This window comes from Cajanus cajan, chromosome 11 (genome assembly GCF_000230855.2).
Source record: "Cajanus cajan strain Asha chromosome 11, NIPB_CcT2T_4, whole genome shotgun sequence".
Lineage (NCBI taxonomy): Eukaryota > Viridiplantae > Streptophyta > Magnoliopsida > Fabales > Fabaceae > Cajanus > Cajanus cajan.
This window is the reverse complement of record NC_138527.1, coordinates 28036328-28108416: the sequence shown is the minus strand read 5'-3', so window position 1 is coordinate 28108416 and position 72089 is coordinate 28036328. Positions and strand designations below refer to the sequence as shown.

Here is a 72089-nt window from a genome sequence, read left to right as displayed (position 1 = left end):
TCTGAAACCAGAACGGGCTGTTCTGGGTGCACTCTTGGTGTGTTAATTTTGCATCCGGACCGGCCTGTTCCAGGTGCAAAATTAACACACTAAAAGTGCAACCAGAACGGGCCGTTCTGATTTCAAAACGGGTCGTTCTGGTTCCAGACTGCTACACACAAACGGTCAATGATTATAGTTCACGGTTGTGAATCGTGGAAGGAAAAAAGACTCAAGGTACAAAGAATTTCAAACACTGGATTTGGTAATATTACCCTCACTAAATTTTTTTTCATTTTTTTATATATAAAATATTAATAATTTTATAAAATCTATATTATTAATTATATTTTAATTATCTTGTTATATCTAATATAATAAATATATTAATATATTTTTATATTTTATTTTATTGTTTAATTATTTTTTATTTTGTGGTAAAATTATCTTCATTTTTAATGAAGGAAAAATTTACTTACTTCAAAATTAAGTCTTGATAGATTTATTTTACTTAATAATTATATTTTTATCATTTTATTCTTCTAATTTTAAATAAGTTGCAAAAAATTATTAAGTGACACTTAAATATTTTTTCAGACAGAAAGAGAAAAAGGAAAAGTTATCACTCTATTTATAAGACAATTATATTTTATAAAAATAAGTAATTTTAAAATTTTTACCATAAAAAAATATTTTTCAAAATTATTATAATTCTGGAACGGACCGTTTTTTTGTACTCGTGGTGTGTTAATTTTGCATCTGGAACGGTCTGTTTCAGATACAAAATTAACATACCAAGTGTGCACCCAGAACGACCTGTTCTGGTTTCAGAACGGGCCGTTCTGGTTCCAAGTGTTTTCAAGAAATTTGGCCTTCATGTGACATTCACCTATGCATATACGTGACATCCACGTGTCCAACAATTAACTCCGTTTAAATAATTTAGACGAAAGTACCACATTTCAACCAATTAATTTATTAGGAACCAAATTGAGACAAAAAATAAAAAGTGGGACTAAATTGAAACAAACAATTATTATAAGGGACCAAAATAGGTTTTTAGCCTTTATATTATTAATAACTTAAAAAATTAAAATGAATTTTTAAAAATTATAAAATTAAAAATATTAATTCTGAATTTTAAAGATAAAAAATAAATTTATCTTAAATTTTAAAAAAATAAATTTATATTTAAATTTATTCCTAATTATTATCCAATCGGTTAATAAACGACAACACACCAACTCAGTCCACGAAAATTGGAGATTGACAGGTGATAACAGTTTACTCCTTTAAAAATATTATGTCAATTTTGTCTCTTTATAATACAAAATAGCATCAAATTAATCGTTCTCGTCATTATTTATTATGAAAATATAAAATAACATCAAATTATTCGTTCTCGTCATTATTTATTATGAAAATATCATTTTAATATTATTTTCACTAATAATTGTATTGGTTATATATCTTGTACCCACGTATTATGAGAAGATTTATTTAATGAAAAGTATTGTGTTTGATTTCTTCATGTGAAAAAACATTTCAAATCAATAATAATAACAGTTCATGAAACTAGTCTCTAGTATAATAAGAAGAAATCTTTGTACAAAGACAACAAAAAGAAAAAAAAAACAATTTCATTTTTGACTTTTTAAAGTACTTAATTGATGTCACAATGTGCTTCGAAGACTCTGATGAAGAGTAATTGAACTTTTAGGAAAAATAAATAAAAAGTTTTTCCATCAATTTTATTTAAACTAATATTAGTTTTTTTATTTTGAAAAATAAATTTTGGAGTACAAAAAATTGTTAAAACTTTAAAGTGTGTGTTTTACTCTTAAAAACAAATCACAAATGAAATTCATATTATATGAGATAAATTAAAAAAAAATAGTAACAAGGAGAACTAAATTATAATAAAAATCTATTAAAAAAATATAATTGACAACTTATAATAAGGTCTCATTTTTTTAATTAAGTTCTTTTTATTCAAGATCCATAAACTTACTTAATGGCTTCAACCAACGATTTATTGATATTTAAATGTGTACTCACTATATAATGATGATAACGAGGTAAAAACCTATAACCACATAAAAATAATCCAGAGTCTCCACTATTTGGTTAAACCTAATGAGTTATTTGAAAATTTGGTTTGATACAGATTTAGAATTTTCAATTGTCAAGTTACATAAAATTATTAAGTTATCACACGTACATTAATTTTATTAAAATAAATTGATTTCCAAGCTTACGTTTAAGCAATTAATTTATATAAAAAACTTAGAATTATCAAATAAAAGTATTCTAAAATAAAGTCTAAAAAATGTAATGTGCTGTTATAGCCATATTAACCTTTCCTATTGAAACAAAATAATATTTTCATCTTCTAAATTTATAAAATATGAAATCAATTATACCAAATAGAGTGTCCACGAAATTTATAAAATATGAAATCAATTATACCAAATAGAGTGTCCACGAAAGTCCTTAGTAAATAGTTAGTGACAAAATTAAAAAAGAAAAAAAATAAAGAGAGCTTAATAATTTTTGTCTTTTTATTATGTTTCACTTGCTTAAATATGATTTTATGCCAAAAGAAAAATTGACACAAATAGAAATGAATCCCAATAATAATTACTTAATTCCTTAGAAGTCAACTAATTTATCTTAAACTGCAACACGAACTATACATGATAAAACAGCACGCTTTGGATAAAAAAAAAAAAGAACAAACGTTACATCTCTCTTGGCCCATAATAATATCGGGCCAAACCAACAAAGCCCATACCAAAGTGACGAGTTCAAACTAAAATATGAAAAATAAAACAATAACAAGCAATCAATTGGCTTTTTGACCTTAGTAAATAAAAAAAAATAAAAATACATGAATTAAATTTTAAAAAAAAACTAATTACTGAAATAGGTAGTTTTGGACAAGTCAGCACCACGTGGCACTGAAAACGCCTGGGGGTGGGCGTTTTTTAGAAAACTCCTCCCCCCAGGCGCCTTCTATGCTAATGTGGCAGGGTGAGGAGAAAACGCCCCCCCTGGGCGCCATGTACACGTGGCATGGGTGGGGAGAAAACGCCCCCCCTGGGCGCCATGCACACGCCGCATGTGTGGGGAGAAAACGCCCCCCCTGGGCGCCATGTATACGTGGCATGGGTGGGGAGAAAACGCCCCCCCTGGGCGCCATGTACACGTGGCATGGGTGGGGAGAAAACGCCCCCCCTGGGCGCCATGCACACGTGGCATGTGTGGGGCCCCCGTGGGCGCCTTGTACACCCAACAATACAGATAACACCTCCCCTAGCTACCAATTTGGGTGGGTAATCGTTGTTTACAAAACGCCTCAGTGCCAGGCGCTATCAAATTCAAAGTAGTTAAATGTATTGGGTTGCACAAAATTCATTTGTTCGGTTTGTGGTCCAACTCATTTTTTATTTGGTGGTCCAAGTACTGCAAGTAAGTAATATATTTAAATTTTTGTAATTTTAAATTTTAATTTTTATAATATGTTGTATGTTTGTATCATTGTTGATTTTGTAAAGTAGAGTGGTGTAAAAATTAAATTATAATTTTTTTTAAATATGAAGTTGAAGACGTAATTTATAAACCTGGAATGGGCTGTTCTGAAAAAGCACGTATTCAGAACGGGCCGTTCCGGTTTTTAAAGAAAGGTTGTTAATTTATGCTTTGGAACGGCCTGTTCTCTTTTTAGAACAGGCCGTTCTGGAACAAAAATTAACATGTGATTAGCTCCCTGAGAATAGGCCGTTCTGAAATCAGAATGGGCCGTTCTGAATTTCAGAATGGCCCGTTCTGGGTTCACAGATCAAACACATTTGTTGCAATTAGAACGACCCGTTCTGAAATTAGAACGGGCCGTTCCAGTGGCCCAATTAATATTTTTTTAAATGAAAAAGTTATATAATTTGATTTTTATAATTGAATATATGTATTTATTGCAATGTTAAAAATTGTGATATTATACTGAATATTTGAAATTTTAAAATTTGAGATACAATATTAATGAAATATTTATTTTGATTTGTATTTGATTAGGAATGTCTCGTAGAGGTATTGATTACGTACCTGATAGTGACGAAGAAGTAGACATTGTTCCATCAAATGAAGTATGGACAGATGAACAATTTTTGGCGTCAATGAGAAGTGCAATGGCAGCTAGACAGGCTGAAGAAGCTCGAGAACAGGAGTCATTGTCTCCGTTGTCACCCCCTACACCAAAACTTGGGGATGATGACGAAGAGACATCTAGTACACGTGACATTGGCCGTGTTATTCCTAGACCAGCTGGTCTGGTCCAAGCTACAATGAGGAGCAGGGAATCTGAAAATCCCTTGCCAACACGAGTTTTTGGCTGATCTTAACTGACCTGCGATGTTGGTGTTCAACTCTAACCCGTGGCGCTATGCTATGCATTATGTGAAATCTAGAGGTTTGTTTAGCATATTAAGTTTCATGTGTGTAAATTTAATGATGCAAATAATGTTAACTATAATTTGTATTTTTTTAACAATAGGTCTACCTGAAGTGACAACATTGATTAATATCGACCATAATTTAGAAAGAGTCCCAACAGTTGTTGCTTTTGTGGAGTCTATGACCCCAACTGGACAGGGAAATTATACTATTAATTTAAGGTATGGTTAGTGAATTTGTTATACATTAAAAGAATTTTTTTTTGTAATTAATTGTAAATATTTATTTCAGGACCCAACTGCAGCATTGGTGCAAGCTTACATTACAAAGTTAAGCAACACCGACAATATGGGGAAGACATTGTTGTGGGGTGTGTGTTAATTCTGAAACAGGTAAAATTTTTTGTATAAAATTAAATTATTTGTTATTTATGTGTTGAATTGAATTTGTTTGTTTTTTCTTCAGGTTGTTGTGTTTGCCCCCAGGCGTTTCCGTGGTCCTTACTTGCTTAATATAACTAAAAATAATGTAAAACGGGTGAGTAGTGTTAGTTAAATATAATTTATTTTGTAAGTAATATTGTTTAACAAATGTATGTTATTTTTTGCAGGTTATTCCGAAAGATATCTAATTTGATGAGAAAAAATATTTGTAATTTATTTTTAGGTTTATTGTTAATTCGGATGGTTGTAATGTAATTTTATTGTGGATTGTAATATTTAAATTTGGATAATATTATTATTAAATATTCGTAAAATTATGCACTTTAGTTATATGTATTTGTTGTTGTTGTTTTTTAATTTTGTAATGAAAAAAAATTGTTAAATTATGCACTTCATATTATTTTATTATTTTAGTTAGGGTCCATCTACCTATAAATATAAGTGTGTGTGTGTGTGTGTGTGTTTTATGTTCAGACACTTTCTCTTCAACTTAAGATAGAAATATTTTAGTAGTGATTTCGAAGAATGGGTTCAGCAACAGTGTTTGCTCTTGTGTTTCAAAATGTTCAGATATTTGAAACTCAGTACGGTCTTGATTATGCCATACAAATGCCATCTAGTGGGAGAGTTATCAAACTTAACGAAGACATGACACTTGTTGATTTGTTGAATGAGGTACATAGGAGGTTGATCAAAGGGGATAGCAAACGCATAAGTCAAGTTCATTATCGTTGTCCAGTTAGATATGAAGATGGAGGAAAGCAATATACTCCATATCCTTTAACCTGTGATGAAGATGTGGCATTCATGTTTCACAAATTTGCAGAAGACCCGAATGAATTACTACTTAATTTGTTTGTTACTTTTGAAGATCTAGAGCCTTAACAATTGCAGATGTGGAACATGGTTAATTCATTTGAAAGACAACTAAACTTCATGTAGGTTACTATATACGTTAACAATCAATGTTTTCTTGTTTGTATCGTTGTTTATTTTGTAAACACTCAGTGTTTACTTTGTTAACTTCATGTTTTTATTGTCGTTGTTGTTAAACAATAGTTAAGTGTTTGTTGAAGTTTAAAAGTATTGTCTTAATCTTAATTTGAATGTAGTACTAAAGTGTTGAAGTATGAATAATATTTACGTGTGTCATTAAGAAATGTCATGATATTTTCCTTTCAATGAAAAATAACAATCGAAAATGTAAAGCATAAAGTAGGTTAAACGAACGGCCCTGATCGCACCGACGGAATAAACGGTGTAGATCATCTCGAATTTAAATCCGTCACTGTTCATGGATCACATGAGTTGTCTCCTAGTAGCAGGGGAAACGAACGGCCCTGATCGCACCGACAGATTCAACGGTGTAGATCATCTCGAATTTAAATCCATCACTATTCATGGGTCATATGTGTTGTCTCCTAGTAGCAAGGGAAACGAACGGCCCTGATCGCACCGACAGAATCAACGGTGTAGATCATCTCGAATTTAAATCCGTAACTGTTCATGGGTCAGATGAGTTGTCTCCTAGTAGCAGGGGAAACGAACGGCCCTGATCGCACCGACAGAATCAACGGTGTAGATCATCTCGAATTTAAATCCGTAACTATTCATGGGTCAGATGAGTTGTCTCCTAGTAGCAGGGGAAACGAACGGCCCTGATCGCACCGACAGAATAAACGGTGTAGATCATCTCGAATTTAAATCCGTCACTGTTCATGGGTCAGATGAGTTGTCTCCTAGTAGCAAGGGAAACGAACGACCCTGATTGCACCGACAGAATCAACGATGTAGATCATCTCGAATTTAAATCCGTCATTGTTCATGGGTCAGATGTGTTGTCTCCTAGTAGCAGGGGAAACGAACGGCCCTGATCGCACCGACAGAATAAACGGTGTAGATCATCTCGAATTTAAATACGGCACTGTTCATGGGTCAAATGAGTTGTTTTCTAGTAGCAGGGGAAACGAACGGCCCTGATCGTACTGACAGAATCAACAGTGTAGAGCATCTCGAATTTAAATCTGTCACTGTTCATGGGTCAAATGAGTTGTCTCCTAGTAGCAGGGGAAACGAACGGTCCTGATCGCACCGACAGATTCAACGGTGTAGATCATCTCGAATTTAAATCTGTCACTGTTCATGGGTCAGATGTGTTGTCTCCTAGTAGTAGGGGAAACGAACGACCCTGATCGCACTGACAAAATCAACGGTGTAGATCATCTCGAATTTAAATCCGTCACTGTTCATGGGTCTATAAATATACGAATGCCATTGAAAATATTTCACCATCCAACTTATTTGGCTTTTGTTTGTTTTGTTATCTGATTTGTTGCATAGCTGCTGTGTTTGTTATTTAGTATTTGTTAAATTTCGTTTAAATCATGTCTTTCATTTGTGTAGTGTATTACAATGGTACAATTAACCAAACTGCTGAGGGTTGTTCATTCGTGGGTAGTCATAAAACAATATGTATTAGTCGTGGTATTGATGTTGAATATTTAAAGAATAAAATTCATGGAAAGTTACATCTTAATGCTAATCAAACTATATCCAACATACAATGTAGATATTTACGTTCTCTTGATCCTATATCATATGAAAGTGTTGATGTATGTGATGATGAAGATCTTGAGTGTATGTTTGATAGCTTTGAGAGACAATATAAAATGAATATGATTGAATTGTATGTTCATGTAGATGTGGTTGTGCCATCTTCAATTCATGTTAATGAAACTCAGGCAACCACTAGTCATCATGAATTTGAACTAACAACATCTTATCCGGCAACTAACATCCCTAATTTACAACCCAGAAATGTACCAATCTCACCACCAATAAATCATCCTGACTCAAACATTGATTTTGAGACAAACTTGAGTGACGATGATATCAATCTGGGACAAGGTGATGAAGCCGACGATTTGAATTCATCTGATACAGAGGATGAAGAAGATGTCAATGCAAACAACAATGTGAGGGTGCAATTACCATATGAAGTTAAACCTCCCCAGCCAACTGAATCAGGTTTATTTCATATTGTATTAGTTTGATAAATAATATGGGTACTTACTTAACATTTTTTTTCCCATGTAGGACCTTCAAATATTCCATTTTGGGCAGAAACTCCACATTACAGTTATATTGACTGGAGTCATCCAGATCAAGAGAGTTGGTATCGTGGTTTAGATGTCCCTAATTCTTGGAGAGTTGGCGACGAGCTGTATATCGGGCTTCGTTTTCACACAAAAAAACAGATGGCTGTTAAACATTATTCTATGAATGCACATCAAACTTTTGTTGTTGTTGAGTCTGGCCAAAGGGTTTTCTCTATGAAATGCCCTAATAGCAATGAAGGTTGTCCTTGGAAACTAAGGGCAATTATGTCTAGTAAATTGAACAACAAATGGGTCATCAAGAAATGGGGCGGGACACACACATGTATTAACCCCATGCTATCTCAAGATCACAACAAATTGGACTCTGAGTTCATATGTTGTTGTATATTAGGTAAGTGCATATTTAACTTTGCAGTTAAAACTGATCATATCACTTTTTCTAACATGGTTAGCATTTATTTGTAGGTATGGTTAGGGAAGATGCTTCCATTTCGATTTCTCTAATTCAAGAAAGAATTAGTGGAAAATTCAACTATAAGGTGTCGTATCGGAAGGCATGGAAAGCCCAACAAAAGGCAATTGAGAGGGTTTATGGTGACTAGAGTCACTCATATGATCTTCTACCAAGGTGGTTGGACAGGATGGTTGAATGTTGTCCTGGGTCTGTGTATAAACTTGAAACCACTGAGTACGTGTCAAACAATATAGTGGATCCAAATTTCCGTCAATTTCGTCGAGTCTTTTGGACATTTAAACCAGCATGTGATGCCTTCAACTACACTAAACCCATTATACAAATAGATGAGACATTTTTGTATGGAAAGTACCGAGGCACACTACTAATCGCTACGACACAAGATGGAAATGCTCGTGTGTTACCACTTGCATTTGCAATAGTAGAAGGAGAAACACTAAGCGATTGGTCATGATTTTTGTCTAACATTCGTCGGTATGTTACGAGAAAACAAGGTATTTGTTTAATAAGTGATCGACACCAAAGCATAAAGTCAGCAGTGGCAAATGCCCAAGGGTGGCAACCACCTCAAGCATATCATGTCTATTGCATTCGACACATCGCTAGCAACTTCAACCACCGATTCAAGAATACTAAACTTAAAGAAGAATTGATTAACATAGGTACTAAACGCTTTATTATTTTTTATATGGTGTACTATTTACTTTAATTTTATAAATATTAATCCATAAACTTCTTATATGGCAGGGTACACAACCAACAAACATAGATTTGAAAGAAGGTTGGAAAGGTTCTGTGAGGTGAGCCCTGAAATTTGTCGTTGGATTGATGGCATTTCCCTTGAAAAATGGGCAATCGCACACGACGAAGAAGGACGTCGATATGGACACATGACAACAAATTTGTCCGAGGCAGTCAACAAAGTCCTTAAGGGTGCACGAAACTTGCCTATAACTGCGCTAGTTAAATGCACGTATGCTAGGTTGGTGGAGTATTTTATTCAAAGGTTAGGTCAGGCAAACGCTGACCTTACTCTGGGTAAACATTACTGTAAGAAGTTAATGGATGCTATGGAAACATATCAACAACAAGCAACCTCTCATTTCGTTCGCAGGTATGATTATGAGTGTACAAGATTTGAAGTTGAAGAAATCTTCAATGCAGTCACACAACGAGGTGGGAAGGTTTTCAATGTTATTTTAAATGAAAAAAAAATGTGAGTGTGGTGCTTTTCAGGCGTATAGATATCCATGTTCACATGCAATAGCAGCTTGTGCACACGTTCGTATAGATCCATTAACTTTTGTTGATGCCGCATATACTAACGAATACATCAAAGCGGCATATTCAGGTCAATGGTTCCCACTTGGAAGTGAAGAAAATATAGAACCTAATAATGGACCTCGTATACTCCCAGATGAGACAATGATACGTACAAAGGGACGCCCAAAATCCACCCACATTAGAAATGAAATGGATTGGACTGAATCCCAAAGGAGGCAACGTTGTGGACATTGTAGGCGTGAAGGGCATAATAGAACCAATTGCCCTGTGCTGGCTGAAGATGTAATCAATAACGCATGACAAGTTTGTATGTTGCTGTGTATTTAAAGAATAAAATTCCTCCAAAGTTAAATCATATGTCAATTCTAGTTCAATTAAACTGTTCTGTTATACAATAAAATAATTACAACAACGTTTACAGTAACTATTAAAAAAATACAAATTACTTCTTCAACGTATTATCGTATTTCTGGAGCGTGTAACCAGCGTGGTCCGGTGGCATATCAACTGTAAAAAAAAGTTAATATTAGTAAAGTAAACATTTAGGTAAATAAATAAATATAGAACGATCAATTACGTTTAAGTACTAACAACTTATTATTCAAAATTACCTATTCATTTCTCCGCATGTGCTGCTCATGGGGACTTAGGATACATTGCCGTTGTCTATGGCGAGCACCACGATCTGGGTTCCTCCAAACTAACTCATCACCATCTCCCTCAGGGCTTCCAACTTCCGCTGCTAATGCTGTATTCAAATCGTGCCCTAAACCTGGATGATGGGAAGACGAACCCCCACCATAAAATCCTCCTACCATAAATGAGGGATGTCCAAATCGATAATCTCGATAATTCATCATAGGTGCTGATGGAGAGATCATGTCTGGAACATATGGAGAAGGTGTAAACTGGAACATACTACCACCCGACATACTCGGGACATGACCCATCGACTCCGATGCCGGGAAATTACTTGCACCAGACACTCTTGCTGTGTCAAACCCAAAAGATGTGTATTGTGCAGTACCATACACATATTGTGTCACATCTGCATCCGGGGTCAATGTACTCGGATAATATGTCCTAGTTGGTGGCTCAGTCGGAGGAACTGGTATCTGTAAACCCTGGTGTTCAACTCGCCTTCGTCGACGACTTAGTCCCTTTCCTTCTCGTTGACCCGCCCCAATGTGCTCCACCTGAACTGCGTCTGGTTGTGGTAATGTTGCAGCTGGAGCCGGTGTAAAAGGGAAACTCACCCTGCTCACCTCGTCTCGCAACTGCAAGCAGTGACTGATCCTCTCATGCATCATGGTAAAATCAAAGGAAACCCTATGTTCTTCACTAGTGCCATGATACATGTGTTCCAAAACATCGGTCTACAAATAACATAATAAATATCATCATAACACTAAATTTGTAAATATGTCACAAGTAATTATTTAAATACATGCGTAGATTTGTACTCACCACATATCCTTCCTTTGCACTAGAAGGAGAAATTTATCGCCTTGTATGTTTCCTATACCACACCATGTATTCTGAGCTATTGCTCAAGTGTGGTGTATCACACGCAGGTTGTGTCCATACACGATGATGTCGTGACTGCCACTCCTGCACAAATTGAACGTGCATGCGTGACCAGTCCGTGTTATCCTTGCCTCTCAACGAAAGATCATGCAATTTCTCCGGATGAATAGGAGGCGCAGGAATGTGTTGGATCATCCCAAATTGTTGTATGACACGATTTGCATAATGATACTCGACGATGTGAAAATTAATCAATGGGACAGTTAACCTCCATACTTGTGAGTCCTCAAAACAGTAAGGAGGTAATGTAGGTAGTAACTCCAAGTATGGTTGCCATACAAACTGCAAAATAACAAAACAATTAACTACTTAGGAATTATCATTTATAATCACAATTTTTTAATCTAAATCTTCAATATAATATTATAATTTAAAACTTACATCCTCTCTTTTTAAACGGTCAAAATACTCTCTCTACTTCACAATTTTTTCTTTTGTTTCCTCTCTAGGTTTATGCAAGGCATAATTCCACCTGTTATAAAAACAAAAAAATCATTAATTCTTCAATTTACAAATTAATTCTAAATATATTTATTCTTAAATCGATCACAAGTAATAAAGTTACTAACCTTTCCCCTAGAGGAACATGAAATGTAGATAAAGGTGGATGAGGTGGTGCAATAAATGGAAATCGATATCATGCCCATAATTGCAGTAAAATACCTGACCCACCAATTTCCTTGTGATCATAATTCGTGGCCAGGCACAACTCCCTGTACATATTCGCCAGGACGCATGACCCCCAACTCATTTCACCACAAACATCTAGGTCTTCGAGGAAACTCAGGTATCTGAGGGATACAAACGAGCTAGAGTGATCAGTTAATAAATATCCCCCGATAATGCATAAAATGAACGCTCTAGTATAGCGTTCCAACTGTTCCTGGCTATGTATATGCTCAGAAACATCCGAAAAGTGTCGGTCAATCCAGCTCATCCTCAATCGACCGCCACAAACCATTGCCTCAAGGGGTGTCATGCCAAGAAGGCGCTGCACAAGAGCTCCCTAATCCATAGTTGCGTATCCAGTAATGGGTGCCCCAGAGATCTTCAACCCAAGTAAAATTGCAACATCCTCCAACGTGATAGTACACTCGCCGAAGGGCATGTGAAACGTGTGGGTCTCTAGTCTCCATCGCTCAACTAACGCAGATATTAAGTGATTGTCCACAGGAAAGTAACTAATCTGCGCCATCCCCATAAAACCAGCCCTCTGTAGAAGATCCTGAACTGCAGCTGGAATGTCACCACCACGCAACTCTGATTGTTTTGCACTCCTAACCTTCAGAACCCTATCTTCAGCTCCATTCCATATATGCTCAGATATATGGAATGGTTGAAGCCTTAATAATGAATCATCCATAGGTCCTGCATGAATCAACTGTGTAGACATCCTGATATAATTCAACAAACAAACAAATTAAATATTAAACTCAAACAACTAATTAATTATAAATTTTATAAATGCCTAAATACCTAATTTAATCCCTCATAATAATTCAAAATTTTCAAATGAAATCCTTCATTACTGCAATGAGAACGGCCCATTCTGAAACCAGAACGGGCCGTTCTCATGCCACAAAATGTGTATAAAATTGGGTTTTGGAACGACCCGTTCCGAAAGTAAAACGGGCCGTTCTGACCCCTTCCATTTTTCACTAAATGAAACACCCACAACGGCCCCACAACGGCCCGTTCTACTTTCAGAACGGACCGTTCTGAAAATAGAACGGGCCGTTCTGATTTCAAAACAACCGTTTCAGATCCAAAATAACACCAATTTAATTCAATCAGAACGGCCCGTTCCGAAAACAGAACGGGCCGTTCCACACCCAGAAACCAGTGACGCATAGCCCTAAACATTTTGTATTTAAAATTTTTTCTAAATTTAAAATAAATAAACTAAAAAACATACCTGATAACAAAGTTGTAAATATAATTTTGTACTACTGGTAAAATCGTTTTCTCAGAGCGCCGGGACCTCAAGCGTTTTCTAAATATGTTATCTACCCCTTTCCTCTTCTTCCGGACACCATTTAAACACAAAATGGGGCTGCCACATGGCAAAACGCCTGGGGGGAGGCGCCTTCAGAGCGCCACGTGTACAAAGCGCCTACCCCCAGCGCTTTTAGCTCCATGCCAGGTCAGCATATAAGGCACCTGGGGGTGGGGCGCCTTCACCTCAGTGATGCCACGTGTATAAAACACCTCCCCCAGCGCTTTCTCCTCACCCTGCCACATCAGCATAGAAGGCGCCTGGGGGGAGGAGTTTTCTAAAAAATACCCACCCCCAGGCATTTTCAGTGCCACGTGTGTGCTGACTTGTCCAAAACTACCTATTTCAGTAATTAGTTTTTTTTTATAATTTATTTTATGTATTTTTAATTTTTTTTTAATTTACTGAGGTCAAAAAGCCGCAATCAATTATCAATCATATTATATTATATTATCTGACACAAAAAAATATATCTTATATTATCTTATACTAAAAAAAAAGAGATAATTTCTTTCGGTCACATTTTTTTAGACAGTTTTAATTTTCTAATTACCTCTCAAATTACTCTTTATTTCTCATTCATTTTTTTTAATATTTTGTTTTACTTTTTTACTTTTCAAAACTGTTTAAATTAACACTATTCTAACAATTACAACTACAATTTTTTTTAATTATCAACCTTTACTTTTGCTTTATTTCTTAAAAAATACACATAGACGTAAAGTATGTCTTTTACGCTGATGTATTATAAAATAATTTTATCCCATAATTAAATGTTATGTGAAATCACAACATTCATTATTTTCTATCTAAATTTCATTGACCTTTTTTGTTTTTTAATTCATTAAAATATATTATTATATTCAAAATTATTATATATTTCAAGTATATATATATATATATTGATATATTATATAAAATTAAAAAATAGTAAAAAATACATTAAAAAATGATAACATTATAAAATAATTAAAAATCGTAATCTTAAAGCATATATAGAGCACATGTCATTACACTCATAATAAGAAAAAAATATTTTTCAATACATTTAATTACAAACCACTTATATCATTTAGTATTATTTTTTATGAATATATTCCACATAGTGTCTCAAAACTAATAATTAAGGATTAATTTGCGCTTGTAAAATTAATTTTTATTGGTCAAATATTATTTTAATGCATACGGGTATCGAACCTGAAAATATCATGTTTATCTCTCATGTTTCAGGACAGAACTTATAATCGCTGGATCAAAAGATTTGATTTTAAATATTAAATATGAAACTATGTTAAATATTTGAGAAAATTTTCAAATTTTGTCATGCATAATAATAAAATAATCCTATTTGACTTTGCTTTTTGTCCATATCTTCTTTTGATAATTGTCACCACGCCCTGTCTACCTCCCATGTACACATATGCTCTTCATTTTTGGTGTTCATCTTGTTCCACCTTTATTTTTATTTTACCTGTTTTTCTTTTCTTTTGTCCCTATGATTATGAATCAAACTGCTAAAGCTCAATGACTTTGTTTTGACATGGGAAAGTATGTTTCTTGGATACTACAAGGCCATCTACAACTCAAATTTCAGTTAGAAAACATTTGCAAATTGAGACTAATCTGAAACTAACTGACTCAACTGAAAACCAACTAGCTAACATTTGGCAATATGCAATCTAAGTCAGAGGACTTGGTCTAGCTAGGCAGGACCAAGTAGTATAACCATAACCAGATTTTACATCATAAGAAAATGAGAGGTAAAAAAACATTTTGAGTTTATCCCTCAGAGCTTTAAAACAAAATGATGAACAAAATAACGATAGTGATTTAGTATATCTATTCACTGGCCTTAAGCTAGAAGATGGCATGGATTATAATAAGCCAATAGGCTCACAAACAAAGATATTAATTATTTAAGATGAAGAGTGTCAGATCACAAATTTTAATGTATATTTTTTCTCTTTATTATTGATTAAACATTATAAAATTATTAAATAAGAAAAATGATACTTACAAAATTATAATTTTTAATAAACTTCAATTAATAATAAAAAATATATTAAAATTAGTGTCTTAGAAAATAAGACTACTATAATGCTATCTTTCATTACTTCTAACATTTTTTTTTCTATTTAGAGAATTTTATGTATGAATCTTATTCTTAAACCAGTGAAACTTGTAGAACTTTTAATCAACAAGAGAAAATGTATTAAAATAAGAGTATGAGAAAGTGTCTTGAACTCTTGATAGAGTGATAGTTGATAGCACTCCTCTTAAAATTAATAAGTTTTGGTTAAGTCCTAAGAAAACAAGTTTGTATAGATTTGATGTAGATAAATTAGGATTTTCTCATTCAGTTATAGATATATGGAGATCAACCCAAGGTAAGATTATTAAAGCTTAAGCTTTAGGTCCACTAATTAAAAAATATTTATAATTAATTTTATAAAAAAAAGTCACATAAATTAGTAAAAGGTCTAATATATATTTATTTCAAATATAAAAGTTTTCTCAAATTTTTACTTTAGGCTTTTTTCATTGTTGGGTAAACCCCAATGCGGATTGATCTTCAACACTTGTGGACTAAACGAGTTTAGCCTGCAAATCACCTGAATTAACCTAGTTACCTGAAAGAAATATTTTTAATTGAATCATTTAATCAATTTAAAGTTAAAAATAAAATATTTCATTTTAGACTAATCTACTTGGGTCGAACCACAAAAATCATCAGATTTGTACAAGCTTATTAAATATACATATATAGGTCTCTTTAACAAGTAAGCCTGATATCTCATAATTCCAGTCAAAAATCGACTTTTTCTCTCATAATTGATTTGCTCTAATTTAGTGCTAGTTAAATTTCTGCCACTATTTTCTACCTGAGACTTGAGAGTACTTCAATATATATATTAGGAGCACAGAATACGAAGTTGTAATTTGATTTTGACATTGTTCATTGTTTATCTTCCCATCCCAATACAGGAGCTAGAAGTGAACAAATACAAAGATCAAATGGAAGAGGCTAACTTTCCTTGCAATCTCGGTTCATAAAAGAGAAAAATCAAGAAGAAACGAGTGTTGTGATCAATCTTCATGGTGGCTGTCTACGTCAATTTTTGCTTTCAGAAAGTGAAATAACTTCAAAAGGGAGCCTTCAAATGAACAAAAATTATATCATTCTCCATCCAATGTATCAGCTTGGAATACCACCGACTGTGTGTTTCACTTTCTATTAAAGAAAATAATATCCACAGTGCCTCATTCGTCCTATTCTACTCCCATTTTCTAGTTTATATGATAGTTTAATTGAATATAGTGCATGGAATCGTAACATTGTTGTCCTTAGAGATAGTAGTTTGAGACTAACAAGGTTCAACACAATTGTTAGATAAGTTCTTTAAGTACGTTAAAAGAAGTTGTCCGAAGAGTCAAAAACCTACTTTGGCAATCTATATGCTTCAAAATGAATTAATCTCCAATTATCATTGGAAAAAAGAGACAGTAGCCAAAATAGTTGGTTTTAAATCCAAGAATTATCTGTTACCAACAAAATCCTGATATGCCGTAACTTGACACCGAGAAATGACAAACATTGTTTCAATGTCACTCACTTGGATTGGTTAGTGCTTAATTAGTTGCTTTGGTTCTTTTTTTAATGAGGCATATCATAACGATATTTATCGATACGTGTTCATGTAGAAGAATCATTCACAACTTTGGCTTTTACCTGTCAACTATATATAATGTTATTCTTTTGGCCCCATTAGTTTTTCAGTTAGGATGTATCTTGATATGCTTATGTTATGGCAGTTGTTGGTAAATGGTATTATCCACTTGTTCTCTTTAAACAAAAAGCGACGGTTGAGAGGATGAACATAGTTTGATTTGACTAAGCCTTTGCAAGTGAAAAAGTTTGGCAAACCAAACCAGTTAGCACCACTTTTTCATTATTTTTCCTTCGTGTAAAAATATATGCATGTATATATATACATGGAATAGGAAAAATTATTAGGTAGTCCTGAACCACATAATCTTTAACTAGTCTCTATACGATATATAATTAAGTGTCATTAAATTTTTTTCGTATATTAAAAAATTTAAATATATGTCATATACTGATTCTGAGATTACTGACACTTGATAGTCCTAAACCATCTAATAATTTCTCGTGAGAAAAAGGCACTGATCTGTGTAGTGTGAACTAAGATTAAAATTGTGGCCTCTCTTTGTTTCTGAACAGAAAGCTAAGTTTCAGCTGGTTGGTGAGACATTGCCACTAACCTTTTTCTGGCTGTTTCCGTTGTTTTATGCTTCTATAATTCTATTGTGTTTGATTGATATTATATTAAATATTGTGGGGTATGCTTCTGCCTTAGGTTCCGTTATCCTTTCTTTTTGTGGGGGAAATTAGGCCTTCATGGATCAAAGCCTCATGCTTCGGTAAAGCCCGACCTTATTTCTGTTACAAGTACATTCTTCAATTTTTTGATGCCTATATTTCAAACTTTAGGCACCAAAATTTTAGATTCCCTTATCAGTGTGTGATTGATGAAATTGACACGAACAGAGGAAAGATTTTAGTGTCTCGTGGGTGAATGTTCTAAAGGCACTAATTAAAGTACAATAAATTCACTTTATTAAATATTTTTAATAATTTAAAATATAAGTCTTAATGATTTTTGTATTTTTGATAGAATATTTTTTAAAAATTTGTTCCTTAACCAGTATTCTTCCAGAACTGATTTTTTTTTTTGGGTATAAGAATTAAGACTACAAATATCCGTTATGAAAGGTAATTATTGAATAAGACTACTGTACTGTAGATGATAAATATTTTTTTAAGAATGTTTAATACAACTGCATACCAAAAATTTGGTTTTAAGACTATTGATTAAGTTAGAATGATTCAAAAGTGTCTATTAGTATTTACTATGCTTTTATTCAAAGAGGAAACAAAAATTGGGGGGTAGAGGGTAGTGAAGTCCACTCCCTTTTGGTAAAAACAATTTTTATGTGCTCCTCTTGAAATTTTAATGCAAAACTTTCAAATCAGGTTACTCGGAGCTCAATAATTGGGGTGTTTTTTCAAAATTAATTTACGTAAATATTTTACAAGACGTATTCAATTAAGAATTTCTTCAATATCATTCAAATACTTTTCATACCATACTTTATGGCATTTATCATGCAGTTCATACGTCAAAATTCAAAATCCCCGTTTTTCATCATAAAACAAGGCAATCATCACGCTCCTTGTTATTATTATTATTTGGTGTGATAGATACTTCCTTGAAATAATAAAGGGCAATACTATGAAGAAAATGAAGTTACTACATTTTCTTACAAACTATAAAGACAGAAAGCAAGCCCAACTTTGATTTGTTTATGGTATGTCTTTCTGTCCAGAAGAATTTGTAGAGTACCATAACTATATAGATGAGAAAGCAAGCTAGAGTTACTACATAAAGTGGATACAATTTTGCATTTATGTTGTTCCGTTTGTTCCCTACTTGACCTTGATAGAATAGACAAACTTTCCCCTTGTGGTCACCATTGTTTTGTCACTATAAGCTATCAATAACATCACTTTGTCCTTAGGAGTATATAAGTCATTTTTTATTCATCATTATTTGCTTAAAATCCTTGCAAAATGGAACCCTCAGTGCCTCTAGCCAGTGAGAGTTTTTCCTATAGTTGGTTATCTAACTCTAAATCCCCTGCTGAAGACCTTCATGATGACCCTTTTAGAGAATCTGATGATTTATTGCAAAACTTTAATTTTGATATTTCTGTCCCTCACTCACCTCTTGTTCTTGTTCCTGCTGATGAGATTTTCTCTGATGGCCTTCTAAGGCCTATGTTTGTTGACCCTTTATCAAAAGTAGAGTTTTGCAATACCCCTGATCCTACTCAAACCAGGCTTGGTTCTTCATTTTCTTCTAGAACTTTTTCTCCAAAAGCTATGGAAATTCATCATGGATTGCTTACAAGGTGGAGAAAATCAACAAGGAGAACTTTGGTGGACTTCTTTAGGTATGTCAACCAATTAAGGCAGAAAGTAGGGCGTTCAAGGAAAAGCATCAGAGTTGATGATATTGATAAGACAGATTGGCAAGTTAAATGCTTGAGCAGTCCTCAGAAAGCATCACCAAAACCAATCACAACTCATCTTATTGGTGATTTGCATGATTATGAGAACTCAATTTATGAAGCAGTTCTTCATTGCAAAAGATCAATAGGTATATTCATGCTTTTATTTTATTTCATTTCTATTTTTGTGTGTGTTTGTACATATATATATATATATATATATAGAAAAATTAAATTAATTAATTCTCTTCTTCTTTTCAGGAAAATGATCCTTCCTCAGGTCAAGAGAAGTGAATTGTAGAAGGAAGTGGAGAGCTCCTAGAAACTATGGTGATTGGTGGCTGATTGAGCATTCCAATTTTTTTCTTGGTCTAGTTTTTTTCTCTCTTCTTCTCTCTTGGATCAGTTAGATGTTACTTATATTTTTCTGCCAAAAAAAGTAGTTTGTTTTGGTAGAAACCAGCTATGGGATTTAGAATGTCATATTTCAGGAAATGTTGGATCCTATTGCTCCTTGATTTTGTACAGAAATAATTAGTATCACATACTGTGTATGTTTTATTTATATTTTAGAAGGCTAAGTTTCATCTCCTTCTATCTTTTTTATTTATTAAGAATAAGAATGTCAATAAATTTTTGTTCAGATCAAGGTTACCCTAAGCATTGAATTTGATATTTCTTGCATCTCTGCCAAGAAAAACAGGATGTCCAATTTTTTAAGTGTGAACCATGACAAGAATTTGACAGAACCTAAATCTTTAACAACTTGAATTATCAACATAAAATACCGAGTTGTACTTGTAGCATAATAAATTATTCTCTTTCTTGAGTAATAATTCTTTCCCTTTCTAAATGTTATTTCCTAGAACCTCCATTATGTGCCTCAGTGAGACAAGGTATCAAGACATAACGTGCTACAAATATAGAAGGGTAGCACTTCCTGCAAGAGTGGCTGCTAAATTAAGCATCCACAAGCTTAATCTGGTTGCTACTCTGTCAGAATCTCCACCAGTTGATGCTACTTTCCAAATTAAAGATTATTGCAATAAACCACCAAGGCCAAGGATGGAGCCAAAAATAGAATTGTTGGTATAGATAAACCATATGATCAATGAAAATCCAAAAGAATAAAATATAATAATATCAATGTTTTATTTGCCAGTGTTTCACATTCACAACAATTTTGGGATAGGGAATATTTTTTTCAAGTAATCAACTATATTTATCACATGTAAAATGTTTTATGAACAAGAATTTTGGGATTACTTTTGAGATATATGTAAATGGAAAAGGATAAGAAAAAGAAGTAAAAAGTATAGATAAGTAAATATTATTGAACACACCAATCAACTGGTACAAATTTTTCTAACTTAACCAAAATGACCTTAAATTTAACTCTTAATATATAGTTGTTAAATATTCGAAGAAAGTTTTCTCGTTTCTAACTGTTCTACTCCTTCCCAACTAATACAGGATTGTTTCCATATTTGTGATTTCATAATTTTTTTTTTGAAATAATTATATATAATAATCACAAATTATATTAACTTATTGATATTCAAATAAAAGAACCCTACTCTTATCTACTCCAAAAATTTTAAAAATCCTTTGGGATAGTCGTGAATAGGGCATCCTTCAATTAAAAAAAAAAAAAAAAAAACTCTAAAAGTGAAATACTTAGGGAAGTTTGCAATAAATCAGAGAGTCACCAGAGAGTCTTCTCTGGACCATTTTGATTGAACATGTTATAAATATAAAAGTCACAACCTGAAGATTTTACAGAAAACATGGTATTTTTGCAACTCTATTAGTGTGAGTATTCTAATTCTTTTATGCCACTGACATATACTAATTTCTTGGCACAGAAAGAGAAGGTTGGTGATATGGTACCCTTTGAAAACAAGGGAGACAAGGAGGGCACAAAGGACAAACAATGTTGGGAGAAAAATCCATAGGTGATTCCATCACCATAATTCCTGCAGCTAATTTACATTCTTTGTTCTCTTGTTGAAATATGCTTGCTCCTTATCTATGATGAGCCACTAGAAAGTGACCTTGACTAACCCTTGAAGCTTCCCTAACTAATGTGGACAACATGTCACTACACTTCATTTGCTTGCTTGTGATCATAAAATCACTGCCCATCCCACTCAATGTGGCCTCTCTTCAAACATGCTCTTGACAAATAGGGCAACCCAGTGGTGGAGGTTGCCATGGCCCCAACAAAAAATAATTTAAATTCATTTTTAATAAATGTTTAATCATTGATCACAAAAAATAAAAAATTTTGTCAATTCCATACTTTATTAGCCCTTTTCATCTAAGATAAAATATCTAACCCCTTCATGCATGCCATGAAAGAAAAGAATCAATGTAACACTAATAATTGTAGAAAACTATAGGATGATCTTTGTGCTTAACTAGTTAGTGGCAAGTGGCCACAGCATGTTACAATGGCATTGTTTAGGATATTGTTGTTGTGGCTTGCGATTAATAACTGAAAGTAAAAATAAAAAAAAAAAAACACCAATGACATTTTGTGCATGACATTGAAAATAACTACACATTTCTTTTCATTGGATGTAATTAAATGCTGTGCACTAGCACTATACGATTGTTGCAACTGCATGGTGAAATTTGAACCAGCCACGTGATCACACGTGGCACATTGTCAGCAAAGTTGAGATTTTTTTATTTATTATTAAAAATGTTAATTTTTTGTTAAGGGGTGAAGGGTCCCAAATGAAAGTAACTGGTTGGGGACCAGTTCCTTTTGTGTCACCTCGATGCTGTTTATGTTATCATTTTCTTACAGTTATATGCAGTTGCAGAATAAGATGACTAGACTTGAAGTTGGAAGAGAAAATAGTTACAGCTCAATTGGAGATTAAAATGTTTGCATGCAATACGACAAAGTAAAGAACATACATGCATCATGCATGTAATGTAATGTGAAGGAATGTTCTGGATCATGGAGTCCTTGATTAATTGTCATGGAATTCTGATAGATGTCTAGCTAGCTACCTTCATCCTCTTGTCGCTTTTATAAACCAAAGATCAAATTCCTAATTACCTGTATGTTTAAGAAAAAGTTATTTATGAATGTAACATCTTAAAAGTATATATAAATTAATAATGCTTGGAATTAAATCTTATTTGGTGATTACATGGTCTTTTAGAAATGTTATGAGTTATATTTAGTATCAACAGTTATAAAACATATAATTATTACGAGCATAATGATACCCAAATGCCTCATTCAATAAATCATAAGTTATATAATGACTAGTTGGGGGTAAAGGAGTTTTATGAGTTCAGTACAACACCTATTGTTGGTCAAACTCATTTAATTCCAAGGTTATAAACTTCCACGTTTGCACTCTTGCCACCATTTTAATTTGTGAAACATTGCTCAATTCTTTATTGAAAAAATGTCATGAATATTCTCATACATAATTTAAAATAAAAATAAAAATATACTTTATAAACTAAAAAATTCTTATCGTAACTAAATTTTTTTACATTAATTTAATTTATTTATATTTTACTATATATATATATATCACTTATATCTATAACAATAAATAAAAAAATAAAAAAAAATTATCGAATCCAACGTTATTAAAATCATTATAACAACATTGTATTTCAACAACTAACATGTCTTTTAAGACTAAAATAAGAAGAAAAAAGTACATTCAAAAAAAGTAATTATTTACTTACTTTACTGATAATAACTATTCACTTACCTTATTATTTTTTTTAACAAAAATATAGTGTCTTTTTTTTCTACTAGTTTAGATAACAAGAATATGTTCCTTGATTTACCTTATGAGATTTTAACCAAAAAAAATTAGCATTGTATTTCGTATGATTAGAATTCTAACAATAAAACTATATACACATTTTTTTATTACAAAATTAAAATAATATATACTAAAAATAAAAGTGATTACATAATATTTTTTAAATGGATTGGTTATTAAACTAGTTTATACATTGATATCATAATTAAATTATAATCAAATCAGTATTTATATAATAATAATAATAATTATTATTATTATTATTATTATTATTATTATTATTATCATTATTATTATTTTTATGAACATAAAAATAATTTTAAATATATATAATATTATGATTTTATAATACTAAAAAGTTAAAATAAAATTATTTATAAGTTTTTAACATTCAATATATACATAAGAGTCTAAATTAAATATAATATAATATTTAAATCAAAATTTCAATAAAATATAACAACATTGATTAATAAGAACAAGTTGACATCTTAAATTAAATGTGTCAAAATAATATGATTTAAATGATAAAAATTTAAGATATAAAATTGCAAATTACATAAATGATTTATTTTAATTTATAATTTTATTAAATATGAATTTTAATTTTTACTAAAAGGACGTAAAAATTAAATTTTAAAAAATATTTTTATTTGGACTGGTTCAAATTGGTTTCTCTAGACCACTAGGGTTAGCCTAGTGGTTGGGTGGAGAGGAATTGGAGTAGTTAGAAGCATGATGACCTAAATTTAATCTTCATTCCAACCATCTTTGTAATTTTTCCTATCTTTACTATAAAAAAAAAAAAAAAAATGGTTTCTCCACACCAGTTCTAACCCAATTCAATCGGTTATGAGATACTCCAATTTTCTTTGTTGTCAAATTGAATATTTGGTTTCTAGTTTGATCGGTCGAACTTGGTGGTTTGATTTGATTTTCAAAATTATGAGACTATCCCATTTTGTGTATACGTATTTTGGAAGAAGAAGAAATTACTACTCTTTTTTGATAAAAACTATTAAAATTGTTAATAAATAAAAACATTAACATTTTTAATGCAACCTATTATAAGTTAGTTATTATATCTATATTTATATTATAACTAATATTTCAAGTATATAACTAAAATTTATAATAAGTTATATATATAAATAAATAAATATTTAAATAGATAAGTTATATATAAAACTTGTATAAATAGATATTTTTTAAATAAAATAATTAATACATTTTAGATTTATGATAAATAATAATATATGTCAAAGCAAAAAAATATTTTTCATTTATTAAATATTTATTTTTAATATTAATATTTAATTCATAAATAATTTATGATAAATAAAATCAAAAATTGTTAATAAATAAAAACATTAACATTTTTAATGCAACCTATTTTAAGTTAGTTATTATATCTATATTTATATTATAACTAATATTTCAAGTATATAACTAAAATTTATAAAAAGTTATATATATAAATAAATAAATATTTAAATAGATAAGTTATATTTAAAACTTGTATAAATAGATATTTTTAAATAAAATAATTAATACATTTTAGATTTATGATAAATAATAATATATGTCATAGCAAAAAAATATTTTTCATTTATTAAATATTTATTTTTAATATTAATATTTAATTCATAAATAATTTATGATAAATAAAACCAAAAATAGAGAAGAAATAAAAAAAAATCTCTATAAACTCACTCATTGAAAAAAAAAAATCCATAAAAACACTCTCGTATAAGATAGTAGTTCATTATGAGAGTTGATGTAAAAGTAAAATATGTGTGTGTATGAAGAGGGATCCACTTAGTGTAAGAATAAACGTATTTAGACTTACTTTATTCAATAACTCATATTTTACATCGAATTTTAATAATGTAACCATTGAATTAAAAAATTTTAATGCATAAAATAAGTTTGAAACCTTATAAGAATTTTGAAAACTATTTGATAATTCATTATATAAATTCAAATTAAGTATCAAATGAAACAAGTTTGAAACCTTGTAATTTTTTATGATTATCTATCAATTTGAATTAATGAAACTAAGTATCAAATAAATTTTAAATTTTTTAATATTTAACAAATTTGATCTATGTATTAAGAATTTTTAATTTAATGTTTGAATCATTAAAATTTGATATACAATATGAGTTATTGAGTAGAAAAAGTTTAAGTAGACTTACTTCTACAATAAATGAATCCATCATATCTCTCTCTCTCTCTCTCTCTCTCTCTCTCTATATATATATATATATATATATATATATATATATATATATATATATATATATATATATATATGTATGTATATGTATATATACACACACGAGGAGGGTCAAATTACTTTAAGAGTAACTATGGGTAAAATTATTTCACTCAATAATTCATGATATATGTTGAATTTCAACAACCCAATCATAAAATTAAAAGTTCTTAATGTATAGGTTAAGTTTACAAAAAATTGAAAATTATTCAATACACTGTTATATAAATTTAAATCAACGTATAAAATATTTTTATGATTATTTTTCAATTTTAATTAATGAAACAAAGTATAAACATTTTTTAATTTTTGAAAAATTTATATACTTGACCTACATATTAAAAACTTTTAATTGTTGAAATTCAACATAAACTTTGTGTTATTGAGTAAAATAATTTTACCTAGAGTTACTTTTCGAGTAATTAGACCCCTCACACATAATATATATATATATATATATATATATATATATATATATATGTAAAAATAAAAAAAAAGAGTACCATGTTTAATTGTAAGAAATTTAGACGCAGCGAAAAACAATAACTTAAAAGGAAAAATAAATAAATAAATAATAGCATGTTAGAATCAAATAAGAGAACTCAATAAAAATATGATATATAATGTCAAAGTGTCAATTCATTCATAAATAAAAATTAAAGTTCATTAATATAATTAGGTAAGTAATAACTAATTCCACAAGATGAATTAATAAGATGAGATTAATGTTAATTAAGGAAAATTTAATAATATTAATATTAGTTGATATAAAGTGACTTATATTTTTTAATTAAATTATTTAAAATTCAAATTTTGATTTTAGATATGAAATATTCATATTGTACTTATAATCTTCAATAGAGATTAACTATTATTTCCGTTGATGAATATTTTTTATTTATATATACTTAAAAAAATAAAAATTAAGTAAATGATATGTAATAATAATTTTATAATAAAAAATAACAAAAGACTATAAAACAAAGTAAGTAAAATTATAATAGTTAAATGAGATAGAATAAATTAAGCAAGATGGAATTAAATACACCATCTCCTCCTGACACATAAAATTATAATCTTATTTTAAAGGCCATGATAAATTTTATTTTAACACTTTCCCTCTTCTCTCCATTAATATATATTTATAAGAATATATCAATAAAAATAATAAAATAAAAGATTAAATAAATTTAAAAGCAATAACTAAATTATCCGGAAATTTTTTTATGATAACTCTTTCTCTTCTCCAATAATATTTATATTGACAACCAATTATATCTTTTAATTATGTCATGTCACTTTTAAAAATAAATGTGTTTATGTTACATAATTAAAAGATATAATTGGTGTAAAGGTGATTAACTCTTACTTTTATTTCCTTTTCTCTTTTTCCTTTAGGCTGATGATATATACACCTCTTTTTTTTTATACATACATCCCCTTTTTTAAAACAAATATTAAATTTCTAAATTATCCTTAATATTATTTGAAATAAAAAAAAATTATCCTGAAATTTTTTTTCGGAGGTGTATTTGTACATAATTATGGAAAGTTCTTTCCGGAATACTAAAATTACTATTCCAGAAATAACTTTCTATCAGAATAATTCTGGAAAGTACTTTTCGTAACACTAAAATTACTATTGCGAAAAGTTCTTTCCGGAATTATGGTAACAAATACACACACTGTTAATATTCCGGAAAGAATTTTTCGCGATAGTAATTCTAGTGTTACGGAAAGTATTTTCCATAATTATTTTGACGGAAAGTTATTTCCAGAATAGTAATTTTAGTATTCTGGAAAATACTTTCCGTAATTATTCTGACGGAAAGTTCTTTTTAGAAGGCTCATGATATATACACCTCCTATTTTTTTTATAAGTACACCTTCTTTATTTTTTTAAAAAATTATAAAATATTATATATATTTTTTAATTTTATACCTTTAACTTTCAATTTTCTACTTTTTTCTTTTTTTTCACACACTTTTTTTTTCTCTTTCAATTTTTGCATGCTACCAAAATAGGTGGGATGAAGGAAAGATAATGGGGTACATGTAAAAATTGAAAAAGAAAAAAAGAAGAAAAAAGAAAGATCTGTAAAAAAGAAGTACTAAATTAAATGTTGTGAATGTAAAATTAAAAAAAAAAAAGCAAAAAGTTAAGCATATTTTAAAATTTTAATTATTTTTTTTGAAAAGGAGGTGTACTTATAGGAAAAAGGAGGTGTATATATCATCAACCTTTGAAAAACACTTTCGAGAATAATTTTTTTTTATTCCAAATAATATTAAGGATAATTTAAGAATTTAATATTTTTTTTTTAAAAAAAGGGGTGTATGTATAAAAAAAATGGAGGTGTATATATCATCAACCTTTCCTTTATTACTTTTGGGCTGAACAACGTGAGAGTGGATGTGAAATGGGCCACAAATAATCCAACATAGCCCAATCCTTTAAAGAAAAAAGTTTTTCGAAGGGTGATGATATATACACCTCCTATTTTTTATAAATACACCTCCTTTTAAAAAAAATAATTAAAATTTTAAAATATTTTTATTTTTTGTTTTAAATTTTTTAATTTTACATCCACAATATTTAATTTAGTACTTTTTTTCACATATTTTCCTTCTTTTTTCAATTTTTACATGCATCCCCTTATTTTTCCTTCACCCTACCTATTTTGGTAACATGAAAAAATTGAAAGAGAAAAAAAAAGTGTTTGAATAAGAAGAAGAAAATAGCAAATTGAAGGTTGAAAGTGTAAAATTAATTTTTTTTATAAAAAATTTATAATATTTTTTTTTTTTGAAAAGGAAGTGTACTTATAAAAAAAAGGAGGTATATATATCATGAGTAGAGCTGTCAAAGTGGGCTCCAGCCCGTGGGTCAACCCGACCCACCTTGAAAACGGGTCGAGCCAAGCCAAAAAAATGAAAAAATTTATGATGGGTCAAAAAATATGACCCGGCCCACCCGGGTTGAACCCGTGGTGGGCCGGGCGGCCCACCTGACCCACTTACCAACCCATCCCCTAAACTCACTAACAACTTACTTAACTATTTATTATTATATATGCATTATTTTAATAAGATTCATTTTTTTTTATAAATAAAGATAAAATCAATGTTAAACAATATGAAATTACTATAAATTTATCTATCCAAACCTCTAATAAAATTTAATATTGATGAATAATTACTCTCATGAAAGATTTTTTATTTTTTTTGTTTTAATTTTTTAAAGTTGCACACTTATTAATTTAATTTTAATGTTGTATCCATGATACTTAGTTTAATAATTTTTACTTTAGATTAAATATTATTTTATATTGAAATTTATTTTAAATTATGATTTTTTTTTTAAATCAGGTGGGTTGGTGGGCGGCCCGTTTAGCCCACCAACCTGTGGTGGGCCGGGCCGGGCTAGAAAAATTTGCATAATAAATTTAATAGGCCGAGCCGGGTTGGCCTACTTAAAAAGTGGGTTGAGGTGGGCCGGGCTGACCCGTTTTGACAGCTGAGCCTTTTCCGAATGCATTATAAAAATACTGTCAGAAGTGGGATTTGAACCCACGCCCTCTCACAAGGACCAGAACTTGAGTCTGGCGCCTTAGACCACTCGGCCATCCTGACGCTTTTGTTATTATATCATTCTGTATATTCTTATTCCATACCAATTTATTCTTCTGATATGGTTTTACATGATAGTTTCTCAGGTATTGATTGATTAGGAACAAAAGGAGTAAACTTTCTTGAATTATATAATTTATATTAATAACGTAAAATTTTAAAAAAAATTAATATTAATATATCATTTCATGCATTTAAATCAAATTATAATTGTGATAATATGTATTTATATTTTGTATGTAGGGTTGAAGAGGCAAAAGATAACATTAGTATTAGAAAAAGTTATATATAAATTAATTTTGTGTGAAAATTAATAAAATAATAACGTTAATAAAATGGAATGCTTATTAATTGTTACATAGTGTATACATAAATAAGTTTTTACGGTAATTTTATTTTAATTAAATGCATACAATTTAATAATTATTTTGAGGATAAATTATTCTATTGAGAATTTATGAAAATATTATGTACTTAATATTCATTATTTAAGGAGAAATTATTCCATAAAAAAACTTATAAAGAAGTTATCCATTATATTATAAGATAATATATCTTTAACAAAATATGAAAGGTATTAAGAGCAACTCCAATGGGAGTTGCTTGGCTCCTTAAGCAACTCTAACATGAGTTTCTTACCATTGGAGAAGGCTGAGGTGGCAGCAAGAGTTTCTTGCAGAGGAGAGAGGGTTGCTTCACTAAGCAACGGTTGTTTATTTTTGTAAACTGAAGGAGGCGCGGCGGAGGACGGCGGAGGCGCGCGGTTGGACGGCGGCGGCGTGCGGGTGGACAGCGGAGGTGGACAGCGGAGGTGGACGTTCTACCGCGGGTGGACAAGGGAGGCGCTCTGGTGAACGTTCTGGGTGGACCTGCGCGGCAGCGACGACGGTAGGGGCAACGGCGGTGGTAGACGGTGTTTGAAACTCCACAGGAAGAAAAGGAAAGGGGGAGAAAAAATGAAAAATTCCTTTACGGAAGAGAAGAAGATGCATGAAGAAGATGAAAAAGAGGGTTTAAAGAAATAACAAATAAAAAATAAAAAATTTGGAGACTTGTAGCCTTTGAAGACTTGTAGCCGTTGAAGCCTTTTTAATTAGCCGTTGGCATTTGTTTTTTTTTTTTTTAAAGGAAAAAATCATTATAAATAGGCATCAATTCAATTCAAAAATTTGGACCTCTTTAACTCTCTTCTACTTCTTTTATCTTGCTTGTTTTGCTCTCAAAAATGGATCCTAACCATTTAACATAAAACTAGCCGTTGTAAAACTAGTCGTTGTAAAACTATTTATATGTAGACTTTGTCATCTAATCCTACTCATTCTCACATCTTGTCTCACACAAAATCCCCATCTATTCTTCTTCGATTTTTAGATTGATACGTGATGGATCGAAACAACAATTTAGATGATCCAAACATCAATTTAGATGATCTTTTGGATCAATTCATAGATGAGGAACTACACGACAACACCGACGAAGAATTGATCCAGTTGATGATACAAACCTATCAACAACAACTTCCCAACACCACAAGGTCAAACCAAACAAGGAGGGTAGTTCATCGAAATCGTGAGGAAGGTCATGAACGATTGTTCAATGACTATTTCTCTGAAAATCTAGTATACACAGAAACTCAGTTCTAAAGGCGGTTTCGCATGCGAAGACATGTGTTTCTCCGAGTTGTAGATGCCATAAGCAATCATGATGAGTACTTTCGAATGAGGCTCGATGCAACACGTAGAAGGGGCCTATCACCGTTGCAAAAGTGCACAGCTGCTCTTCGTATGATGGCTTATGGGACACCTGCTGACTTTGTGGACGAGTATATTAGAATTGGTGAAACCACTGCAGTGGAATGCTTACAAAGATTCGTGAAAGGAATTTGTGAAATATTTAGGGGTGAGTATCTGAGATGCCCTAATAACGAAGACATTCAATGACTACTACGGATGGGAGAGGCACGTGGGTTTTCCTGGAATGCTCGGTTCAATTGACTGTATGCATTGGGAATGGAAAAATTGTCCAGTTGCGTGGAAAGGTCAATTTTGTCGAGGTGATCATGCCAACCCAACAATCATTCTTGAAGTTGTTGCATCACAAGACTTGTGGATTTGGCATGCATTTTTTGGAACTGCAAGTTCGAATAATGATATTACTGTGTTAAATGCATCTAATGTTTTTAACGAAGTTCTTTTAGGAACTGCTCCGACAGTGCAATACACCGTGAATAGAATCCAATATAATATGGGTTACTATCTAGCAGATGACATATATCCAGACTTTACTACATTTGTCAAGACCATCTCCATGCCACAGGGGGAAAAAAGGAAATTATTTGCCCAACGACAAGAATCAACGAGAAAGGATGTAAAACGTGCATTTGGAAGCTTCAATCTCGATTTGCAATCATACGAGGTCCGACACGTTTTTGGGATGCCGAAATAATGAAAAATATAATTTATGCATGTATCATATTGCATAACATGATTGTCGAGGACGACCGAGACACCTATCAAAATTATATTGATTACGATGGTGTAGATGATGACATGTCAAGATCTGAAATATCTATAGGTGCTCATCCCAATTTTAGAACAACATACCTTCAAAGGAGAGCAGACGTTCATGACAAACGAATACACCACCAACTTCAAGCAGATCTTATTGAACATATTTGGGAACGTTTCGGAAATAATAATGATGAAAATTAATTTTGTATAATGTTTATGTATTTATTATTGCTTTATTTTATTTTTAATATCTACTTATTGTGTATTTTTTCTCATAATTTTTTTTTATTGTAGTGCAATTGTCCTTTTTAATAAAATTTTTAATTTGGTTCATAAATGATTTGAAAAAAAATTCTAAAAGCTGAATTTCTTAAAGTTTCTTACCATTGAAGTAAATTTCTGTTTGAGTTGCTTAATGCTGACATGACACACTGGGGACCATTTTTTTCAGTTTCCAATGCATGAAGCAACTTAAATGAGTTGCTTCCATTGGAGATGTCCTAAGAATGACGTCCAAAAATGAGCTCAGGAAAAGGTAAAAAGCACCCCATCCAAGTAGTGGAAGGAGACCAACCCAGGACTATAATATATATATATATATATAATTATGATTTTAAATTATTAGCTACATAATCCCAATTGTGATGACTTTATATATTTTTCATGATTATTAATACTAAAAGTTAATTGATTGCAAATAAACTTTTATTAAAAAAAATTGATTGAGTTTTAGTTACTAAAAAATTCGATCTTTATATGGTTCTATCAAAAAGTAATTAATTGAAAAAATATAAATTAAAAAAATATAATTTATGTGAGAAGAAAAAGAGAAAATAGAAGAAAAAAAAAGAAAAAAAATAAGAATTAAGGCAATTGAAAATATCTCAAGACTTTTAGTCATCTACAAATGAATCATTTTAGTATCAATGATACTTATATTATGTGATACAAAAAATTAAATTTTATTAATAAAATATATATAAACACATCAAACTCAGCATTCACAAATTCTCTTCCTTTCATTTATCTTGAAAAATTAACTATTTTTCATTGACAAATAATTATAATTCATGTTTTCCATATTGAAACACAAATGATAAAAAAAAAGTTATTTTTAGGCTAAAAACCTATTTTGGTCCCTTATAATAATTGTTTGTTTCAATTTAGTCTCCCTTTTATTTTTTGTCTCAATTTGGTCCCTAATAAATTAATTGGTCTCAATTTGGTCCTTAATAAATTAATTGGTTTCAATTTGGGACTTCCGTCCAAATTATTGAAACGGAGTTAACTGTGTGACCACGTGGACGCCACGTAGATGCATAGGTGGATGCCAATTCTTTTGAAAACACTTGGAACCAGAATGACCCGTTCTGAAACCAGAACGACCCGTTCCAGATGCAAAATTTACACACTAAAAGTGCAACTAGAACGGGTCGTTCTGGTTTCAGAACGGGCCGTTCTGGTTCCAGACTACTAAGCATAAACGATCAATGATTATAGTTCACGGTTGTGAATCATGGAAGGAAAAAGACCCAAGGGACAAAGCATTTCAAATACTGAATTTGGTAATATTGTCAATGGAAATTGATAACTTCAATTGTTAAACAGTTAGGCTATATAGTGTATTATTAAGGACAATGCAATGTATCACTAAAGACAATGGTAGCAGATTTTATTTCATTTGAAACTGGAGTGAACCACTTACTACCAAATTGACACTATACAGTAAAGGATGAAATGACATATTATTTTTTTTTGAAGTCATTAACGATGTACCCTAACAACAGCAACATGTTCTTGAAGAGGTAGAACCTGAAGTAAAGGAAGAGGATACACAGGACTAACATATAAAATATTTTTGTTTTAATTGAATGTAAAAATTAACATATAAAATATTTTTGTTTTAAATGAATGTAAAAATTTAGAGGACACTAAAAGAAAATAAATTAATAATTTTATTATATTTATCCTATTAATTTTTATCATTTTATTCCTCTAATTTTAAATAAGTTGCAAAAAATTATAAAGTGACTCTTAAATATTTCTTCAGACAGAAAGAGAAAAAGAAAAAGTTATTACTCTATTTATAAGACAATTGTATTTTATAAAAATAAATAATTTTAAAATTTTTACCATAAAAAATATTTTTCAAAATTATTATATTTTTAATAAAATTAATAAAGAATATTCTATTCTCAGTCTTGGAACGGGCCGTTCTGAATCCAGAATGGCCCATTCTGAAACCAGAACTGCCCGTTCTGGTTTCAGAACAGACCGTTCTAGTGTACTGGTGGTGTGTTCATTTTGCATCTTGAACGACCCGTTTCAGATGCAAAATTAACACACCAAGAGTGCATCCAGAACGACCAGAACGGGCCGTTCTGGTTCCAGGTGTTTTCACAAAATTTGGCGTTCACGTGGTATCCACGTATGCATCTACGTGGCATCCACGTGGCCAACAGTTAACTCTGTTTAAATAATTTGGACGGAAGTCCCAAATTGAAACCAATTAACTTATGAGGGACCAAATTGAGACCAAAAATAAAAGTGGGACTAAATTGAAACAAACAATTATTATAAGAAACCAAAATAGGTTTTTAGCCTTATTTTTATATTCTTTTGTATACAATTTCTATTAGCTTCTCATTCTTTATTCATCAATCTCATGCAATACTAAAATGAAACACTTAAAAAACTCAATTTCATAGTAAAAGTACAATGTTTTCAACTTTTTAATTGTCCTTTTCATGTAGAAGATATTATTAAATTTTAAAATATGTGTGAAAAAATAACGAAAAAAATGAGAATAAAAGAAGAAGAAAAAACTATCTATTATCTTCTCAACTATGAATGTAGTGTAGGGTGAAAATTGAACAATAGTGCAATAAGAAATTGAATATCTATTAATAACGTAATTCGTACCGAGTTAATATTAAGAATATATTGAATCATAAGAGTAATAAAATAATCTTTATAATAAATTTTTTAATAAAAAAATATGAGAATAGGATAATACTCAAATTTTGTTTGAGTCATGCATGTCCTTTTAAGTTACTGTTAAGTTTAGAGTTTTGTCACCATCAATTTACCATCTACGGAGAATACAAAAAAAATGAATAAAATATTCAATACTACAAACACAAAAATAAAAGAAAAAAATTAACAAAGTACATAATACATATCATAGTAGTAAGTGAAGGGGAAGAACACAGTGTATTATAAATTATTTGTGGATTAACAAAAAAAATTCATAAAATAATAGTAGTAATATAAAGTCCAATAAAAAACATTGAAAATACATAATTGGCATTAAAAATCATTAAAAACTGTAGTGTCCTTAATTAGCATCATTAAATTTATTAAAAACTAATTTAATTTTATAATTAACTGGGAATGTTTGAATTCTAAAAAATATAAAAGTTTTAGAAAATAAGTGAGTCTGGGCTATATAATTTTCAAAGAAAAAATTTTCGAGGAGACTATTCTATCTTGAATAATAATAATAATAATAATAATAATAATAATAATAATAATAATAATAATAATAATAATAATAATATAGAATATAGATAGAGATAGAAATCACAATTATCTTTTTTTTCTCTCTTATTTATATATATATATATATATATATATATATATATATTCTTTTTTACAATGTTTCTTGATTCAACTGTTGTTGTGATTGGTCCCCAAGTCTAAGGTCTCAAGTTTGATAAAAAAAAATGATGTTGGGAAGGATAATCTTAGTGTAGTGAAGACCTCAAGAGAGATTAAATAGTCCCAACAAAGCCAAATGATACTTCCACCAATACCATAGTACAAAGAAATCTTTTATTTTTAAATAAATATTTAAATGCACGAAGTGCTACTTTTCCATAATAAAAGAAAGACTTAAAGACGTTTTTGTTCCTTAAGTATTGTAATTGTTCAATTTCAATCAAATCTTAATTGATCAACTTTAGTCCTCAAGTATTAAAATTGTGCAGTTTTGGTCCCACTAATTTTAAATGAGTAATTTTAATCTCTTAAGTATCATAATTATATGATTTTAATCTCTTCCATTAAAATTTTAATATATTTTGTAAGAGAAAATTAAATTATCATATTTGAATTAAAATTCTTCTATTATATATATATATATATATATATATATATATATATATATATATATATATATATATATATATATATTAGTCTGATAATATAACTTGTAAATTAAAATTATTAGTATCTTTTAGATATATAATCAATCAAAGAGGTGAATCAAAGTCATAGTAGCTTAGCCTTTTTCTCTAGTTAGATGATGATGATTCTTGAACCCCTTATTGAAGTTATCTATAATGGATCAAAGGATTATTTCATAGTGAAAACAAAGAATTTCATAGAACCTTTTTCCCAAGAGATTTCACAAAGTTACAAGTATTTTAGATAGATTTGTTCTGATTTTGAAAATCGATATTCAAAGAACTCTAAAATTGAAATAATCGATTATTTTCATAGATAATTGATTATTTTGTTCTTGAAAAATCTAGAAACAAGTAAAAAACACTTTAATTGATTATTTACTAGAATAATCTATTATTACATAGTGCTAACTCAGAAATAATCGATTATTACCGTGAGCTTCTCAAAATGATAAAACACAATATAAATAATTGATTATTACAAGTGGATAATCAATTATTTTTGGTGATACACTCAAAATATTGATTTTTTAAGTTTAAAGCCAATTTAAAAATCTCTTATCAATTACCATCTAATAAGAAATAGATGACTAAGTTACTAACAATGAACAAAACAAACATGTCTAACAAAACATAAACACACATCAATATAATTTGCACTCTCATAAACACGAGAGATACTTTTTGTAATCATTAAAACATAAACTAAGTCTTCATCTTTATACTTAGTTAATAGTTAGTTCCTTATATCACAATAAATTTTTTTTTCTAGCATTCCATTATCAGAAGAATATAGAGAGACAATTAAAAGGTCTTCTCACGTGAATATGTGTTGATATGAAAGAATAAAATGCACTAATTGCTTATCATGAATTCAAGTACGTTTCTATTTATAATTTCTAATGATTATAGATTATGGGTTATACAGATGATATTTTTCTTCAAAAATTTAAGTTTAATTTTAAGAATTGGTATCAAAAACCTATCATATTTGATCATTAGGAATATTATTTCCTCATTATAGAATTAAATGTTTTCCGTACACTTTCAGTTTAAAGAAAATCCAATAATGTATATATTGATTGCTAAAGAAAGTTTTTTTTTTTTCGCTTTTCACAATTAGATTGGTTTCATTTACCGATATGGTTAATTTAATTTGTACTTATGAAAGTAAGATATATATATTTTTTAATTCAATCTGTTTTGGTCATTCTTTGTATTATTATTATTATTTTGGTTATAATAATTTTTCATTGAGTTATTATTGTTTATTTTTGCTTTTCCTATGTCGATACTCGATGATTCCGACTTCAGTCAATTGTGAAATCATTATGTGCGTTAACAATTATGTATTCAATTGGTATACGAAGAACCGAATAAAAGACGTTTGATATTTTGAAATCAATTACTCGATGATTCCGACAAATTATTGATTAAATTGGTATATTGTTGTTTCTATTTTATGATAATTCATTTTATAATTAATGTAATATAGTTATATTGATGTTGTCAATCAATGGATATAAAATTAAAGGAATCTTTCGTTACTCGTTAAAAATTGTGCAATCAAAGTGTTGATAATCTTCATTTGGTTTTTAATTTTTTAAATTCAAATATTGAGATTAACTAGTCAAAAGATGTTACTAAAGTCACCTATTGTGAAAATTAATTTATTTTTAAAATATAAAAGGTGATAATTTTTGTAATTGATTGCGGGTCGAACTAAAAAAAGATTGATATTTTACATAATTGTATATACACATGAGGTGATAAATGTATTATTTAGTTTTATGAGTGAAAATCAACCCAAATGAAAGTTTATTATTTGACACGCTATTATTATTAGGGTTTTATTATTGCGTCAAGGTATTATTGAATAATTAAAATTTTATTAAAAAATAAAATGTTAATGTATTATCGATATCTTGAAATGGAGTTATTTATATTTGAATTTAATTTTTAATTATATTTTAAGACTTATATGAATGTATTTTATTTGTTGTTCTCAATTCAATTATGAATGATCTTGTAAATATTATTGCCAATGTTGACTCTATTCCTATATTAAATGACTCAAACTTTAAGTCTACAAAAGATAATGTATTAATAGTTCTTGGAGTAATAGATTTCGGCCTTGCGTTAAGGATAAACTCACACCCACATCTTACAAATAAGAAAACAAGAGAGAAATGGAAATGTGGGAGAAGTTAAATTGCATAAGTCTAATGATCATAAAAAAGGTCATTCCATAAGCATTTTGGGGCATAATTTTTGAAAACATAAATACAGTTATCGAGTTCCATGCAAAAATTGAAAAAAAAAAAGGTTTCTTAAGAATAAAAAGTTTGAGGTAAGTACACTCTTGGCAAGCCTAATTTCAAAGAAATACATGAATAAGGGTAACATTTGGGAGTACATCATGGAGATGTCTCATATTGTTTCAAAACTAAAAACAATTAAGCAAGAACTCTTTGAGGACTTTTTGGTGCATTTAGTTATGATATCTATCCTAACATAATTTGGCCAGTTTAAGTTGAGCTATAATTGTCAAAAAGAGATTTGGTCTATGAATGAGCTAATCTCACATTATGTTTAAGTAGAGAAAAGATTAAAACAAGATAAGACAAAAAGTGTTCATCTTGCCTCTACCTCAAAGTATAAGGGTAAAGGACTGAAAAGGAAAAATGATAAGAAAGTTGTAGTTACAACACCTCAAAAGAAACAACATAAGAAATCAAATGAATTTGAAGGCAATGATTGTTTCTTTTACGGAGTTGTAGGGCATGTGAATAAGCATTGCACTAATTATCACGCATGGCGTGCTAAAAAGGTGTGTTTCTCAACTTGGTTGGTTTTGAGGTTAATTTAACTTTTGTACCTGGATATACATGGTGGATATATTTTGGTGCAACAACTCACATTAATGTGTTTATGCAAGGTTGCTTGAGTTGCCAAAAATCAAATGATGGTGAAAGATACATCTATATAGATGACGACAAGACGATTCAAGTTGAAACAAATGAAAAATTTAGATTATTGTTAAAGAATTATTTTTTATTTGGATCTTGGTGAAACTTTTATTGTACCGTCTTTTAGACAAAACTTGATTTTTATTTATTTTTTGGGAAAATTTGATTATTCTTGTTCATTTAGGAGTGGAAAATTTAGTTTGTTTCATAATTCAAAATTGGTTGGTTCTAGTTCTTTATTAGGTTATGATAATCTTTATTTTATCGACACTATTGCTTCATTTAATGAATCTTTACAATTCAATACTTGAAGCATAAAGAGAAAATTAACCAATGAGAATTCAACTATGTTATGGCACAAACTATTAAGTCACATTTCTAAACAAAGAATAGAAAGGCTTGTGTCAAACCCTTTAGATTTTATAGATTTTGATATTTGTATCAATTGTATAAAGGGGAAACAAATCAACAAAAGGAGACTTGAGGCCAAAAGGACTTTGGATGTCTTAGAACTTATACATATTGATATTTTTGGACCATTTCATACAGTAGCATGGAATGGTCAACAATATTTTATAACATTCATAGACAAAATTTTCACGATATACTTCTATTTATCTTATTCACAAAAAAGCGAAGTCATTAGACGTGTTTAAAAATTATAAGGCTGGAGTTGAGAATCAACTCAATAAAAAAATTAAAAGCATCAAGTCTGATCATGGTGGCAAATATTATGGTAGATATGATAGTTTAGGAGAACATCTTTGACCATTTGCTAAATTCTTAGAGGAATGTGGTATCGTCCCACTGTGGGACTCCCACAGTACACTACATCGAGATCGTTCACTACGAATGATGTTGTTGAAAGATGAAATAGAATACTTAAAGACATAAGAAGGAGTATGATTAATCATTATACTTTACCAAAGTCACTATAGGGATAAGCCCTTAAAATTGCAACTATATCCTTAATAGGATTTCAACAAAAGAAACTAAAAAAACTCTTTATGAATTTTGGATAGCCAAAAAGCCTAGATTAAAACACTTGCATATTTGGGGTTGTCGAGTTGAAGCAAGGCCTTACAGGCCAAATGAAATGAAATTGGACTCAAGAACTATAAGTTGTTATTTTGTTGGATACTCTAAAAGTCCAAAGGGTACAAGTTTTATGATCCTACAACTAAGTCGATTTTCAAATTAGGAAATGCTTGATTTTTTTTAGGATATTAATATTGCAAGGGGATATATAGTTAAGGACTTGGTCTTTTAAGAGGAATATGTTGATATTCCCACAAGTGTTATTGGCATTGTTCATGATCCTCTTCATGACTTTGTTCAAGACATAATAAATCAAGATAATGTCTAACCTCCTATGTAAGAAATTGTTCCAAAATAACAAACTCTTCCTCCTCAATAACCTATGTTATTAAGGAAATCCACCAGAGAAAAGAGAGTTGCAATACCAAATGACTATGTTGTATTTCTCCAAGAAAATGAGGTTGGAATTGGATTGATGGAAGATGATTCAATTAACTTTCTTCAAGTCATAGAAAATTATAATTCTCAAAAGTGGATTGATGTCATGAATAAAGAGATTAAGTCCATGAGGTGTTCCATTGCTAGAAGGTGTGAAACGCATTGGTTGCAAATGGATATTTAAGACTAAAAGGGATTAAAAAGGTGATGGGAGAGGTTCAAGGCTCATCCTGTCGCAAAGAGATTTACACAAAAGGAAGACATTGACTATAAAAAGACTTTCTCTCTAGTTTCTTCAGGACTATAATGACATTAAAGGTGCATAACGATCTTGAGTTACATCAAATGGATGTAAAAATAATATTTCTCAATGGTAATATTGATTAGACTTTAGTTTGCAAAAATGCAACCGAAAAACTTTGTTTTAAAAGATTCAAAGAATTTAGTTTGCAAACATAAAAAACCCATATATAGGCTCAAGCAAACATCTTAATAGTGGTATTTCAAGTTTCATCATGTGATCACTTCGTGTGATTTTGAAGTGAATTTAGTTGATGATTGTATATATAATAATTTTTGTGGGAACAAATATATTTTTCTAATTTTGTATGCTAATGATATTTTGCTTGCTAGCAATGGTATAAATTTATTGCATGAAACCAAGAGATTTCTAGCTAAAAACTTTGAGATGAAAGATCTTGGCAGTGTATCATTTGTATTGGGCATACAGATACATCAAGATCGTTCTTGAGGTACTCTTGAGTTGTCTAAAAAAGGTTATATTGAAAGAGTACTCAAGAGATATGACATGCAAGATTGTAAACCATGTAAAACCCTCATGGCTAAAGGAGACAAATTTAGTCTCGATCAATGTCCTAAAAATAACTTTGAAGAAAAGGAAGCGTAGAAGATTCCTTATGCATTAGCAGTAGGAAGTCCAATGTATGCTTAGGTTTGTATGCATCTAAATATTTTGTATGTTATAGGGATGTTAGGCAAATATTTGTAATCTAGGATTGGATCATTAAAAACAATTAAATAAGTCATGCGATACTTATAGAGAACAAAAGATTACATGCTCATATATCAGAGGTTGAATTGAGTTGAAAACATTGAGTATATTGACTCCAACTTCCTGGATGCCAATAAAGTATGAAATCTACATTAGGTTTTGTTATGGTTTGATCTCACTAAGGTTTAAGAAAGATTTATTGAAATAAAGCATGTTAAGATCACATTACATGAAAATTCATACTACACATCCATATCATGATTCATGTTATTCATTTGTATTAACATATGTGATTATTGATGCGTTTAGTTACAATATATGTAACAAAGACTACTTTGATCTTATGTTGATATGATTGATGGATCAAATTGGTAAAAAGTACATTTGATAATTATATAATTATAAGGTTACGCATGTGTAGTTTAAGGGGAGATTGTTGGATCCTTAATCCAACTTTAGCCTTATATGTGAATAATTATATAATAAAGATATATAAGGTTGTGCTAAATTAAAATGATCTAATGACGTATAAATTATTTGGTTAGTTATGTATATAAAAGAATGAGACCTTTAATGTGTGGTAATTAAATGGTAATTTTATCTTGTGATGGGTAAAAAATATAAATTCCAAAAGATAATCTTACGATTATCTATAAATAGGTTATGTCTCCAAATTAAATTATAGTATATTTTTTTATGACATCCCATTATCAGTAGAAGACAAAAAAATAACTAAAGAATTCTCTTAAGAGAGTACGTGTTTATTTGAAAAACCAAATTATACTTCTTATTTATCATCATGAGTTCAAATATGTTTTTACTTATAATTTCTAGAAATTAACATGATAAATTCTATGTTATATAAATGATAGTTTTATAAAAAAATTTAAGTTTAATTTTAACACATCTTAGATTCACGATTATAAACACTTGAGTCTACGAACAATGTTAATCAAATCTCTAAGAAAAAAATTCACACTAAAGAGAAGAATAAAAGAAGAGCAGAGACTTCAAAGAGTTTCTATATATAACTTATTTCTCTAAAAAAATTTAAAATTGAACGTATGAGACTCAGTTATTAAATCTTATGTATATTTTTTCTTTTGGATCAAATTAAACTTCTGTTCAAATAAATCTTTTAAAATATCTATAAAAAAAAACTTTTTAAAGATTCTTTAATTCTTATAATCTTTTAACATAAAAGATAATCATTAACAAAAATATATTACACAATTTTTTTTATATAATTTATTGAATGAGTTCGATTAGCTCGGTAAGTTCCAGAGAGTTTGACAATTCTACCATACATGCATCAATTCATTTTTTACAGGAAAAAAATAAATTCTTTTTATAGAAAAAAAAAATTGTACATGCACCAGTTCACGTACACTTCATTAATATACATTTAAAATTTTTCTTTAAGAACTTGCTTTATAATTAATTTTTAAACAATGATAAGTACAGTGAATTTTTAATATATATTTTTTATTAACTTTTTAATAGTTTCTTTTTATATAATAATTTTTAAGTTTTTCTTTTACCTATATATATATATATATATGTATACATATAAAGTCATACATTTAATAATAATTAATAAACATACATTAAATTCACTTAACTTTGTAAACACATTATATTCACCAACATCATTAATGAAAATTAAATGTTATATATTTAATAAATATAATATTATTTAATTAATAATGAAAATAGTATTAATCGAAAATTTTCAACCCTCTAATGATAATAGTGGCACAGTGACACGCACACACACAGAGAGAGCCTGACCCACGCACCGCACACAATAACGCGGAAGTTGACGGACCTGCTTCCTTAAAAAGGCAGATAGCACGACTCTCACGTTTTCTTTTCCTCTGTTTCGTGCCATCGTTTCTTAACTATGACCCTTCTTTGTCTCCGTGTCTTTTCCCAATTCACTTTCCCCTTTTCCTTTATCTCCCTTGAACTATATATTATAAATTTATTATTATTATTATTATTATTATTATTATTATTATTATTATTATATACATATATAAAAATTAATATAGCTCCCTCCCACAACCTACCACCTTGCCACACCAATTGAAAAGGAAGAAGAAAGAAGAAAGAAGAAGAAGAAGATGAACGTGGATCTCGAATCATTGGCTGAGGCCACTTCCGGAGCCATTGGATCATTGCTCAGCACCACTATTTTGTACCCTCTCGACACGTGCAAGACCAAGTACCAGGCTGAGGCTCGTTCCCATGGTCACAGAAGATATAGGTTCTTTTCTTCATTTTCATCCCTGCCCATCATTTTGATTTCCCTTATTATCATTCATTTATCGTTGATTTTCAATTTGTTGCTGTTGTGGACGGTGATCATGATTGCTTTGTGTGTGTCCGTGTTTTGAATTGAGACTTTGTACTTTCTACCATGAGCAAGCACCTTTTTTTTTTTTTTTTTTTTCTGATGCTGTCCTTCTGGGGAATTTCTGGTGTCATGTGTATTTTGAAGAGAAGATATTTTTGCCTTGGGTTTATTTTAATTATAGTTTTGTCTGTCAGATTGCATTTATTAATTTTTTGGGCAAAAAAAAAAAAAAAACCTTTAGGGCGTCACCCAACAATGGTGATTTGTTGGGAATACTAGATGATCCTGATATTATGGCGAAAAATTGTTTTTTGTTGTCTGAGTAGTCTTCTGTTTAAGTTTTAAAGCTTCTGGATTATTTTTAACATTTAAGCATTCGATTATGGATATTAGAAGTAGGGGGACCGAATTGAGGAAAATTAAGGGTGTGTTCGATTTTAATTTTCAAAAATATTTTTTGTTTACAAAATGCAACTAAACAAGGTTGCTTAGACTGCTGGTGGAGGGTGGGGCAAGCCACTAAACAGAGTTTGGACTAGAGGGAGAGGTTGAGCAAGATGAAAACAAAGAAGATGAGAAAACTGCTTCCAGCTGTTTCTGTTTTTTGATTTTTAAAATGATTTTGGACAAGAAATTGATTGTTGAGTAGTTTGAAATTGTTTTAGAAAACAGTTGTGAAAACCAAAAAAGAATAAGGGAATCAAACATGCCCTAGTCTTACAAGGACCCGTTTAATGGTTTAGTCAGTTTTAATGGGTTGATTTTTCCTTTGATGGACGTTACATTTTATGTTTGTCTAAAGGAACTAAACATGGAAGTGTGATGCATTTATATTTTACAAATGATAATATTATTCTGCATGTGGTGTGCCAAATTGCATCAACGTATCATATTGTAGCATCAGAATTTCTTGAGCCGAGTATGTGGGGCGAATGGTTGATTGATTGATCTTACTTCTTGGCTGTTGTGTATCAAAAATTGGCCAGCAGAATGTGTCTCTTGGGTATTTATATTTAATTTCATTCTAATTGTTTTTACTTTTGCAGGAATCTCACTGATGTATTTTTGGAGGCAATATCTAACCGTCAGGTGCTTTCACTTTACCAGGGCCTTGGAACAAAGAATCTTCAAGCCTTCTTTTCCCAATTTGTCTACTTCTATGGATACAGCTATTTTAAAAGACTGTATCTACAAAAAAGTGGTTATAAATCTATTGGAACAAAAGCAAACTTGGTTATTGCTGCTGCTGCTGGGGCTTGCACTGCCATTGTGACTCAGGTGAGGCGGCATCAGCTATTCCTCGTTTTAACTGTGCATTCAAAAATTTAAATGGAGTAGGACACTTTAATACCAAATTTTCTTCGTACAGCTATATTTTATGCCACAAAATTGTGAATAAAGTCTTTTATGGTTATGCTTTGTGGTTTGTTGCTATTTTTGGTGAATCATAGTATGTATGTGGAACCAAAAGGAGACAATCCAGTGCATCTCTGGAATAGAATATATTTGACCACGTTATACATTAAAAATAACTGTTGAGTTTTAATGCATAATCTACTACAATTTTTGTTTAATCATCCACTATTAATGATGGATCTGCTTATATAAATCATAGGTGTCTATTCTATGGTACTATCTACATATAAACATTATTTTCTGTTCGTTCTTTGCTAAGTTGTGTATGAGTGACAAGGTATCATATCAAACTTTTCAAGTTTAATACAAAGCCTATCTCATTGATGACTGTGTAGCCCCTGGATACAGCCTCTTCAAGGATGCAGACAAGTGACTTTGGAAAGTCTAAAGGGCTGCTGAGTACTCTTACAGAAGGATCCTGGAGTGATGCATTTGATGGCCTCAGTATTTCCTTGCTGCTGACCTCAAACCCTGCAATACAGGTTGGTCTTTGTATCATCTGGAACTCCGTTTCCTGTGTGTTTGCTTTCAATTAAGGTATATTTTAAACACTTGATCTAAGACCTCAGCTTAATTTGGAACTACCATGTGCTACAGTATACAGTGTTTGATCAGCTGAAACATCGAACACTGAAGAATAAACAAAACGAAACTGATAAAGGAGCATCTCCAGCATCCCTTTCTGCATTTATGGCCTTTCTTTTAGGTGCAATTTCAAAGAGCATCGCTACCTGTGTAACATATCCAGCTATTAGGTATTTAATTGTTTCTTGTAACTGATTTTGATTTGTGAACCAAGTTAATAGGGGCCCTTCTAAGATCACTTTCTGCTTATAGGTGCAAAGTTATCATTCAAGCTTCAGACTCAGATGAAGCATCCTCCAAAACAAAGATAAAATCACAGAAAACTGTGTCTAGAGTTCTCTATGGAATATGGAAAAGAGAGGGCATACTGGGATTTTTTAAAGGACTGCATGCTCAAATCTTAAAAACTGTTTTGAGCTCAGCACTGCTCTTAATGATCAAGGAAAAAATCTCTGCTACTACTTGGGTGCTTATCCTTGCAGTTAAAAGGTACCTGTTACATTCAAGGGCTAAAGTTAAGAACTTATAAGTTATAATAGCAGTTCCTGGAGGAAGAAGCTTCAATCCCTCGTGGATAATGAATTTGGTTGGAGTGCAAAGTCTGCATTTTAACAAATACATCGATCTCTTCAAATGTGAGATGAGATTGTTTTGGTGGCTTCTCTTTGTTACTAGTAATGAACAACTAGCCCAGGAATTTATTGAAAAGACTGATAGAGCAAGCCAAAGTAGAAAGTTTTCACAATAAATGGTTTTTTGGTTATATTCCTTGTTTCAAATAAAGGCCTGCATTACCTTTTTTTTTTTTTTTTAGCTAGTTCTTTTATATCTTGTGGAATTCCCACATACGAAGGGTGTCAGTTTAAGAGTAGCGTAGGAGCCTTATAAATAAGCACCCTCTTTTTATGTATGTAATCACTTCAGTTTCAGATTACTAAATATTTTGATGTTCTGATTTTTTTGTCATGATATTTTCTGAATCGTTTTTGGATTCGGGGGAGGGGGGTGTGTTAATTGTCTGGTTCCAGCGATTAGTTCTTTGTCATTATTCCAGGGACTTTTTCACTTTTTTCTGTCAGATATGTAAAGGGATTGGAGAGATCTTTTGCACTGATGAGTTTCTTTGTGTTTGCTACTTTCTTCTGTTTCTTCTTGTTAGGAGTATGGTTTCAGTCTTCTCTAATTGGTCCCTTTTTCTCCTTCACCCCTAGGTTGCTTGGGGTGGATAGATCAACCTCTATCTTCTTTCCCATCTCTCTATTCTAGCTGTGTGTGTAATAAATGGTCTTTATGATCAAATTTGAACATATCTGTGCAGTGCTGTACTTAGATTGTTTTAGGGTGCACTTGTGAGAGACTTGTTCCTTGTGAAGTCATCTTGAATCTCTTACTTGTTTATGCTTCTGGTGTCTGGTTTATTATGTGCTCAACTGGTGCAAATTCAGTGGCTGGTTAGGCAACCACAAATTGCTGCAATGTATGCCTATTTGATATATATATATATATATATATATATATATATATATTCCATAAACATGGTTCGCACAGTATCCTAAATATGACAATTAAAAATTAATCTATGTTTGTAGGGCTTGACCTCTACCGATCAAACATTATTTTATTTTAGTAAACAGTGTATGCATTGTGACAAGTTTTTAAACTGTTATCCACTTACAAATGTTATGTATATTAAGTTTTGTGATTTTATTATTATAACAACATAGAAATCAAATTCTTTATTTTTTTGCTTTTGAAATGATAATTGTTCGGAATATAATGATGAAAAGCCAACAAACTTCTTTGATTGATTGCTTTATTTTCTGCAAGTGAATGGTAGACAGGTAGTTCCATTTTTCGGTGAATCACTGCATTAGTTCCTTATGCCTTGCTTCTGCAAATAATATCTATTCTAAAATTCCAATTGGCCTATGTTTTCCTGACTGCCGTTAATTTTTAATTTTTATGGTGTTTCCAATACAAAAACCATGATCCATGCTGTGCTACACCATGAAAGGGTCATGAACAATTTTATTGAAATTTGCAACTCCTTTTGTTCAGCATTTTTGATAAATAGTTATGGTGCATTCTGTAGCATAAAGTTTGTAGATCAGGAGGAATTGTTTTGGGTAAATTCATGTAAATGTAATTGGTTGATGTGGCCGGTGATTGGGATATTGTAGCTTACTTTATGATAGATCTTTGTGTGTAGATGACAGATTGTAACAGATACGTATAACTAACTAAAGGGTTTAAAAGGTGGAGACACAGAATTGTAAGGGCACATGATTAATGATTAAAGAATTTATATTTTAATTGAATACATAATTTAAAGAGGTTTTATTTATTTAACTTTTCAGAAAATACCGTGAACATAGATGAATTAGAAATTATGTGCAAATTAAACTTTTAGTGATATTTTAATATTAAAAAGACAATTTAATAAGTTAAAATTCGCCCCTTTGAGTAAAAAAATAATATAAATAATGCTAATAATAAATATTCGGTGAGTGATAAATTAAATTAATTAGACTATTTGATAATACGTTAATGAAATTGCATTTGGATTGTATTTGTTTTTTTTTTCTTTTCATTTTTGTTGAAATTTCTTCTTGAAGCCTAAATATTACTGTACATGCTACCAACATGTTTGTGTCAGTTGATTGAATGTACGTCATTATAAATTCATCTGTATCAAGATCAATATTATGGATAAAAAAATAATCATTGCATACTTCAATTTTTTATCTCCTTCCCTCAGTTTCTTGTCCAAAATGTTTCCCATGGAAAATGCTATTTAGACCTCTATCTTCCACTAAATGCACCAGAATTTCATATTTTTGTTGAATTTTTTACAAAAATATCGTCTTCACACACACCAACACTATCTTGCTACGCAGGCCTGAAAATTGTCGTGCCACAATTTGAAATAATTTTTCTTCTCCCACCCCACTCTCTCATCTCTATTTTTTTTCTAGCTAATTCGATGAAACTTGTTTTTATTATGTATGATGGATAAAAAAAAAACTTGTTTCCGTTTTATATTTTAGTATGATTTTGTCAAGATATGCAGTGGAAAACGAATTTCCATTAGAAATATATTTTAGTATGAACTTATCATATCCAAAATTGGATCCCTTTCGATGTAAAATTGAAGAGGGAGCTGAGCAGTTTCATTAGAAATTGCGGAAAATTTAAATGACATTTTTAATTACTTATGTGCTTATTAAAAAGTTAAATGATCATTTTAGATGATACTCACAACTGTTGACAATGTATGAAATCTTTGAAAAAATTTATAAATTCATAAAATAAATGTTATTTTTATACATTAAATTGTTCATTAGAGACAAAAAAATAATGACTTTATGTTATTTTGTAAGGATGAAAAATAATGTTTACAAAATTTTCAGAGATGAATAAAAAATAAATTTTATAGGGATCAAAATTAAAACTCAATCATTTTATAAAAATAAAATAAAATATTTTTAAGCCTTTAATTTTTAAAATAAAATATTACCCAAATAATTTTCTGCTCTTAATTTTCGGAAAGAGTACATTCAAAGAATAAAAATAAAAAATGAGGTTTGTTAGTAAAAATGGATAGATGATAGAATGGGCTTTGTGAGATTGGGTCTTTCAGGTTTAGCCACTTTTTTGGGGGCACTTGCTTGGGTTGTTCTGTGGGTTTCTGACACTAAACTTGTCCTGGCCTGCTTTATTTTGGAGGTATAGTAATATAATATCATAAGACAAAATAAGATAAATCCTTTAATGTTAGGCATAAAATAAAACACGAAAATAATTTTTATTAATAATATTAAATTATAATAAAAATAGAAAAATAGAAACCATTATTTTTTTTCTTTTTGTAGATGCATGTTCGTCGTTACTTTTTTTTTCCTCCTTGAAATATCCATTATTAGTGACTAATCTCGTCCTTTGTACTTTTGAATTTTACTTTTCGTTTTGAATAATATTGTATATTTTGTACTCATTTATCAACAATCTAATCAATGATTACAAAAACATTTTGTTTTAGGAATCCGCGCAAAACGGCTTTAGCTAAGATAATTTGATAATTCTGGTTTTTTTAAAAAAGTTTTTGGGACAGTTTGGCTAACCATTTTTTTAATACAAAATTATATTTATTATTCTATTTATTTCTTAATTTAAATTATGATGCATAGATAATGTCAGGTATACCGTATGGGAGCCGAATAGGTCGAATACCCGAATTCGTGACCGACTAAATCGAACACCCGAGCCCACCGACCACTCACGAAACGGAACATGTCGGTGTGCTCGGCCAAGGCACAAATTTACCCCAGGATGATTATGGAGAGGTTAATTTACGTAATGTGCCGATTTAGTCCCCTAATTTCCCGGGGCCCAGTCCCTAATCACGGCCCAACAAGAAACACTATAAATAGACCCCCTACGAGGTATGTAACCAACTTTTAACTACCGCATTTATTACGCCGAGCACTTACTTGAGCGTTGGAATGTCTTTGCAGGCACACCCCCCTCACTTCGGACTATTCGGAGAAGAACGAGAAGACCTAGACCCCGGACCCGACTCGCTACGATAAGGATAATTGAAGTGTGTATCCTAACATAGGAACATTTGGCGCCCACCGTGGGGCCGAAGAGACGTTTTCAGCCCCTTTTAAACTCTACGACTGAGACCGAGATATGGTAGCAACACGCAAAGGACCTTCGACATCGACTCAACTGATCCCTAACCCCGAGAACAATCCCGTCGTGGCCGGACAAAAATGATACCCATACGGAATGCCTCAGACGCAACCGGAGCCTGTGATACAAGAGGTCCGGCCGACCACCGACCGAGCCCAGCCCGATCTGCATGATGACTTGCGCGCATTGCGCGAGGAAATGGCCGCTATTCGAAGACAGAGAGAAGTCGATGCCAGGGAGCTGGCCGAACTGCGCCGACAAAATGCCGAGCTCCGAAGTCTCAACCAGACCTACGTGCCGTCAACTCCTACTCTCCAAGAGGAGTCGGCATACCATGCCCCAACTGACCATGTGACCCGAACACCTGTTACCTCTTTGATAGGCAACAAGGCCGACACCACCACTCACTCCCTAAGGCACCCTTTCTCTCGAAGGATAATGGAGGCAACCCTGTTGGACCACTGGAAGAGCCTTCCAATCGAGAAGTACGATGGGTCTACCGACCCCGAAGAGCACTTGAACGTTTTCCTAACACAAGCAACCCTCTCTACTTAGGACGATTCCGCCTTGTGCCGAATATTCCCCACGTCGCTGAAAGGAAGGGCCTTGAGTTGGTTCACGAGGTTGCCGAGCTCTTCCATCGACTCGTTCAACGAGTTGTCATCCCAATTTACTCTCCAGTTCGCGACGAGCAAGCCGTACAAGACGACCTCATTAGCCTTAGCGGGGGTTCGCCAAGAGAAGAAAGAAAGTTTGAGAAGTTTCATGGACTGATTTAACAAGATCGCCATGGAGATCGGCGACCTTAACCCTACCGTGGCAATGGATCGGCTGAGCACTGCCCTGAGGCCCGGGCCATTCATAAATAGCTTGTGTAAGAAACCACTCGTTGATATGAACGATCTTCGACGCCGAGCCGAGAAGTACATGCAAATGAAGGAACTTGTGGAGACCCGAAACCAGGCTAGGGCCGAGGAGGGCTACGGCCGAAAGGAATCTGGCCGAGAGCCGATGAAAAAGGCGAATGTCGAGCCTTCAAATGCTCGCCCCCCACGAGGACTACACTACACAACGTATACTCCCCTCAATGCAAGTAGGGCTAAGGTAATGGAGCAGGCCCTCGCATCAGAGATCCTTGTGATGCCGAAAAGGGCGAACACACCCCTAGAGCCGACAAAGCCAAGACGTGCCGATTCCACCGAAACAGGGGGCACTCGACGGAAGAATGCTCGGCACTAAAAGACAAGCTTGAGGACCTTATCAAGCAAGGTCACCTCAGGAGCTTCGTCACCCCCCAAGACCACCAGTCAAGGGAGAGAGAGCATCACTCTCGGGAAGCCCCACCGTCAGAGACCGATGCCACCGATCCCGGTCAGCTGAAAGGAGAGACCACTCACGGCATTCCCGAGAAGATAATGACCGGCCGAGGAAGATAATAAACACAATAGCTGGAGGCTTCGCTGGGGGAGGTTCCACATCTTTTGCACGAAAGAGACATCTCCGAGCGGTGCGATCAGTAAATAGCGTGAATCAGCTGAGGACACCGAAGATGCCACCGATTACCTTTTCAGACCGAGATTTCCGAGGAGTCGATCCCATTCAGGACGACCCGATGGTGATTTTTGTAGAAATGCATAACTGCATTGTTAAGAAAAACTTGGTCGACCAGGGGAGCTCCGCCGACATCTTGTATTGGAACACTTTCGTGCAACTTGGGATCCCAGAGGAAAGCCTAGAACCGTATCACGAACCACTGGTAGACTTCTCAGGTGAAAGAGTGATGACGAGAGGATGCATTGATCTATACACTCGTTTCGGCTTCGACCAAAAATATTCCTGAGAGATCAAAATTCGCTACGTTGTGGTGCATGCGAGCACGTCATACAACATCTTGCTAGGCCGACCCTCTATCAATGCACTGGGGGCCATCGTCTCAACCCCTCACCTGTGCATGAAGTTTCCGTTGAAAGATGGGCAGGTAATCACCGTTCACGCCGATCAGAAGATAGCAAGAGAGTGTTACCTCTCTAGCTTGAAGGTATGACCTATCGCCGACCCCCCGACGACAACGAGGGGAGTGAATGTGGTCAGATAAGAGATGACAGAGAGCGTCGACCTTGATCCTCGGTTAGGAGAAGAAGAACGAATCGAGCCGGTGGAAGACCTCGTTCCTTTTCAGCTTGGCCAAACACTCGAACAGATCACGCACATGGGATCCTAACTGAATGAAGCCGATTCAAACTAGGTGAAGCGAGCGGTCCGACACAACAAAGACTTATTCGCATGGACGGCGTCAGACATGCCAGGAATAGATCCAAATTTCCTTTGCCACCGGCTTGTCGTGTGTAGAGACGCCCGACCAGTTGCCCAAAAAGAAGAGAAAAATGGGGGATGAAAAGAGAAAGGCCACGAACGCCGAAGTGAATAAATTGTTGCAAGCCGGATTCATAAGGGAGGTCACATACACCACCTGGCTAGCCAACGTGGTTCTGGTAAAAAAGTCGAGTGGGAAGTGGAGAATGTGCACCGACTACACCGATCTTAATAAAGCCTGCCCTAAAGACGCTTATCCACTCCCCTGCATAGACCGACTTGTAGACGGTGCGTCCGGGCACTCCATCTTCAGCTTCCTCGACGCCTATTCCGGCTACAACCAAATTAAGATGCACCCGGCCGACGAGGAAAAGACGGCGTTCATCACCGAGAACGCCAAATTCTGTTACAAAGTCATGCCGTTCAGACTGAAAAATGCAGGAGTGACCTACCAAAGGCTAATGGATAAGGTGTTTCGGGGGCAGGTAGGGTGCAACATTGAAATCTATGTAGACGATATGGTGGTGAAGTCCAACTCGGTGGCCGACCACTTAGCAGACTTGGCCGAGATATTCGGTGAGTTACGAAAGCATAACATGAGGCTCAACCCCGAAAAGTGCACTTTCGGGGTTAAGGGAGGAAAATTTTTGGGATTCATGCTATCGGCCAGAGGAATAGAGGCAAACCGAGATAAATGTCGAGTTGTCTTAGAAATACGAAGTCCTAGCAATCTCAAGGAAATGCAACGGCTGTCCGGGAGGTTAGTTGCATTGTCCCGATTCCTCCCCCGCCTAGCCGACAAGATCAGCCCGATGACCAAGCTTTTATGGAAGGCTTCGGCCTTCTCGTGTAACGAGACGTGTGAAGGAGCCTTTACAGAACTGAAAGCAACCTTGGCATCGCCGCCGATCCTGACGAGACCTGACCCCTCGCGCCCGCTTGAAGTATACTTGGTCGTCTCAGAGGAAGCGATCAGCTCGGTTCGGTACAAGAAAAAGAAGGCAGCCAAGTTCCTATATACTTTGTAAGCCGACTACTTCAGGACCCCGAAACCCGGTATCAGTTGATAGAAAAGGTGGCGCTAGGCTTGGTACACACTTCTCGACGCCTAAGGCATTATTTCTAGAGCCACCGAGTAGTTGTGCATACCGACTGCCCAATCTCCAAAGTTTTGGGTAAGCCCAAACTAGCCGGGAGAATAATGGCTTGGTCAGTTGAGCTTTCACAATTTGACATTGCTTTCAAGCCCAGGGGGCCGATCAAAGCTCAATGCCTAGTTGACTTTGTGAATGAGCTCCACCCGCACGGCCAATTCGAAGAGCATTGGTGGATCCTCCACGTAGACGGTTCTTCAAATTGCCAGGGGAGCAGAGCAGGAGTAATCCTAGAGGGACCCAAAGGGATAGTTTTGGAACAATCTCTCCGCTTTTGGTTCAAGGCTTCGAACAACCAAGCCGAGTACGAGGCTCTATTGGTCGGACTAAGGCTAGCCGAAGACATGGGTGCCTCAAGAATCAAATGCTTGACCGACTCCAAGGTTGTGGCCGAACAAGTGGGCGGTAACTTCCAAGTAAAAGACCACAACATGATGAAGTATTACCACGCCTATCAAAAGTTGAAGACAAACTTTCAAGAGGTGTTGGTCGAACACATCCCTCGCGAGAACAATACCCGAGCCGATCAGTTGGCTAGGTTGGCCGCGACAAAGAAGCCAGGCCAATTAAGAACCATCATTCAGCAAGAGGTTGACCAACCTAGTGTCGAAGCGGAAATGGTAGGAAGTGTCGACGCCGACCACACCGATCCCAACGACTCCCCAGACTGGCGAGCCGAAATCAAAGCATTCATCACCAACGGGGTCACGCCTGACGACCTGACCGAAGCCAAACGGTTGAGAACCCAGGCTAGCAGATATGTCATCATCGCTGGTCAGTTGTACAAGCGCGGCTTCTCTACGCCGCTACTTAAATGCCTAAGCCAAACCGAGGCCGATTACGTGATACGAGAAGTTCACGAGGGTATCTGCAGAATGCTCTCCGGAGCGAGAACGACCGTTTCTAAACTTTTACGCGCCGGGTACTACTGGCCGACCATGAATACCGATTGCGGAGCCTTTGTGAAAAAGTGCCAACCATGTCAGAAACACGGCAACTTGATCCACCAGACGGCCGAGCAGCTACATTGCATTCCCCTAGCATGGCTGTTCGCGACATGGGGGGCCGACATACTCGGACCTTTCCCGGTTGCCAAGGGGTAATGCAAGTTCCTCATCGTTGCCGTAGACCTTTTCACCAAATGGATTGAAGCCGAACCCTTGGCATGCATCTCGGCTCATCAAGTCCAAAAATTCTTATGGAGGAATATCATTACCCGGTTCAGCATCCCACATACCCTGGTGACCGACAACGGCCTTCAGTTCACCGACCGAAAACTCAACGAGTTCCTAACCGGCCTAGGAATACAGCACAAGGTCACATCGGTCGAGCACCCACAAACGAACGGTTAGGCCGAGTCAGCCAATAAAGTTATCCTGACAGAGTTGAAGAAGCGGCTAGGAGAAGCAAAAGGAGCATGGGCCGAGTAGTTACTCGAAGTGTTGTGGGCCTACAGGTGCACACCCCAGTCGACTACACAAGAAACCCCTTTCCGCTTAGTCTATGGGTCCAACGCAATGATCCCGGTGGAAGTTGGGGAGCCCTCATTCCGGCGAGCCCACTTTGACGAGTTGAATAATGAAGCCGAACTCTGAGTAAACCTGGATGTTGTGGAAGAGACTCGAGACCGAGCACTAGTAGTGGCCGAGGCCACCAATCAACGCTACAAGAGAAGATTCGACAGCAAGGTGAAGCCTAGAGAATTTCGAGGAGGAGATCTTGTTTGGAGAGCCACAGGCGAGGCGAGAAAAGATCCGAGACAAGGAAAACTCGCCCCAAATTGGGACGGACCCTTCCGAGTACGACACAACCTAAACAACGGAGCATACAAGCTGGAGTACTTATCAGGAGAACCAATCCCGAGAACTTGGAACTCCTCACATTTAAAAGTGTATTACAGCTGATGTAATAGTGCACTCTTTTCCTTGCCCGACTCTTTTTTTCCTAAGGAGGGTTTTGGGTCGACAAGGTTTTTAACGAGGCACTTCATTAATACAAAATATTTTCAAATTTCCTCATGACGTTTCCTGTTTTATTATATACGTTTAGGTTGCACTCCGCATAATACGCCCTGACACCGAGCAATCCTCGGCCGACCACTCATAGGTGCACTCGAGCCTGATAGGTTTCCCTCCCGAGTACCCTCCTCGGCTAAGGATGTACCTAGGCCGAGCAATACGCACAACATACGTCGACACCGAGCAATCCTCGGCCGACCACTCATAGGTGCACTCGAGCCTGACAGGTTTCCCTCCCGAGTACCCTCCTCGGCTAAGAATGTACCTAGGCCAAGCAATACGCACAACATACGTCGACGCCGAGCAATCCTCAGCCGACCACTCAAAGGTGCACTCGAGCCTGACAGGTTTCCCTCCTGAGTACCCTCCTCGGCTAAGGATGTACCTAGGTCGAGCAATACGCACATGCGCCGACGCCGAGCAATCCTCGGTCGACCACTTAAAGGTGCACGCAAGCCCGATAGATTTCCCTCCCGAGTACCCTCCTCGGCTAAGGATGTACCTAGGCCGAGCACTCCAACACGTTCTAACACCGCGTATCAACTCGCGTTATCCAATTCTAAGGTCGAACATGCTCAAGCCGAGTACTATCAAGCCGATCACTCTCGCGTGATCCAACACGTGTAGCATCAAATCGCGTAAACCATCACGTTTAAGGGCCGAATAGGCCGAACACCCGAGCCCACCGACCACCTGCACCGAATATCAATTCGCAATGAACACCCGAACACCCGAACACCCTGGCCACTCTCAAACCGAGCACCCTCACGAAACCCATGCTTTGAGTATCAAATAGATAAGATCCGAGTACTCTCGCGTAATCAAACACACCATGCTTTAATCGCAGGTTAAATCGCGAAAATTGCCCTCTCGGCCAAGTATGCAAGTCGGTTTATTTTTACATTACTAGGTGTTGATAAACATGAAAAAATTGGAAATCAAAATTTCATTAAAAGGTGTGGCTGATCAGAACGGCTAATTACAAAAAGAATCACTTTTCCACCGGCGCCAATGGCCAAAATACAAAAGGCACTAACAGTCCGATTACAAGAAAACAATATCCTAATCCTAACCTACCACTACCAGGGCCGACCTCTCATACTGCGGCTGAGTACTCCGGGTTCCCATCACCAGTCACGTCAATAATTGGATCCTCTTCCTTGGTGATCGGCAGCACTGGGACCTGAGTGGAAATCCCTCGGCGAGGGGCCTCTTCGTCAGGCTGGGCACCATGGGGGAACTCGGCATAATTGATGAACTTGCCACCATAGAAGTCCCGACTAACATCAAATTCAAAGTCAGCCGGGACCTCGCAATAGTAGAAGGCTTGTCGAACCACATGCCGAAATCCGGCGTCATGTTGCTCGAGGATCTTCTCGGTGGCCTCGGCCTCAAACTTAGTAGCAACCTCCTTCAGCCGGGCAATCTCGTTCGCGGAGGTGGCGGCCTCGGCTTTCAATTTCTGCACGACCAACTTCAGGTCGTCGGCCTCCCTTCTATGGGCGTCGGCGGCCCTCTTCAGTTCTTCAGCCGACTCAGTTACCTTGGCATTCGCAGTCAACGCCTCCTTCAGCGTGGTCTCGGCCTCCTTGAGTCGGCCATGGAGCCTCTCCTCCGAGACGGCATACCTCATCATGACATGTTTGGCGATAAGAAAGGTCCGAGCATCAAGCTCACAAAAGAGCTTATACTCGGCCTCCGCAGACATGCCCTCCAAGTATTGCATCCCCCCCGGTAGTGAGGTCCAGGCTGACCAGGTTCTTGGTCTGCACTTTCAGAGCAAGGAAGTTCGAACCAGCAACAACAGCTGGAATGGCGAAAGCACCGCAACCCGATTGCTCTAATGATAGTTGCTTCGGGCGTTTGCTAGAAGAGCTCGGATGTTCCGGCTCTATATTCTGCTCGGCAGCCCGCACCCGAGAAGTGCTTCCCTTCTTTTTGGCATCGGCCAGAGGGATGATCACATTGGGGGGCTTATCCCGCTGCAATTTCAGGGCCGACCTCGCCGGCGACACCTTCCCACTAGCCTTCGCTTCTTTCGCCTTCTTAGCGAGCATAGCGATCACATCTAGATTACCTTCGGCCATTAAACCTACAAAAAAACAAGTCTTAACATCAATTCAAAACACTGCTACACTACCGAAGCCTAACACACATACCTAGCAAGGCCATCTCAAAATGAGATGTTTCAAAAATGTCCAAGAGGCCTCGGACAGGCAAACCCTTCGGCAACTTGTCTAGGAGCTCCACAATCTCTTTGTCCTCGGCAGGGAGTTTTGATGAGGGCATCGCCTCGAAACGCGTCGGCCGCCTCATCCAATAGAAAGGGAATAACGGAGATTCTTCACGGTCGTAAAAATAGTGCCTCATTTCCGACCCCCAGCAAACCTTGAAGAACCCACTCTTAAACCCCTTGTAAGAGGAGGTGAATGCTCGAAGAAACCCACGCCTCGGCACTCGAGCCAGCGACACCTATTTCACCGGCTTGCTCGGACGACATATATAATAATAGAGAAAAGCCAGTGGTTGGGGTGTAAGGCCCAAGCACAAACATAGGTTCCGGAACGCTTGCATGGCTGCCCAAGCGTTCGGATGTAGTTGGGTCGGCGCCACGTTCAGTGCTCGGAGAACTCCCATCTGAAAGTCGTCAAACGGGAGCTTTATGCCAAGGTCCTCGAACCAACACATGTAAGCATAGAAGTAATGTCTTCATTGGGCCCCGGCTCCAAGAATACAAAGTCAGTGTTCGCCCCCTCATCCTCGCACGCCTCGACAAGCAATGGAAACTCGTCTTCGCCGCTCCCGAAACACTTTTCTAAGGACACGAAGGTGTCTAATAACCCTTGGTCCGAAAGCGACGAAAAGTAGATGCTGACCTCCCCGTCTACCCACTCATACCCGGGCATCTCCACTGTGCCGTAGTCAATCTTCGCCTTCGCCTGAGCACTCGGTCTGGCCACGCCTTTGCCTCGATTATCGCCGAGTACCTCCAACTCGTCTCCACTGTCTTCGGCGTGAATGGTTTCAGCATGTGGGCTCCGTTGGCTGACCTGGCCTAAACCTCTAGCATCCACCTCGGTAGCTCGTGCCAAAGCCACAACCAAAGTCACCGGGGGCGATACCTCAACCACCTCATCCCCACTATCCTCCTGCTCGGCATGATCGGAGGGGAACACCACTTCACATTACAGCGGAGGTAACCTTGATATCTCACTCGAACCCGACCCTTCTCTATCCGACGCAGCACCTGACGCCTCCAAGGACGTCCAGCTCCTAGCCGAGGAATAACCCCTATCCATTTATTACCAGAAAATAAATAATACAAAATTGTACCTTGATCGGTGAACTCGGACAAATTCTTGAATTCAGAAATCTCGGAAAATTTACAACAAGTAAATTCCCTCGCGCCCCCCTATTTATAGGTAAGGTAAATGGGGGAGGTGAAAAGACGCCCCGAAACTGCCACCGTTCGATCTAGACCATCCAACGGTCCAGATTTAACAACCGTTGGATTTTTAACCGCCAAGGCCAACGTGGCAGGCTACACCCACCTAGGTCTCGGCATAGGCTACACCCACCTAGGTCTCGGCATAGGCTACACCCACCTAGGTCTCGGCATAGGCTACACCCACCTAGGTCTTGGCATAGGCTACACCCACCTAGGTCTCGGCATAGACTTCATCGCAGATTTAATAACCGTTGGGCTCTCAACCGTCTCGGGGTCGGCCACTATTGTCATAGCTACCCGAGGACCTTAACCTCGGCTAAAGTGGTCGGCAAGACACTAGCTGACGATCATAAATACATGTCCCGTCACAACCACCGACGGCAATGAAACTAATTGCCCTGGGAGCTCCTACATTATTACTAGAGGTCAGAAGCAACACTTCATTTCACGCCGAGAAACACAGCCATACGAAATTTAACCGTCTTCGTCCTTACCATCCTCGACGCTGAGGGAGTTGTATACCGTATGGGAGTCGAATAGGCCGCATACCCGAATTCGTGACCGACTAAACCGAACACCCGAGCCCACCGACCACTCACGAAACGGAACATGTCAGTGTGCTCGGCCAAGGCACAGATTTACGCCAAGATGATTATGGAGAGGTTAATTTACGTAATGTGCCGATTTAGTCCCCTAATTTCTCGAGGTCCAGTCCCTAATCACGGCCCAACAAGAAACACTATAAATAGACCCCCTACGAGGTACGTAACCAACTTTTAACTACCGCATTTATTACGTCGAGCACTTACTTGAGCATTTGAGTGTCTTTGCAGGCACACCCCCCTCACTTCGAACTATTCGGAGAAGAACGAGAAGATCTAGACCCCAGACCCGACCCGCTACGACAAGAATAATTAAAGTGTATATCCTAACACAGGAACATCAGACAAAAAAAAAAATAAATTATCATATCATCATTATCACGTATTATAAATAAGTAATTATAGAAAGTTAAATATCATGAAAAGATAAAATAATATAAGGATAAAATTAGATAATGTCATGTCAAAGTTAAGTAAAATTAAACAATGTGATGTAATATCAAAGTTAGATAATTGATGTAACATATTTATTTATTTAATAATTATAACCAACATTTAATTAAAATTATACTCTTATTATCTTATATGATACCTGCCGTTGGATAGGGTGTGGTCTATGATTTATAACCATTGGATTACTTTTCATCTCATAGATTATATGATACCTGCCACACTAACAGCCCCAACTCTTACTCTCGTCTCCTCCGCCACTGGACCCCACCACTGCTGACGACGCCGCCGCCAACGTCGCCGAAGAGCCTCCCAGAAGGAAGTTCCGTTACACCCCTGTATGTGTCCCTGTGTCTGTCTCTCTCTCTCTCTCTTTTTTTTTTTTTTTTTTTTTTTTTTCGGTTGCCCTATTGGGATTTTGGAGAAATAATTTATTGGGTTTTTATTTTGTGGTGGAAAGTTTCGATTTTTGTTCTTGGGTTGCGTTGATGGGGTGTGGTGTTTTGGCTGTGGAATGAGGGGTATTGTTTGCTGTAGTATGAATTGGGATTTGGGGTTGTTAGAAAGGTGGTTTCTAAGCTGCTTTATACGAGTTTTGAGTTTGGCTACTGGTATGTATGTGTGGAAGAGAAGGGAGTAAACAAAGAAGATGGATACGTGGTTGAACTTGGGCCTTGTGTCACAAATGCATGTGGCAGCAGAGCTACAGGATTGCAATAGAGTATCAGAGACTTTCGACCAGGGAGTTTGCGGAGTATTGAGGGGCTTTAGGGGTGAATGTCGTGAAGGAGGGAATGATGATCTCATTGTTATCTTGTCTGGTGCTTTCTGTGGAAACAATTGTTTTCTAGTATGGTGGCTATTGACGTGTATGGTGATGGAGGATATGGTTTGAAGAGAAATAATTAGGTGTGAAAACTAAGATAGAATCTATAAAAATAAAGATTGATCTAAAGGCTCAAAATTATTGTGTACCGTGGACCACTTAATATAGTGGTCCACCCTAGCCTTCATCTAATTTATATCATGTAATGTAAAAATGTAACCCATGTAAAACACTGTCTAAATAACGGGAAGAGAAGGAGAAAGCTTACATTTCAAGCAGTATTGTCAACAACGACTAGTAGTAGTGGCAGAACAAACCAGGTCTTTTTCCTTTGTTTGTTCTCTCACGTACTTCGATTACTCCCAGGTATTTAGGATTTTTTGTATCCCAATAACGTTTTTCATAGCTTCAAAATTCGCAAACTTTCAAATGAAGGATAGCAATAGCCAATGCCGTGCTTAGCTTTGCACCTTTGTGTGGGGATTTCTTATCTTTTCCTAAAACAAGAATATAATAAAAGAATCAATTTTTGGGTTCCGTTTTGTTGGTTCATGTGAATTGCTAACATGGATGGTCATATTTTGATGTAAACTAGGGTGGTGGTGCTGTCCCCTGTTCTTTTAGTTGTGGCAAAAATGCCAGAAGATATTGTTTACCAACACCCTTTGTATGGTGGCAAAATATCTAGCACGTTCCCCAACAGGTTCCAGGTCATTATTATTATTATTTTTTTGGTTTTGCATTTTCCTTTTATGTTCTTTGGATAAACCATTTGAAGACACCGTGTGACTTTAGTTTTGCTGAAATTAAGGTTCTGGTTATTTTTTGTAGGATGTCAGCAACATTAGAGAAGTCCCTAATCATCAGGTTTTGTCATGCTTTGTCTTTGATTGTATTTCATGTTTTGTTTAATCCTTTTGCTGACTTATTTTTGGGTCTTAATGATATATAGGAGGTGTTCGTGGACCCGAGTCGAGATGAAAGCTTGATCTTCGAGCTTTTAGAATTAAAGCCTGATGTTGCTGATAATGGGAGTGCTGCATGGTTTCTTCAAGACCTTGCTAGAGAACAGGATGCTGAAGGAAGTGTGGTATGTAATCATTTCATTATGGTTTCTTCAAGTTATGGATTCATGAAGTGTGGCACTGTATTTGGTGTATGGAAACTGGATTTTATTGCGTTCATCCTATCCTATGTGTTGGCAAAGAGGATTTGTGGATTGAGCGAGTGGTACCAAGAGTAGGTGTTTTTTTTTTAATATTTGAGTGGTTTGCTTTTGCCATACTGTACTATGGGGTCCAATGAAAAAAAAAATGCTTAGGTGGCTTGGTTGATTTATTTCCATTAAGGATGCTATCATTTCTATCCATTTATTTTATCAATGTCTGCTTACAAGACTTTGTGTGAATGTTTCCTATTTGGTTTTGGAGGTTTAGCTGTCATTGATGATCAGCAGAGTCCATTTCCCCTTTCAGCATACTGTAACATTGCTTGTGATATTTCTTCCTTTTTAATTCCAGTGTGATTTGATTTATCATAGCTTAACACTACTTCAGTTGATCTGTGGGAGTGTGCATGTATTATCTCCCAGAAAATAGGAACAGGAAAAAGAGTTTCTGTCACAGAGGATTGCTTATCTTTAAAGCTGTCCATTTAATGTCTTATTTGTTGCAGAAGTTTATTGTGTTTCGTGATCATGTAAGTTAATTGTGTCTCATGATCATCTCTTCCCTTTAAATTACTTCAGGTTATTGGGCAGTCAGGAGTTCTTGAAGCACCTGGTTTGATGTACAACAATTCTCCTGCTGTTGTAACAACTGCAGTGGGTCAAATGGTAGAGTTTCTATGCTTGTTTTGACCTTGATTTGTGTTTCTAAATCATTTCCTGATCATCTAATTGAGTCACCCTGGCATTAATGTTCATACATTGTTTCTAATACTTCTCTGGCATGCCAACTAGATATCATAATCTACCTGCATGCCTTTTTCTTTACTATATTCAGTATTTACAGATTGAGGATGTGCAAAGACAATGTTATGTGTGCAAAGTTGAATCGATTTAACTATCTGCTTATCTATTATTTATTACTCTTGATCTTGATATTATTTGATTACATCTTTATTACATGATTACTTGGGTAGTTGTATTATAGCCTCTATTTTTTCTGTTTGGTGTTTATTGTATATGTTAATTTAATTTAATTTTGCATCCTGCGGACTATCCATAGTTCAATACTGTTAAATTGACATCCACTCAGCCTTTTAAGATTTTGCAATAATTAGGAGCATATTTAGCTGTCTATTCCTTAGAGGCAGTCTGAGATGTCATATTAATTTTGCCTGTGTAGTGATGCTTGGAGGACTGGCTTACAGCTGAAGCATATATTTTAGTCTGTTCTACCACTTTCCTTAGATATTCACATTATGTTGATCTCCTTATTTTCTGCATATTGCTGACAAAATTTTCAATCTGTGCATTTAATTCATTGATTTTTATGGATTCTGCCTGTATATTTGTACGAAAAATAAACTGAGAGAAAAGAACATTCTGAACTTATTTCTGAATAAGTGTTTGTACAGAAAGGATGCTTAGGTTCTGTACATAGAGGCTATTTATAAGAGAAGCTCAGCTAGCTATGATGATGTCAGAGTTAATTATAACTGACCTGTTGTCCGTTATAGCAAACTAACAGAAAATAAAAATACAAGAAGAATTAATATTCTCTTATACTAACAGAAAATACAGAAATATAAAGAAGAATTAATATTCTCTTACAATTGTCATGAACTTGGATATCTCTTTGTGATCTATGTCTATGTCTTTTTCAATCTAAGATTATCAAACAAGGCATTGCGTTCTATCTATGAAATATGTTAATTTTACTTGATAACCATCTTGAGTCAGACATGTCACATGTTTCTCATGGTTGTAAGCTGCATATTGTAATTGGCCCAAACATCAGATCTGTATAAGTTAAATAAAGAGGTAATAAGACCTAAAAATCTGTTTTGTAATAGTATCAGTTTTGCCCAACTGCCCCAGCATTATTAATATTATTTTTGCAAAAGTTTTAAAGGCTACAATTAGTAGTGCCATGAATCTGTTTCGTTTCTAAAGCTTCCTAGTATTTTTATAATAAATTATAGATTACAATATTCCAAAGATGCCAACTTTCATTGATCCATCTTTACCCAAGTTGAAAAAATTATCCTAATTTCTCAGTCATGCAAACAGAAATAAAAAAAGAACTTTTTGGACTTTTGTAACTTGAAGACATGGCAAACTAGCCAAAGTCACTTATTGGATAAAACTTTTGTTTTTGTTGTAGACACGAATTGCGGCATTGCATATTATTTCCTTTACAACTGTCATTTGGATTTATCAAGATTTGTTTATCAGATATTCTTGTTGAGGCTGTACTAGCTGAAAAAACATTTGTATCTACTATTATAGGTCTGTTGATTTATTATAGTGTGTTTGGTTCCTCGTTAATCGCATTTCGGATGTGAATTTAGAAGGTATTAGTTATAGCTTCCACATCCCAAAAACGTGATTCCTTCATTCTCAATAATTTTCCAAACACGCTAATAGTGGATTTCTTTTACTAGTTAAATATGATATTCATTGGCTGATTGCATTTTGGATGTTAATATCAAGTTAACTCACTTAAAGGATAGGAACATGGTATCATCTATTTATACTTGACCTGTAGCCATCTCTTTTTATTTATTCTTCAGAGGAAATTGATATCTTTTCATATGACTCTTGTGCAAGATTATTCTTTACATAATGTGTATATGCGAGTCTTTGTAAAAAAATTTTTGCCATTGCACGTGTTTTTAATCACTGTCACCTGTTATTATTTCCAGGCAATTTCTAAAGGACGGCAAGGAAGGGAAGCACAAAATATTGTGAAAGTAGGTTCTATTTTACTCGTGATGTTTTCAACTTCTGCGAATGCTAATTTGACACTATTCCTACATTGTATAATCTTTGAATCATTCCAAAATTGTGCCATTTCTTCAGGTTTATTTGGCAAATTTGCGTCTTAAAGGAGTCGAAACTGATGTATTAGTCACTGCATACGAGCCCATTGTTATAAAGTAAGTTTCAAAATATATTTTTTATGCCAATAAGCTCTTCAGAAAATTGTCTTTCAATTGGGTTCTAATTCAAGTGATGACTGATTGGGTGACTTCTATTGATTATAGATGGATGTCCAGGTTTGGTTTGGACATTTTTGTGGACAAATTACTCTTATCCCCTTATTTTTAATAAAATTATACTCGATACTAATCCATTTTTTGTCATTACTTTGATCTCTCCTATTCATATAACTATATAAGAAATCAGGAGAGGTTTGTGTTAATGGAAAAGATACAGATTATGCTGTTAAACCTCGGGGTGTGCAGTGTGCTATTTATCATTTTTTTTGGGGTTGAAAATTGCACTTTCTAGCTTATTTGTTAACACGTGGTTGATCATTTTAAATCTTCTTATGTTAGAGCTAAGCAAATTAGAGATCAAATAAAAAAACAAATGAAATATCATCTGATCTTGGTGAAAGCTCTACATGTGCAAGACATACATTTTAATTATGTTCTATGTCTGCAGTCCTTTGAGTGAAAGTGCGGACACAGTTGGCGCTGGTGTAGCTGTTCCAGCTCCACAAGCTGGATGTATGCCCATGGACGAGGTCTTTAAACTTGCTGTTACAAGCTTCAGGGTTCTTGACTGGGGTCTTTTTTGATTCAAGACTCTAGGTATGTATGCTGGGATCAAGTTAATGCCCCGCTATGTGGACTTCAGGCTCTAACATTTTATTTGAGGGAAATTTGGAAAAGTTGGTGCCAATCCCATATTTGATCACTGTATATTCCTCATGTGTTTTTTCTTTGGTCCATAAGTACTGTCTCTTTTTTTGGCATTTGGTCCTATATTTTATCTAGTTATAACTTATTAGGATTGTCACTTGAAACTGGAGAGAATCATGTGTTTGGAAATGTCAGTGACTTTTTCCTTTTCGGAGGTGCTGGATTGCACTTTGTAATAATAGTTCACGTTACTTTAGATGTTGCTTTGTACCCAGCAATCTGGGACAGAAACAACGTGCCTCCTTGAAGCACTGTGTTTGCAGCACAAAAGGGCCATAGCTCCCAGCTTGTACGTGGTAGGGTTGTGTATTATTGAGTTTTGGTGGACAAAGTATTTAGACAAAATGATGAAATACTTGAAGGGGACTTTTAGACAGGAGTTGCCTACTATACACTTCAAATCAATAATAGGTGACATGTTTCGTGTTAGAGATGAACTCATTTAGAAAATGTCTTTATACATGTCAGTTATCAATTTGAGTGCTTATAATAGGATTTGATGCGTGAATAGGATTCAATGAAACATGGAATTATATTCTGGACCCTGTTTTACTTTTTTTTTTTTTTTTTTTTCTCTCAATGAAATCAAATTGTATCATTTTTTAACATACTATTTTATTCTTAAAACAGTAAACAGAATAAAATTAATGCTATTTTACGTCTTGATCTAGTACTTTTATCAATCATAATCAATGGCTGTATGAGAATTTCATGAATTTCATAGTTTTGAAATGATTTAAATACATTTGCCTTTTATTTTGCTACAAGAAATCACACACTGCCTGCCATATACAATGGAATGGGATCCTATCTTGTCTCAGAATTTCTTGGCAGCTAAAATTTCGATTGTGTTACATTCTTTTTCAGTTGCTATGCAATGATTAATTCAAAGGTTGAGACATACTCAACTCCACAGTAATGGACAAGCAAAGACTCTTGCTTCAATCTAGCAACTGTGTTTGCCTCCTTTGGAAGGTGCATACAAATCTTTGGGTTGAAAATTTTCCAAGAAAGTAACACAAAGATCCCAAACTTGAGAAGCCCAAATAGAAACCAGGATGTTAGTTTCAACCATCGTAATCCATGCAAATTCTATCTTTGTTAGGCAACAGTCAGAGTATTGCGTCATTTCACATGTAGCCAAGATAGGTTCTGTGCTGAGGTTTAATAAGGATTGTGTCAACTGAGGAATGATGCATAGCCATTAGAGGTGGCACTCTTAGGACCCCAAAAATTACAAGTATGATATTGTGATGAGTCAATCACGTGTCATGCAACTAGTTTGAAAATAATGCATTTTATGGGCCCACCCAATAAAATACACGATATGGCAGTCATCTTAGGCAGAATGGTTTCACACATTGTGAATGCAGAAAAGAAAACTGCTGGAAATTATTGGTGAGCAATCAACGTCAAATCATTGTCAAATCTCTTAAGATCAAGGTGCTGCCACCCTGACATAGGTTTATTTTGCACTGTTAATGAAGAAACCAAAATTAAAATTTTCCCTCAAATTCCATTGGAAGAACTTTAAGAAAGTTGATGGTACTCCTTTTCTCCGTCAATTTTGCAATGGTTTATCACAGGAACACTAACAGAAATTTTGTCCTAACATATTCCAACATATATATTTTTTTAAATTGCATGATAACACTTCAATTTCCTCATAATCTTTTTAAACTATAAAGATTTTGCACTCACATATGGAAAATTATTATCCAATCTCACCGATTGAAGTGCTGTGCTGCCAATTATCAGCATTAGGCACTGACCAATAAGAAAGTAATAAGCAACAAGGTTTGAATTTGGTAAGAATACAATTAAGTTTTTGCACACAAGGACAATACTGCTTTATAATCGTTGTTAATTTCTAATTATTGAAAAGAAAAACAACGTGCAAGAGAAGACTGTGTCGACAATGACTACCTTAGAGTTAATAGCGCTCAATTCTATTGTCCTAGAAGTTAATTTTACACTCGTCAAAGTGACGTTATATAAATCCCAACGTGTATAATAGAAGTTTGATATATTATGAGTTATTAAAAGAGTTTAAAGTTTTACTCTAAGATTACACTATAGTCCTCGTATAAAATTAACATTGCATTTTAGTTATTATATGAATTTAACATTACATTTTAATCCTGTATTATGATCATCTTATATTGTTGGTCTAATCACTCAAATACCATGACAATATTTTCGCAAGAAGTTTGACTTAATCAAACAAGTAAATGCAAATTTTTAAGGCTTATGACTATTTGTAAGAAAGAGAACATTTTAACTTCTATAAAAAATCTTCCCTCTTCCCCATCCTTTATTTTCTATATGTTAATAGGAGAAATAATGTTATTAAGGTTTGAGATCACGCAACAAAGGAATTTGGTGAAGAGTTATTAAAATATGTTGATACATGAAATATTAGATTTAGTCTAGTAATGAGGGGTTGGAATAATATGTGCATGGTTTTAAATTTGATTTCCGTGGAAAAAATAACTATCTTAATAAATTAGAGTTTATCCTAAAATACAAATTGGTAAGAATTAAGTTTTTCAAATAAAGAATATTATAATAAGGATAAATACGTTTTGTTTAAAAATTCTTGGCGATAATTAAACGAAAATTTCTATATTCCATTTGTTAATTAAGAGGTTTCAAACTATTTTCTTCAAAATGTACTAGCATTTATCACAAAAGGAGGTATAAAGTAGTTGCATAAACTAAAGTATGCTAGAATATTCTTTAATTTTCTTATACGACTTTATCAAAATACATAGAAACTCATTTTTAAGATGGATCAAATTATTATTTATTTGTTCTTGAAGGTACTATTCTCACTTTCAAAAGAAAAATTGGAGGGCTTCACATGTTTGGTCACTTTAATAGGAGACTTCAATCATAATTGCTTCAAAGTAAATCAGAGGGTCCACATATTTATCTAATAGGTTAAAAATCTTTTTTGCATGAACTGAACAATAACAATGCTTAAAAATAGGCAAATAGACAAAAAAAATGACGAACAAGAATTTCTTAACTTAGTTAATTATTCTTCAACAGTGTTATTATTCTAAGTCAGTAGTAAACACCATACAGTAGAAATGTTAATTTCATACATGGACTAAATGAAATGTTGATTTCTTATAGGAAGTACAGCACAAGATTTATTTGATGATTCAAATTTTGTTACATACATGAACATTTGTGTAACATCGTTATAACGGAACCACACGGTGGGGATGGAAATGTAATGTTAATTTCACATATAGAGACAAAAGGTTAAGATTTTTTCATATAATAACTAATATGTGAGTGTAATATGGGATATGATATACGGGTTATGCTCTCATGCATAATTCTTGAGATTATTTCCTCAATTAGAATATTTAATTTGGCGTATATTTTGTTAGTTTTAATTCTCCTTTATTGCAAAATATTGCCAAATCATATCAAAGATATGAGGGAGATAATTTAGCCTGTATACTTGTATATAATTACCTATTGATCAATAGAATGGGGGACGATTCTTTTCCATAACTTTGTTATGGTATCAGAGCGTATAAAGTCTCGGTGAGAACGTGTGACAAAACTCTTCTCATGGATAAAGCGAGATCGAGAAGAAGACCGAATTGGTGAAAAAGATACCTTCACTGTATGACTTGCATGCAAAAGATAATTCAGGAAATTTGAATGGAGGTTTTCAAGCAAATGCAATGCAAGTGAATGGAGAAACCAGTGGGACTAATGAAAATGCATTGAGTGGACTAAGATCTGAACAATGGAAAACTCTAAAGGATTTGTTGAACAATCACAAAGGAACCACAAGTGACAAAATGACAGGTAAACATAGTGAGTGGATCATAGACACAGGGGCCTCTAGCCACATGACAGGAAACTTGAGTTTATTATGTGGGCTAAGAGACGTAATTGGGTGTCCAGTGAGACTTCCAGATGGAAAACAACTGATGGCAAACAAAGAAGGGACAGTGACACTTGATGGAGGATTGAAAGTGGAAAATGTGCTTTATGTGCCAACATTGAGTTGCAACCTGTTGTCTATTTCTCAATTGACAAATGAAACAAATTGTGTTGTCTATTTCACTAACAACTTATGTGTTATGCAGGATTGCACTTCGAAGATGCTGATTGGAGTGGGTGAACAACGAGATGGACTTTACTTCTTTAAAGGAATCCGAAGTGAGAAAGCACACAAAGCTAATGGAACTTGCGAACTTAATCTGTGGCATCAACGCATGGGGAACCCTTCTTTCAAGGTCACTAAATTAGCTTCCAACATGAGGTGTGATAACAGTATTTTAAAGAACAAACCATGTGATGTATGTTTACGGGCTAAGCAAACTAGAGATGTCTTTCCATTAAGTACAAATAATGCTAGTGATAGTTTTGAATTAATACACTGTGATTTGTGGGGGCCCTATAGAACCCCCTCTTCTTGTGGTGCTTCATATTTTTTGACAATAATGGATGATTTTTCTCGTGCTATTTGGATTTATTTGATTTCTGATAAAAGAGAAGTGTCACGTACATTGCTGAATTTCTTTGCATTAATAGAAAGACAATTTGGTAAACAGATTAAAGTGCTACGTAGCGATAATGGTACTGAATTTACATGTTTGAGAAACTACTTTCATGAACACGGGATAGTATTTCAAACATCTTGTCCAGGAACCCCACAACAAAACGGAAGAGTAGAAAGAAAGCATAGACACATTCTTAATGTTGCTCGTGCTCTACGATTTCAAGGTAATCTCCCTATTTCTTTTTGGGGCGAGTGTGTCTTAACAGCTGGATACTTGATTAATCGTACTCCCACTCCAGTGTTGTCTGGAAAAACACCGTATGAGATGTTGTATGGTCAAGCTCCCATGTATGAGCATTTAAAAGTTTTTGGTTGTTTATGCTATGCACACAACTTGGATAGACATGGTGATAAGTTTGCTAGTCGAAGTCGAAAGTGTATCTTTGTGGGTTATCCCTATGGGAAGAAGGGTTGGAAATTATTTGATTTAGATACTCAATGCTATTTTGTGTCTCGTGATGTTGAGTTCTTTGAAACAGAATTTCCTTTCACACCTACAGCTGGGGTCAAATATGATTTATCTGTGGATTCGTCGTTAATGAACGATACATTGGATAATGATGATGATAATGATTTGGATAATGACACAAGGATGGGAGAAAATACACTCAATGAGGTAGTTGTAGGTTCTGAAGTGAGGGAGGGAACTGTTGCCTTAGACAGTGAGAGAAGTGATGAGCTCGTAGAAGAAGGAAATAATCCAACTCCTAATGTTGACTCACTAGAGCTTGTTCGTCAAAGCAGTTTGGAGGAACTAGGAAGAGGTCATCGTACCAAATTTCCTTACGTGAAGCTACGTGAGTATGTAACTCACACCATAAAGAAGTTAAGTCCATCTCCAAGTCAATCCACTTCACAGTATTCTTCAGGTACTCCCTATCCTATATCTCACTATATAAGTTGTGAAAATTTCTCTGAAAAGCATTGCAGGTTTGTTGCTGCTATTACTCTAGCCCAAGAACCCATTCATTATGATGAAGCAGTGCAAGATGCCAAATAGAGGCTTGCAATGCAGCAAGAACTTCATGCACTAGAAGCCAATGGAACATGGTCTCTAGAAACTCTACCGGATGGGAAGAAACCTCTTGGTTGTAAATGGGTATACAAGATCAAGCATAATTCAGATGGCACGATAGAGCGATACAAGGCGAGGCTGGTTATTCTCGGGAATCATCAAAAAGAAGGGGTTGACTATACTGAGACATTTGCCCCTGTTGTCAAAATGGTTACGGTTCGCCTTGTTCTTGCTATTGCAGCGACAAAGAAGTGGGGATTGCATCAAATGGACGTCCACAATGCTTTCCTTCATGGTGATTTACATGAAGATGTCTACATGAAGCTTCCTCCGGGCTTTCATGCTTCTCAACCGAACCATGTTTGTAAATTGAAAAAGTCTTTATACGGTTTGAAGCAAGCCCCTCGTTGTTGGTTTGCCAAATTATCATCTGCTTTGATAAACTT

At 34.0% G+C, this 72089-nt stretch overlaps 6 protein-coding genes and 1 non-coding gene across 10 annotated transcripts; 4 read left to right on the top strand and 3 right to left on the bottom strand.

The window, feature by feature from the left end:
• Nucleotides 1-12342: 12342 nt before the first annotated feature.
• LOC109800338 (protein MAIN-LIKE 1) lies at nt 12343-12729 on the bottom strand. The gene has a single exon (XM_020361128.2). It carries the CDS (start codon nt 12727-12729, stop codon nt 12343-12345), a length of 387 nt encoding a protein of 128 aa, XP_020216717.2.
• A 5997-nt stretch (nt 12730-18726) lies between these two features.
• LOC109801647 (putative membrane-associated kinase regulator 6) lies at nt 18727-20068 on the top strand. Its single transcript, XM_020362761.3, has 2 exons — nt 18727-19574; nt 19687-20068. The coding sequence occupies exons 1-2, from the start codon at nt 18986-18988 to the stop codon at nt 19692-19694; spliced, it is 597 nt and encodes a 198-aa protein (XP_020218350.1). The 5' UTR covers nt 18727-18985; the 3' UTR covers nt 19695-20068.
• Nucleotides 20069-29058: 8990 nt separating this feature from the next.
• Nucleotides 29059-29142, bottom strand: TRNAL-CAA (transfer RNA leucine (anticodon CAA)). Its single transcript has one exon. It is a non-coding gene; the product is annotated as a tRNA-Leu (tRNA).
• A 14105-nt stretch (nt 29143-43247) lies between these two features.
• LOC109800066 (peroxisomal adenine nucleotide carrier 1) lies at nt 43248-46619 on the top strand. Its single transcript, XM_020360749.3, has 5 exons — nt 43248-43562; nt 44699-44930; nt 45404-45550; nt 45666-45823; nt 45906-46619. The coding sequence occupies exons 1-5, from the start codon at nt 43420-43422 to the stop codon at nt 46180-46182; spliced, it is 957 nt and encodes a 318-aa protein (XP_020216338.1). The 5' UTR covers nt 43248-43419; the 3' UTR covers nt 46183-46619.
• Nucleotides 46403-60676, bottom strand: LOC145953023 (uncharacterized). 2 transcript variants are annotated; one of them, XM_083066367.1, is made up of 3 exons: nt 60549-60676; nt 60091-60209; nt 46403-59996 (listed from the first exon to the last, which is right to left on the bottom strand). In XM_083066367.1, exon 3 carries the CDS (start codon nt 57557-57559, stop codon nt 56930-56932), a length of 630 nt encoding a protein of 209 aa, XP_082922493.1. In that variant the 5' UTR covers nt 57560-59996; nt 60091-60209; nt 60549-60676; the 3' UTR covers nt 46403-56929. The 2 variants fall into 2 exon arrangements, with proteins under 2 accessions (XP_082922493.1, XP_082922492.1); XM_083066366.1 differs by having other exon boundaries at nt 46403-60209.
• On the top strand, nt 53863-54918 carry LOC109800337 (uncharacterized). Its single transcript, XM_020361127.1, has one exon. The coding sequence runs from the start codon at nt 53863-53865 to the stop codon at nt 54916-54918; it is 1056 nt and encodes a 351-aa protein (XP_020216716.1).
• On the top strand, nt 60357-66463 carry LOC109800290 (ran guanine nucleotide release factor, putative (Mog1/PsbP/DUF1795-like photosystem II reaction center PsbP family protein)). Of its 3 annotated transcripts, none has more exons than XM_020361076.3 (8): nt 60357-60671; nt 61755-61869; nt 61991-62026; nt 62112-62249; nt 62907-62993; nt 65030-65077; nt 65187-65263; nt 65775-66463. In XM_020361076.3, exons 2-8 carry the CDS (start codon nt 61795-61797, stop codon nt 65908-65910), a joined length of 597 nt encoding a protein of 198 aa, XP_020216665.1. In that variant the 5' UTR covers nt 60357-60671; nt 61755-61794; the 3' UTR covers nt 65911-66463. The 3 variants fall into 3 exon arrangements, with proteins under 3 accessions (XP_020216665.1, XP_020216666.1, XP_020216664.1); XM_020361077.3 differs by lacking the exon at nt 60357-60671 and adding an exon at nt 61366-61479; XM_020361075.3 differs by lacking the exon at nt 60357-60671 and adding an exon at nt 61384-61525.
• Nucleotides 66464-72089: the final 5626 nt, after the last annotated feature.

Excerpts from the sequence above, each read along its gene's own strand:
- LOC109800066 (XM_020360749.3), top strand. The coding sequence starts at position 43,420 with ATGAACGTGGATCTCGAATCATTGGCTGAGGCCACTTCCGGAGCCATT. Across the intron at positions 43,563-44,698 it reads CATGGTCACAGAAGATATAG|GAATCTCACTGATGTATTTT; the intron begins GTTCTTTTCTTC and ends TTACTTTTGCAG. Across the intron at positions 44,931-45,403 it reads GCACTGCCATTGTGACTCAG|CCCCTGGATACAGCCTCTTC; the intron begins GTGAGGCGGCAT and ends ATGACTGTGTAG.
- LOC145953023 (XM_083066366.1), bottom strand. The coding sequence starts at position 57,559 with ATGCAATACTTGGAGGGCATGTCTGCGGAGGCCGAGTATAAGCTCTTT.
- LOC109800337 (XM_020361127.1), top strand. The coding sequence starts at position 53,863 with ATGGCTTGGTCAGTTGAGCTTTCACAATTTGACATTGCTTTCAAGCCC.
- LOC109800290 (XM_020361076.3), top strand. The coding sequence starts at position 61,795 with ATGCCAGAAGATATTGTTTACCAACACCCTTTGTATGGTGGCAAAATA. Across the intron at positions 62,027-62,111 it reads GAGAAGTCCCTAATCATCAG|GAGGTGTTCGTGGACCCGAG; the intron begins GTTTTGTCATGC and ends AATGATATATAG. Across the intron at positions 62,994-65,029 it reads CAACTGCAGTGGGTCAAATG|GCAATTTCTAAAGGACGGCA; the intron begins GTAGAGTTTCTA and ends TATTATTTCCAG.
- LOC109800338 (XM_020361128.2), bottom strand. The coding sequence starts at position 12,729 with ATGTCTACACAGTTGATTCATGCAGGACCTATGGATGATTCATTATTA.
- LOC109801647 (XM_020362761.3), top strand. The coding sequence starts at position 18,986 with ATGGAACCCTCAGTGCCTCTAGCCAGTGAGAGTTTTTCCTATAGTTGG.